Source organism: Hyperolius riggenbachi, chromosome 6 (assembly GCF_040937935.1).
Source record: "Hyperolius riggenbachi isolate aHypRig1 chromosome 6, aHypRig1.pri, whole genome shotgun sequence".
NCBI classification, from domain to species: Eukaryota; Metazoa; Chordata; class Amphibia; order Anura; family Hyperoliidae; genus Hyperolius; species Hyperolius riggenbachi.
Genome location: NC_090651.1, coordinates 79,299,535 through 79,371,623, shown reverse-complemented (window position 1 = coordinate 79,371,623; position 72,089 = coordinate 79,299,535). Strand labels below are relative to the sequence as shown.

Genomic DNA, 72,089 nt, shown 5'->3' with positions numbered 1-72,089 from the left:
GCATCGCGATTCTCATTCACTGGAATGAGAATGGCTAATCACAATTGCTGAAAAATCATGCTGAAAAATCATGGAAAGCGCAGTGTAAAATCACAACCGCTAGGCGATCGCGATTTTGCATTTCCGAATGTGAACGGGGCCTTTACACTTTAAGCGTCATACACATACATGTACAAGGACTGTCACCCAGGAAGGGATTGTGACTTAATCCCATGGGTGACATTTTGGGGCTGAGGCTGTGCAGACAGGGGCATAAGTAGAAATCTGCTAAACTTTGGATGGGGCCCCCTCTCTCCCCCCCTCCCCTGCTTTCTGCACAAGTAAACTGAGAACCAATGTTATGCAGTTGGCTAGTGCACACTTAAATGTGTTTTCCCAATGCAGATAAAAACAGTCGTGAAGCATTGCTTGCATTTTCTCTATCAATTACATTACCCTCTGTGATAAAATGTGCATATTTTCACACATACAGACACACATGGTGTACAGAAAAAGCATACAGAAAACTGACAGAGGGCCAGTGCACACTAAAAACCTCTAGCAGATCTGCAAAACGCTAGAGGTTTTTGAAGCAGAGTAGAGATGGCCCGAACAGTTCAAACGCGAACTTGTTCGCGCAAGTAATGCGAGTTCGTTTTCACGTCGAAACGCGAACTTTTTTTTTTGTGTGGCCCACTGACACTGCATATACAGCCCTGTCTGTCACTGCAACCCTTGCAAATTGCTATACTGTGCCAGGCCCAGCACAGTCAGTGCATACCTTTTCACTGCACCTGTGTGACTGCACATTGCATTATACCACCAGCAGCCACTGCATACTTTTCACTGCATCTGTGTGACAGCACACTGTCTGATATACCAGTCAGTGCATACCTTTTCACTACACCTGTGTGACTGCACATTGCATTTTACCACCAGCAGTCACTGCATACCTTTCACTGCATCTGTGTAACTGCACATTGTATTATACCAGCAGTCAGTACCTTTAACTGCATCTCCGTGACTGCACATTGTATTATAGCAGTCAGTGCATACCTTTCACTTGAATGGATGGCAGACTTGCCCTCCATAACAGTTTCTCATTATAGGATTTCAAGTGTATTCGTCTCATCATTATACAGCAGTCAGTACCTTTCCCTGCATCTGTGTGACTGCACATTGTATTAGTCAAGTCAGTGCATACCTTTCACTTCATCCCCCCCCAATATGGACAAAACAACAGGCAGAGGCAGAGCCAGAGGCAGGCCACCCCGGTAGGTCTGTTCGAGGTCGTGATGATTTTGTGTGGCCCTGGACCAAAGTACAGTGTTCAGAAGGCATGTGCCATCAACTCCCAAGATTGTCAGGACATAGTTGACTATTTAACACAGAACACCTCATCTTTCTCAGCTTCCGCACGGAACACGAAAGCGCTCACGAACCACTCTGGTGTGCACCAGCCCAGACATGTGTTCTCCCAGCCTCAGTTTATTACACTCACTCTGTCCATCTCCGAGCAGAACTGGCTCTACAGACTTCTCCAGCATCACTACAGTACACAGCACTTGGGGAGGGGTAGAGAGGTTGGGGGCTGGGTATTGTACATAAGAGCCTGCTGCACACTGAATAGGGACTGTCTACAAATCTTTGTCTACAAAACTTGGATTCATTGATTCATTCGTTATCAGTGGATGAGCAGGTGCAGTCATTAGAACAATGGTGCAGAGAGCAGAAGATTTTTCACTCCATTTTCCACAAAAAGAAGGAATAACTAGCACTTCAGCCTTGTAAATGACCGGCAGCAAATATGTTAAAAGGCTTCCATAGGCTCACATACACTGTGCATCCGCCATAGCACAACTTTCCATCAACAAAGAAAAAATAGAGAAGGCGGGCACCAGTGCTCGTGTTGCCATAAAACAATTTATTAGCAGCAGATGTTAAAAACCAGAGGAGGCCCCCGATGGAGAGCGCTTCCCCCTACCTGACAGCTGTTTCACTGGCCGCTCCTCCCACCGTACGTGACAGTTCTCCCTCCCTCCAATCGGGCGCTTTGTGTACATTGTACGTGGTGCCAAGATGCGCCTATCCCTGCGGGGGGCGGGACATGGATAGCCAATCATTAGCCGCAAAGCACGAGTGATACGAGCGGCATATCCGGACTCCAGCGCTTCCCAATTCACTCCACCCACTACTAGGTGGCCATGGCAACGAACCAGCACACATCGCCCATAGGAGAGAGGGATCTCCCACGTATTCCAATCAGGTACAAGGAGGCCAGAGTGCAAGCGGACATAACATCTAACAGACCAACCACCGCTAGCGTTTAAAATAGAGCACAGAAACTAGTGCAGAAGGTCCGGGGAGCATGCATTATATCATACAGTAACCTTCCCCATATTACACTATAAAATCCCATATAGGAGAGTGAGAGAGATGAAAAAGAAAAGAAGACCCAGAGAGGCGAGGCATATAATCTAATTCTACTGCCACTATATATACAAACCCTATACAATAAGCCAGTCCAGTAAAAAATCAATCAAACATGGATGACAACCAGAGAGAGTCAATAGGGCTCCAGAAAACAACTTAACTCCATTTTATCTTTTAATCCTAAATTCCCTACTGCATTTGTCACAGCAATAATTCTCGCCTCCCTCTGCAGAAGCATCTTAACTCTATTCCCACCCCTAGCTAGGGGTTTCACAGTACATAGACCCACAATTTTCATTGCTGAGACATCTCCACCATGACTCTCATTGAAATGTTCAATCACCCTCGGACAACCATGTCCTGAACCAATTGACCTTTTATGTTCCTGGAGCCTTTCTCTCATCTCTCTGGTGGTCATCCCTATATAGAATCTACCACATGTGCAATAGAGTGCATATACCACATATTTCGTACTACAGGTAATAAAGTCCTTGATCTCAAAACTTTGGCCACCCAGTACAATACTTTTACGTTTCTCAGTAAAGGGGCAGGTCGAGCAATGCCCACATGGATAATTTCCACTCGGCACATAACCTGACAACCAAGTTGTCCTGTTTTTTCCTTTAAATCCGCTACACATTACTTTGTCACCGATTGTCCAGCACCTTCTGAACGAAATCACTGGGGGATCCCGTTCCCGTACCTTATCTTTCAAGAATGGATCATCTCTTAACATTGTCCAATTTCGATTAATAGTCTCTTTAATCTTCCCTGCCATTGGAGAAAAGTCAAACGTGAAAAATGATCTCTTGGAGGGTCTATTCCCCCTTTCCCCTTGTTGGTTTCTCACCCTCTTCCAGTTCCTTGGTTTCCTATATGCTCTTTGTAGGGCATCCTCTACTGCTTTCTCTGGATATCCTCTTTGTAAAAAATGATTTTTCAGTTCATATGCTTGAATCAAGAAATCTTCATCCATCTTATTATTTCTGCGTAATCTCATAGACTGACTAAAGGGAATGGACTTCTTTGTATGATCTGGATGGTAACGATTCCAGTGAAGGACCACATTGGTTGCGGTTTCCTTACGATAACCTCTTGTATAGTAACCTTGGGGTGACAGTCCCACCACAACATACAGAAATGGCACCTCCTTCCCTCCCCATTCATTAGTAAATTTCATATTCATATCGTTAACCTGAAGGTAATTCAGAAACTCATCAAATCGGTCCCTGGTGGATGACCAAACGACCAAGACGTCGTCTATATACCTGGACCACACCCTAATTGAGGAACGGAATGGATTGGCATCGCAAAGAACATAACGCCTCTCCCATTCGGCCAGATAGAGATTAGCAAATGTGGGGACTACACAAGTCCCCATTGCTGTGCCAGATATCTGTCGGTACCATACATTCTCAAATTTAAAGGCGTTATGCTCCAAAACGAATTGCAGGCCACCACCTACAAAGTCCACCAACTGCTCATTCCATCCCGCCCCCTGCATAAGGCCCCGCACCATCCAAACCCACGTCACCTAAGGGATACGGCTGTATAAACTCACCACATCGATGCTGGCCACCAACCAATCATCCTCATATGGCCACTCATTCATTCTATCCAACAAATCCATAGTATCCCTCAATAGCGACGGGACGCCAGACAGCAGGGGCCTAAGGGTGTGGTCCAGGTATCGGGACAGGGGCTCAGTAAGAGACCTCCATCCCGACACGATCGGCCTGTCCGGTGGCTCCACCAGGGACTTATGAATCTTAGGGAGGAAGTACCACACTGGAGATATAGGGAAAACTGGAAGCAAACCTTCACCGACAGATTTAGTAATCACTTGTTGCTCTACCCCTAATCTTAAGAAGGATCTAAGCTGTCTCTGGTAGGTCAGGGTTGGACTAGATTTTAATCAAACATTACAATCAGTATCGTTTAATTGCCGATACGCTTCCTTTTTATAGTAATCAACACTCATGATCACAATATTTCCGCCTTTATCGGCTTTTTTTACAATTAAGTCCTCCCGTGATCTAAGCCAGGACAGTGCCTTGACTTCCATAGATGTTAGATTCGGTTTATCTTCTGGATATATCAGAGCCTTCATTTCCCTCAGCACAGTTTGTTAAAAAATATCAAGAGAGGATCCTGCCATCACTAAAAAAGGGTTTGATAGATTTACATGGTTTAAATGCTTGCTGGACTTCCTCAATCTGTTTATTCTCTCTTAATAGATCCTCCAGGATTTGCAAGCATTGCAAGTCCTGGGTATTTGATAACTCTGGAGGTATAAAGCCTAGATTTCCTATCAGGGGATCTCCCTCACATTCAAACCCTTCACCCTTTGACTGCTTAATGGCAAAAAACTTGTCAATGTTCAGTCGTCTAATGGCCATATATAAATCCACTTCAAATCTGAAATACTCAACTTGTTGGACAATTGCAAAGTTTAAACCCTTCTTCAGAGTCTGTAGACATTCATCAGGTATATGCTCTCCACTTATATTCACTATTTGTAATTCTTCTGTAACAGGAACAGAACCCACTACTTCCTCGTTTCTTCCTGTGGCCGCCCCTTCCAGGTCACCTGTCTCTTCTCTCCTCCTCCCCCTTCGCCTTCTCCTTCTCCTCCTAAAGGGGCATCTTTTCTTTTGGGATTACCCTTCTTATTGGGTTTCTTTTTATTTGATTCTCCATCATTGCCTGAGTCGGACCCTGAATCTGTTGTCCAACCTTCCCTCGGATGGCGTCTAGGGAATCGCCTTGGTGGATGCTGGGGGGCTGGAAACCATTCAAAAACCTTGCCATTAAGGAAGTCCTCTTGATCTCTCAAATACTTAGATAATTTTCTTTCCTTAGTTTCTTTCTCAACACTTTCAACTTTTTTATTGATTTTTGTAGATATGCCTTTAAATTTCTCCTCCCCCACCACCTCTTTAAGTTGTTGCTGCAACTTCTCCCCTTCTTCCATCACTTTTACATGTTCATGTGCTGTTCTTTCTTTTACCAGACTGGTAAGATTTTTCCAATGAAGTAGGTGAAATTCTTTCCATTTTTCAATAAATGCAGGGTCATCTTTATATTCCAGGGGTTCATGGTATCTTCTGAATCCCCTAGAAACATATCCCTTATCTTCATATTGCTGAAATGTCTTGCTCGACCAGAACAATTTCACCTCTTTTTCTGCTGTCTTAGCCCACTTAAACTCCAGCCTCCCTGCATGCACTGATCTTATGGGGCCCTCTGAATTAGCACCACCATCTGCAAACAATGCCTTCCAATTCACTCGGTCATTCACCACAACCTCCTCTTCTTTCTCAGATTCCACATCTGGCTCACTTCCTGGTGTAGACATCATGTAGTTTCTATAACAGAGGAGACGGCTGGTGCACACCGTCACTAGTCGACAAACAACACTTTCCACAAAAAGAAGGAATGACTAGCACTTTAGCCTTGTAAATGACCGGCAGCAAATATGTTAATAGGCTTCCATAGGCTCACATACACTGTGCATCCACCATAGCACAACTTTCCATCAACAAAGAAAAAATAGAGAAGGAGGGCACCAGTGCTCGTGTTGCCATAAAACAATTTATTAGCAGCAGATGATAAAAACCAGAGGAGGCCCCCGTGGAGAGCGCTCCCGCCTACCAGACAGCTGTTTCACAACAAGCGTTGTTTCATCAGAGGTGTTTACGGGGGTGCAGAGAGGCTGGTGACTGCGTTCACCAAGGCGATTCCCTAGACGCCATCCGAGGGAAGGTTGGACAACAGAATCAGGGTCCGACTCAGGCAATGATGGAGGATCGAATAAAAAGAAACCCAATAAGAAGGGTAATCCCAAAAGAAAAGATGCCCCTTTAGGAGGAGAAGGAGAGGGGGCAGGCGAAGGGGGAGGAGGAGAGAAGAGACAGGTGACCTGGAAGGGGCTGCCACAGGAAGAAACGAGAAAGTAATGGGTTATGTTCCTGTTACAGAAGAATTACAAATAGTGAATATAAGTGGAGAGCATATACCTGATGAATGTCTACAGACTCTGAAGAAGGGTTTAAACTTTGCAATTGTCCAACATTTTGAGTATTTCAGATTTGAAGTGGATTTATATATGGCCATTAGACGACTGAACATTGACAAGTTTTTTGCCATTAAGCAGTCAAAGGGTGAAGGGTTTGAATGTGAGGGAGATCCCCTGATAGGAAATCTAGGCTTTATACCTCCAGAGTTATCAAATACCCAGGACTTGCAATGCTTGCAAATCCTGGAGGATCTATTAAGAGAGAATAAACAGATTACGGAAGTCCAGCAAGCATTTAAACCATGTAAATCTATTAAACCCTTTCCAGTGATGGCGGGATCCTCTCTTGATATTTTTCAACTAACTGTGCTGAGGAAAATGAAGGCTCTGATATATCCAGAAGATAAACCGAATCTAACATTTATGGAAGTCAAGGCACTGCCCTGGCTTAGATCACAGGAGGACTTATTTGTAAAAAAAGCCGATAAAGGCGGAAATACTGTATTGTGATCATGAGTGTTGATTACTATAAAAAGGAAGCGTATCGGCAATTAAATGATACTGATTGTAATGTTCGATTAAAATTGAGTCCAACCCTGACCTATCAGAGACAGCTTAGATCCTTCTTAAGATTAGGGGTAGAGCAACAAGTGATTACTAAATCTGTCGGTGAAGGTTTGCTTCCAGTTTTCCCTATATCTCCAGTGTGGTACTTCCTCCCTAAGATTCATAAGTCCCTGGTGGAGCCACCGGGCAGGCCTGAGCCCCTGTCCCGATACCTGGACCACACCCTTAGGCCCCTGCTGTCTGGCGTCCCGTCGCTATTGAGGGATACTATGGATTTGTTGGATAGAATTAATGAGTGGCCATATGAGGATGATTGGTCGCTGGCCAGCATCGATGTGGTGAGTTTATACAGCCGTATCCCTCAAGTGACGGGGATTCAGACGGTGCGGGGCCTTATGCAGGGGGCGGGATGGAATGAGCAGTTGGTGGACTTTGTAGGCGGTGGCCTGCAATTCGTTTTGGAGCATAACTCCTTTAAATTTGAGAATGTATGGTACCGGCAGATATCTGGCACAGCAATGGGGACTTGTGTAGCCCCCACATTTGCTAATCTCTATCTGGCCGAATGGGAGAGGCGTTATGTTCTTTGCAATGCCAATCCATTCCGTTCCTCAATTATGGTGTGGTCCAGGTATATAGACGACGTCTTGGTCGTTTGGTCATCCACCAGGGACCGATTTGATGAGTTTCTGAATTATCTTCAGGTTAACGATATGAATATGAAATTTACTAATGAATGGGGAGGAAAGGAGGTGCCATTTTTGGATGTGGTGGTGGGACTGTCACCCCAAGGTTACTATACAAGAGGTTATCGTAAGGAAACCGCAACCAATGCGGTCCTTCACTGGAATAGTTACCATCCAGATCATACAAAGAAGTCCATTCCCTTTAGTCAGTTTATGAGATTACGCAGAAATAATAAGATGGATGAAGATTTCTTGATTCAAGCATATGAACTGAAAAATCATTTTTTACAAAGAGGATATCCAGAGAAAGCAGTAGAGGATGCCCTACATAGAGCATATAGGAAACCAAGGAACTGGAAGAGGGTGAGAAACCAACAAGGGGAAAGGGGGAATAGACCCTCCAAGAGATCATTTTTCACGTTTGACTTTTCTCCAATGGCAGGGAAGATTAAAGAGACTATTAATCGAAATTGGACAATGTTAAGAGATGATCCATTCTTGAAAGATAAGGTACGGGAACGGGATCCCCCAGTGATTTCGTTCAGAAGGTGCTGGACAATCGGTGACAAAGTAATGTGTAGCGGATTTAAAGGCAAAAACAGGACAACTTGGTTGTCAGGTTATGTGCCGAGTGGAAATTATCCATGTGGGCATTGCTCGACCTGCCCCTTTACTGAGAATTGTAAAAGTATTGTATTGGGTGGCCAAAGTTTTGAGATCAAGGACTTTATTACCTGTAGTACGAAATATGTGGTATATGCACTCTATTGCACATGTGGTAGATTCTATATAGGGATGACCACCAGAGAGATGAGAGAAAGGCTCCAGGAACATAAAAGGTCAATTGGTTCAGGACATGGTTGTCCGAGGGTGATTGAACATTTCAATGAGAGTCATGGTGGAGATGTCTCAGCAATGAAAATTGTGGGTCTATGTACTGTGAAACCCCTAGCTAGGGGTGGGAATAGAGTTAAGATGCTTCTGCAGAGGGAGGCGAGAATTATTGCTGTGACAAACGCAGTAGGGAATTTAGGATTAAAAGATAAAATGGAGTTAAGTTGTTTTCTGGAGCCCTATTGACTCTCTCTGGTTGTCATCCATGTTTGATTGATTTTTTACTGGACTGGCTTATTGTATATATAGTGTAGTATAGTATAGTATAGTATAGTATATTTGTATATATAGTGGCAGTAGAATTAGATTATATGCCTCGCCTCTCTGGGTTATCCTGTTTTTTTTTTCTTTTTCATCTCTCTCACTCTCCTATATGGGATTTTATAGTGTAATATGGGGAAGGTTACTGTATGATATAATGCATGCTCCCCGGACCTTCTGCACTAGTTTCTGTGCTCTATTTTAAACGCTAGCGGTGGTTGGTCTGTTAGATGTTATGTCCGCTTGCACTCTGGCCTCCTTGTACCTGATTGGAATACGTGGGAGATCCCTCTCTCCTATGAGCGATGTGTGCTGGTTCGTTGCCATGGCCACCTAGTGGGTGGAGTGAATTGGGACGCGCTGGAGTCCGGATATGCCGCTCGTATCACTCGTGCTTTGCGGCTAATGATTGGCTATCCATGTCCCGCCCCCCGCAGGGATAGGCGTATCTTGGCACCACGTACAATGTACACAAAGCACCCGATTGGAGGGAGGGAGAACTGTCACGTACAGTGGGAGGAGCGGCCGGTGACGTCAGACGCGCGGCTTGGATACATATTGCGGCCATTATTCAACGCAGTCACCGGCCTCTCTGCACCCCCGTAAACACCTCTGATGAAACAACGCTTGTTGTGAAACAGCTGTCAGGTAGGGGGGAGCGCTCTCCATCGGGGGCCTCCTCTGGTTTTTATCATCTGTTGCTAATAAATTGTTTTATGGCAACACGAGCACTGGTGCCCGCCTTCTCTATTTTTTCTTTGATTTTTCACTCCGTGCTCAGACTCCTCAAGCATCACTACAGTACACAGCACTTGGGGAGGGGGTGGAAAGGCTGGAGGTAGAGCAGCACTGTACACAAGACCATGCTGAACACTTAATAGGAACTGTCTACAAATCTTTGTCTGCAAAACTTTGTATGATTCCATATCGGGGCTGAGCATATGCAGTCGTTAGGACAACTGTGCAGAGAGCAGAAAGTTTTTTCTCTCAGTGACAATGGGTGATTGGATTAGGACTGCAGACTCTAATGCACTGTACTGTATTTGATGTCCCATAGAAAGCTCACCTTTCCCCACACTCTGGAGACATCATGCTAGGTACACACCATACAGGGGCGTAACTAGACATCACTGGGCCCCCCTGCGAAACTTTGGATGGGGCCCCACCCCCTGCAAAACTTTGGATGGGGCCCCCCCACCCCCTCGCTTTCTGCACAGGAAAACTGAGGACCAATGCGTTTTCCCCATGCAGATAAAACACTTAGGGCCTGATTCACAAAGCGGTGCAAACTGTTTGCACGCCAGTGAAAAGCCCTTTATCACGCCTAAACTCGCGCAAAATTCCCGCGTGCAAAGTTTTGCGCGCGCACAGCGCGATGCGCCCATTAAACCCTATGGGTGCTGCGCGCGGAATTGCACCGCTTTGTGAATCAGGCCCTTAGACTTAAAGGAAACATCAGGCAATCTATGCTCCCCCCAGATCTACTTACCCGGGGCTTCCTCCAGCCCCTTGCAGCTGACAAGTTCCTCGTTGCAGCTCTGCTCCCAGTACATACATACACACACAGCCTTATCATTTTACTACATGAGAGCACATGCTATATGGAGGAACAATGGCATGCTGAACATAAGATATAGTATTCACTGTAACTTTGGCAAAACATTCAGAATGTCACTGATTGATACTGTTATTACAAGAACTTGAACTCAGTATGAGACACAAAGCTCTCAATGAAGCAGCAACAGTAAGACATCAATCTCCACTCCACTGTGTTGTAAAAGTAATCAGAGCCATAAGGTCATTAGCCTGTGTGTGATAAGAATCTAGGAATCCTTTCGGAGTGATTGCTGAAAAGGGAAAGTCTACAACTTTTTTCAAAATGTGACTCCTTTGTTTGTAAGGTTGTACATGAAGTCATCAGAGTATGAGTCCTTATCTGTGTTGTGGACACATGCAGTCAATATAACAATGGTGCGAGAGCAGAATACGTTTTTTCTCTCAATGCCGTTAGCTGTCAGTCTCTCAAACTTTTCCCCACATGGGCCCCCTGTGGCTTCCGGGCCCCCCTGCGGAGGTATCCCTTGCAGGGTCTATTGTTACGCCCCTGACACCATACAATTTTGTGTTAGATACCACTCCTTTCAGATAGTTCAATAGATAATTTCCAACATGTCCGATCTTATTTTTGATCGTTTTTCTGATCGATTTCTCATAGAAGTGAATGGAAATAGATAACAGAATCGAATCAGAGATCGATCAGATGGAAATCAACCGAAAAAACACATAAAGCCATTCGCTATCTAGGCTGCTCAGTGGCTGGCTCTCAGCAGGAGGCAGTCAACTAGGCATCGCAGAGGAGTGCTGGTATCATGCTTGTACCTCATGGAAGGATTGTGTCTGTGGAAGGGAGAGCAGCTCACGGGTCCTGTGGTTAGCCCAGGATAATCTCCCATGCAGCCAGAAACCAGGGAGGACTTGCTGTAACTCGGAGGGTCCCGTGGCCCTGGACTGTGGACTGTTGTATTCCTCGTTCAGCTGGTGTTGTGGACTTGTCCAATGGATACTGGATGTGGTGACTGGTGAGAACTGTACCTTTTGGACTTCTGCTTTTTGTGGAGCTACTGTCTGGGACTTCGAGACTTGTGTTGTTTTGCCTGTGAAGCTGGGAATTGGAACTCTTCTGTGACACTTCCTTGTGGATTGTCTAGTAATAGTTTGAACTATTGTGTGAACTGTTTGCCCAATAAACGCCCCGCCAGCCGGGATCTGTTTACTGCTATACACAGTGTCTCTGGGCTCTGGGGTCTTGGAACCGTCACACTCTCCATGCCCTTAGTTGTCAATCTCTCAGGACAGGGAAAAGAAGCTTTTCCCCCCATGGGTCCCCTGTAGCTTCTGGGGCCCCCTGCGGCTGCATCCCTTGCAGGAACTATTGTTATGCCCCTGTGTGCAGACACGCTGCTAGCCTTCAGGCTGTTCTGTTGTTGCTTGTGGAGGAGGGCCAATGGAGCAGCACACAAGGGGCTTGATTCACTAAACCGTGAGAACGCATATCACGGCACAATTTCGCGTTTTGTGTGTGTTTTCACTACCCACGATTGCGCATGAAAGTTCACAACTGCATGCGGAAACACGAAATTGAGCGCGAAAACGCTAGCGCGGCCGTGATATGAGTTATCACGGTTTGGTGAATCAAGCCCAAGGAGCATCACAGAGTGGGCGGGAAGAGTGGGGAGAGCCCTCAGGCAATGTTCAGTTGAGTTGATCTGCCAGGCGGATTGAGTTTAATCCAGCGAGTGTACATAGCTATAAACTAGCAGAGAAGGATGTATAGATTAGGAAGTTATATTATTCAGATATAAAATAAATATTAATAAGTTAAGCAGCATTAGGGGCCCTTTACTGCAGCCAAATTTCCCTCCTTGGCCCCTGAGCCAGCTGCTGTCCCTCCCCCAATCTTCCCACCTACGTAATTGTGCTCTCTGGGGCTACTGCAGAGTCTGTGGCAGTGTAGTGCCTTACCTGCCCACCAACGCGGTTGAGACTCTACTCTGCCAAAGACTCTGCAGAGGCCCCGGGGAGCAACAGTTAAGTTGCAGGGGGACACCTTGTGGGCCCCTACAGGCTCTGAGGCCCTGGGGTAATTGCCTCCTTTGCCTCTATGGTAGCGCTGGTGTCATGAAAAATATTGCAACCTGTAATATTTTACTACTTGAATGGACTGTGCTTAACTGCGCATGCGCGCCTTCTTTCACAATTTCCGGCTGTCATTAATTGCAACTGCCAGTGTTTAGTTCCCACCGGGGGAGGGGGGGTGTTCATAGTCACCCACCGGTGGTGGTGGGGGGGTTATTACTTCCCTCCGGGAAGGGGGGTTATTTCTTGCCCACTAGGGGGGGTTCTTTATTCCCTGCCAGGGGGTTTTTTAGTTGCCCGGTAGAGGAGGGTTCTGTGTGAGAATAGGGTTAGGTTGGGTTGCATTTTCTGATGCAAATACATTGAAATCAATAGTTAGGTTGCACTTTCTGATAGCTATAAGTATAAATTATTGCAACCGGTTGCAAAATATTACGAAGTTGCAAAAAATGTCACCACACCCGGCCCTGTACATTTGACTCAGTGTTTTGACTATGGGCAAGCAGCAAGGGGGCCGGGTGGGGAGAACATGAGGAGAACATTCAAACACTGTGCAGATTGTGCCTTGGCTGGGTTTCAAACCGGGGTCTGTACATTGCAAGGCGAGAGTGCTGTGGTTTCCACCACGCCACCCTGCTACCTGTTCTTCTCATACAAAGCAGCATCTCTCTCTATATCACTGTAGCTGTTATTCTTTGGGATCCACGCAGCCAGTCACCAGAGCTTGCATGATCATTCCACTTGTTGTCAACAGCAAACTGGGGCAAATTTTTACTTATTAGATGATAATCTAGCAACATGGGGAAAGCTTTATCCACGACTATGTAATATGTGTCAGTATGTCAGGATATCCTCCTTTAAGTCACCTCTTATTATTTCCCAGCATAATTGGTCACTAGATCGCTAATCTAAGTATCTCTTAACCGGCTTACCCAAAACACTCTCTCATGCTGGGCATACACGGTGAGTTTTTTCCTTATCAATCGAGCCGCTGACGGCTCGATTGATAATATCCGACAGGTCCGATGACCCGCTCAATCCCCGCGGGCGGACAATAGCATAGATAAGGCATGCCCGCGGGGACAAGCGTGAATCGATCCACTCGCACGCGCGGTGACGCGCTGGCTCGATTGCGGCGCATAAACTCACCGTGTATGCCCAGCGTCACATTCCGGACATATCTATTATTTCAGAAACTACTGCACAAAGCTAACAGAGAGTAACTGTGCGCACAGGCATGGTGTTCTTGCCACTGATCTGCCTGATCTTAGTACAAAAACATACTGGTAGTTTGCAAATCAATAGGGGTGAATAAAATTCAAAATGCATTACTGCCAAAAAGAACAGTGACACCCCCCCCCCCTCCAAAAGGGCACAAGCCATGGTCTTGATACCCCCTTTGGTGCTTTTTGCTTTTTGAATGGCACCTTCTACCTGGGACCTGAAATCTGGCTCTTGTCCACCTTCCTGTTACTATAAATGCATCTGATAGCTTTATGATCAAATTAAGTAATGAGAACAAGATTTTTATACTGTTCATCATTTGGCTCCCAAAAAAAGATCAGTGGCACGTGCCCTGGATCTATTCTGAGGTGCCTCGGTGGTACCCCAGGCAGCAGGCGGCAGTACTACTCACTTCAGGTCGCTTGGTCTCCAGATTCTGCAGACATCTTCTCTTCTGAGCTGCTCCCTCTAGTCTCTGAGAATGAATTAGGTGCTAAAGTTCCTAGTGTTTCATTCTCAGATGCTAGGGGGAGAATCGTCAGCTACAGAGGATGTCTCCAGACTACTAAGGTGGTCAGGGGGAGGAACAGTGAGGAGGACACACAACTATGCATGCTTCCTATGTAGGCTCCAGGCACCACGCAAAGCTTTAAGCTCTTTTATTACAAAAAGTTTACATAACTATAGTTCGTGCTTCAACAAGGACCAGCAACTCACAGTAGATAGGCACCAAAGACACCTATCTACTGCGAGTTGCTGGTCCTTGTTGAAGCACGAAGTGTATTTATGGAAATTTTTTGTAATAAAAGAGCTTGAAGTTTTGCATTATACCGTTAAGTGTGCTGATCTTTTTGCCATACAAATTGTTGATTGCCACTTGGTGCTCTGGTGGCTGGATCGTTGCACCTTAAGTACGATTAGGGGAGTGCGGCCGGGAACTACTTCTTTGTAGCTCCAGGCACCACAGCTTCCAGCATGTCACCACAACACCCAGCATGCCCCGAAGAGGTACCACAGCACCCAGCATGGCACTACAGCTTGATCCACCACTCTACGCACGGCACACTCCAGGAAGTAAGCGTACGGGATCAAGTCGCTGATGGTGCCTTCACTGCGACTCACCAGATTGGTCACCTCCTCAAACGGCCGCATAAGCCTGCATGCATTTCGCATCAGTGTCCAGTTGCTGGGCCAGACCATCCCCATCTCCCCAGATTGTGTCCTTTTACTGTAGTTGTACATGTACTGGGTGACGGCTTTCTCCTGTTCTAGCAGGCGAGAGAACATGACCAGGGTTGAATTCCAGCGAGTCGGGCTATCGCATATCAAGCGTCTCACCGGCAAGTTGTTTCTCTGCTGAATGTCTGCAAAGCGTGCCGCATGGCCGGGTAAGACCGCCTGAAATGCCCATACAACTTTCTGGCCTGCTTCAGGACGTCCTCTAAGCCTGGGTACTTTGACACAAATCTTTGAATGACTAGATTGAGCACATGTGCCATGCAGGGTACATGTGTCAGCTTTCCAAAATTCAAAGCGGAAGGAGATTTCTGCCGTTGTCACACACCACGTTGCCGATCTCCAGCTGGTGCGGGGTCAGCCACTGATCCACCTGTTAAGAGCAGCCAGAAGAGATGGTCCAGTGTAACTCTCCGCTTTGAGGCAATACATGTCTAAGATGGCGTGACACCGTCATACCTGGCATGCAGCATAGGCCCTGGGGAGATGGGGCTGTGTAGCTGGAGAGATTGGAGCACCAGTAGAGTTGAACTGCCACTCAGCCAAGGAGGAGGATGACAGCGAAGAGGATGTAGCAGGAGGAGAGGAGGTGGCAGGAGGCCTGCCTGCAAGCTATGGAGGTGTCACAAGTTGGTCTGCTGCACAGCCACATACTCCCTGCTTGCCATCGGTCACCAGGTTGACCCAATGGGCTGTGTAAATAATGTAGCGACCCTGACCGTGCTTGGCAGACCAGGCATCCGTGGTCAAGTGGACCCTTGACCCAACGCTGTGTGCCAGAGATGACACCACTTGCCTCTCCACTACACAGTACAGTTTGGGTATCGCCTTTTTAGAGAAATAATTGTGGCCTGGTATCTTTCACTGTGGTGTTCCAATGGCCACGGAAGGCCACCAGCTGGTATGGTAACAGCCAGAGCCGGGATAAGGTCCTCCAGCACCCAAGGCTGAGACACCAAAGTGCGCTCATCCATCTCTCCCACCCCAGCCGTCACACACTGATTGCTATTAGACTAAGAGGGCCACAGGGCCCACAACCTCCCCAACACCTTAATATCTAGTTATACGGCTTGCAGTCACTGCCATGTATCCCCTTTTCTTATTTCTTTCTGCTTCAAACACAATTAAGAATGACAGCTGAATGAATTCTGCGCCCCCTCCTACACTGCGCCCTGAGGCTGGAGCCTCTCCAGCCTATGCCTCGGCCCGGCCCTGGTAACAGCTGGCGAGCTAACAGTTCCGCCAAGCCAGCTGTCAGACGCCGGGCAAGGGGGTGACTGGCAGAAATTGGCTTCTTCCGCTCAAAGATTTCCTTCACAGACACCTGGCTGCTGTGGGCAGAGGAGCAGGAACCGCTCAAGGGCAGGGGCGGAGTGCAGGAGGGTGGCTTTTCTTTTGTGTGCTGCTTATGCTCAGGTGCTCTTCCCATTGCAGTTTGTGCCTTTTCTCCATGTGCCTTCATAGTTACCTAGTTACATAGTTATTTTGGTTGAAAAAAGACATACGTCCATCGAGTTCAATTAGAGAACAAAGTACAACACCAGCCTACTCCCTCACATAATCTCTGTTGATCCAGAGTAAAGCACTTGTCCCTACGTGGGTGTTGGCCTTTCCACGGCTCAGTTTTTGGAGGCAGAAAGAACAGATGGCATTGCTCCGATCTGAGGCACACACATTAAAAAATTTACAAACCGCTGAGCCCCCCTGGGGTGATGGCACTAAGGTGGCATCAGCAGCTGACGTTGAAGGGCATGTTGGCTGGCTGTACATAGGTGGTGATACAGGGCGCCGGACACTACCACCAGCTGTTTCTGATGACGAGCTCCTCTGCTACTTTCAGGAACTCGTCTCCTCCTACTCCTCTCTGACTCCCCTTCTGAACTGTCCTCCTGTTCATCTTCTCTATTGGGAACATACGTGGCATCTGTATCATCGTCATCATCATAATCCTCCTGCCCAGCTTCGCTTGCCTCAGACACCTCCAAAACGGCACCAACAGCAGGTACTTCATCCTCCTCCTCCTCACACGTTACATCCATATTGTCGCCTAACTCAGACATATGAGGTGGTGTAACTTGCTTAGCGCCTTCATCTTGTTGTAACAACAATGGCTGTGCATCAGTGATTTCCCCACCAAATAACTCCTGCGAACTGTCAAATGTAGTGTAAGATGAGGTGTTCTGTGTTAAATAGTCAACCACGTCCTGACAATCTTGGGAGTTTATGGGACGTGCCTTCTTCTGAGCACTGTACTTTGGTCCAGGGCCGCACAAAACCACATCACCACGACCTCGCACAGACCTGCCGGGTGGCCCTCCTCTCGGTCTGCCTCTACCTCTGCCTCTACCTGTTTTGTACGTTTTGTCCATATCGGGGGGATGAAGTGAAAGGTATGCACTGACTTGACTAATACAATGTGCAGTCACACAGGTGCAGTTAACAGGTATGCACGGAGTGGTATATGACACTGTGTGCACTCATGTAGGTATGTGGGTGCACTGAACACAACAGGTATATGCAGTAATAGGTATTACAATGTGCACCTGTGACACACAGACAGGTAGCAGACAGGCACAGTGACACTGCATGCACTCAACTCACATAGGTAGGTGGGTGCACCGTGAACAACGGGTAGGTAGGTATATGCAGTAATGGGTATTACAATGTACACCAGTCACACACAGACAGGTAGCAGACAGGCACAGTGACACTGCGTGCGCTCAACTCACGTAGGTAGGTGGGTGCACTGTGAACAACAGGTAGGTAGGTATATGCAGTAATGGGTATTACAATGTGCACCTACACACAGGTAGTCACTGAATGTGCTGGGCCTGGCAGTGGCACACACAGTATGAATTATCAAGGCTGTCTATGCAACACAAGTGTCAGTGGGTCACATAAAAAATAGATCACAAGAACAAGATTAACTCTCAAAAGCTGTTGAGGGGTGCTATTTTAGCAATAAGAATCAGCAAGGAGCAAGCTAAGAAGCCTACAAGAGCCTAACTAATCTTTCCCTATGAGAGTCTGCAGCAGCTGTCCCTTCTCTAATTACTGCAGGCACACGAATGACTAAAATGGCCGGCGTTGCCTGCCTTTTATAAGAGGGGGAGTGGCTCCAGGAGGGAGTGTAGCCTGATTGGCTACAATGTGCCTGCTGACTGGGATGTAGAGGATCAAAGTTGACCCTAATGGTGCACTATGGGGGTGAATCGAACTTCCTGTAAAGTTCGCGGTTCTCCGCGATCTGTTCGGGCCATCTCTATTCCTGCTTACTCCAGCAAGAGACGCATTACTTATTTTGTTTAGTGAGAAACAAAACCATGTGCGATGTTTGATTATTTAATGACATTTGTACACATTTGTTTAGTTTTTTTTAGTCAGGTAACTGGGGTCATTCTAAAGACCTAGAAACTATATGTGCAATTTGTCTTTTCCACATGAAAAAAGCTTCTGCGTAAAATACATTTTTTTTTTGCGGAACATTTCATCTATGATCCCCTTCTGCCATGCCAATGTCCAGGTTTTTGTACTCTTTGTAAACTTTCTTAAAAAAAATTGTGGCTGCAGAGTTCCCCTGAGGCCGGTTTCACACTGTGAACCGGCGGTAGAGGTGCGATCAGATGATCGCATGGCAGCGCAATGCTAAAAATAACCGTTGGGGATTACTGCGTTAATACGCGGTAAACCCCCTTCTGGCTGAAAGCCAAATAGGAAGTGAGGCGCTCTAGTGCTCACTTCCTGTGACTGAAAATCGAATTGTGAGGAAGTGTATTGAAAAAAATATTCTTCTGTGCATGCGTACAGCAACGCCAACGCGGAAATCATTTTAAAAAGCTGCATCGCCATAAACTAACATGACTTCCAGTCCACCACACGTCACCGACAACGCACGGATGCTCTAGCTCCAGATGTGATGCTTCTGGTGCATTGCATCCAGTGTGAAAAGCCCCATAGAAATCCATTGCCCTAGCGTCATCCTGCAATGAAAACGTCCCAGTCTGAAAAGGGCCTGAATGTTTCAGAAGTATGCCTGCCAGTAAAGTCAATGGGGCCAGGAGCTTGCTGCGAACAATCAGTTTGCGAATGCGAAAACCTGATATCAGACATCCCTATTTTTAAATAACTGTTTGGATTCCCTTTGAACATATTCCCCTTAAGGTAAATAAAATGGTAGATATATTTTTAAAATAGACCTCAATAAAAATAATAATAAATTGTTTTCATTTTACGATAAGTGTTAACATTCAGATTACATTACAATTCGCACCACACTTTATCCGTGATAGAAGGATATTCATGTAGCCTATTGTAGATAAAAGAAGTACAGTAATGCAGAAAAAGGCAGAAGATATCACACACAGCAGTGAGAACAGCTCATATATGGTATTTATGATTATATTGCAGCATAAGCCTTGTTTTGCATGAGCTGTACATTATGTAGTCTATATGGGCCCTACATAAAACAGGGTGCGGCGAGGCAAGGTGCGGCAATCCATTAGCAGGTCATATAACCTGAGATAAGAGAGCAGGGAGGGGAAGGAGAGAACTTTACAGAGGGAAGTGGCCAGCCTCATCATTGTGCACATGGTCCACCAGGGAAATGTGTGGCTCTGATCAAAGCTATCACGCCGGCTGACAGTCACAGTGTCTGTGCATGAGGGAAGCAGAGATACTGTAGAATAAAGCCTAATGCTAGGTACACACAATAACATTTTCTGACAGATTTACTGTCAGATCGATTATTTCCAACATGTCCGATCTGATTTCTATTTCCATTTTCCATTTTCTTCTTCCTGTTTCCCATGATGCGAAACAGGAAGTAGGAAGCCGGCCACCGGGTAAACTAAACGCCCACTGCGCACGATCTCTGCATTTCCAAGGGGACTCACGAGGGGGGGCCATAATGGAGAGGGAGGGAGGGAGGAGTGATGTCAGCTCCCTGTCCCCGCATTAGTACACTTCAGCAGTGCCTTGATCTTTTTTTCTTTCCTCTTCTGCCTGTCGGGACAACGGGGGGGGGGGGGGGGGGGTCCGGTATAGCGGGACCCCTCCCCCAGCCCGGGACCGTCCCGCCAAATCCGGGACAGTTGGGGGGCTTGCCCCACAATAAAACACGTTGTATCTGATAGCTCTTGTAAATGAATGGGATTCTTTATATCTAATGAATTTCATAGTTACATAGCTATTTGGGTTACAAAAAGATATGCATTCATCAAGTTCAACCAGAAAATAAAGTACAACACTAGCCTGTATCCTCCGATACCCCTGTTGATCCAGAGAACGGTGAAAAGCTTTACAAGGCATTGGTACAACTCCGATGTATTCCACCTCCAGAGATCCCTCTAGGTTACTGCCAGACTTGTGAATGCACACTCAGAGAACCAGAAATAAAAGAGGGATACTCTCAGTGGATATAATAAGAAGTCCAATTTATTTCAAATAAAGACAGCCAATGCTCAGCAAGGTGTACTTACATCTCGAGGCCGGGTCCTGTGCCATTTATACAATACAATACCATAACATTTCTATAGCGCTTTTCTCCCATAGGACTCAAAGCGCTTAGCCTCTCTCAGATTCAGTAGTTGGTAGTAGGCTGAAGTATTCACACAACAAAAGTTATATTTCTGCAAATGCCAAACTGAACAGGTGGGTTTTCGGTCTGGATTTAAACACGTCCAGGGATGGAGCTGTCCTGATCTGTTAAGGTAAGGAGTTCCAAAACGTAGGGGCAGAATGACAAAAGGCTCTGGGACCAAAAGTTTCCAAGTGGACTCTGGGTATGACTAGATTGTTAGAACCTGTAGATATGAGAATGTGGGGATTGCTACGCAGCTGCAACATATCTTTCATGTATCCAGGGCCCAGATTATTCAGGGATTTAAATGTCAGTAGGCCGATCTTGAATAGGACCCTCCATTCTATAGGTAGCCAGTGAAGGGAGTGCAGGACTGGCGTTATGTGGCAGTGACGGGGTTGGTTGGTTAGCAGTCTGGCAGCAGTATTCTGTATCAGCTGCAGTGGCGGCTCCAGGAAATTTTTTTAGGGGGTGCTATGCAGGTGCTGGACCAATTTCCGGGGGATCTGACGATTTAGCGCGCCGCGGCAAAAAATGGGTGTGGCTACAACCTGCGGCGCGCGAAGCGCGCCGCGGCGAATAAATGGGCGTGGTCATGACCGGATGAGGGCGGGGCTAACTGTAATTTAAAGTGAACCCAGGGTGAGAGTGATATGGTGGCTGCTATATTTATTTCCTTTTAAACAATACTAGTTGCCTGGCAGCCCTGCTGATCTAGTTGGCTGTAGTAGTGAACTGAATTACACCAGAAACAAGCCATGCAGCTAATCTTGTCAGTTCTGACAATATTGTCAGAAACCCCTGACCTGCTGCATGCTTGTTCAGGGTCTATGGTTGAAAGAATAAGAGGCAGAGGACCAGCACGGCAGCCAGGCAACTGGTATTGTTTAAAGGGAGATAAATATGGCAGCCTCAATATTATTCTCACCTCGGGTTCCCTTTAAAAGTGCAACGCAAAGACAGAGGGCCCAAGTTTTGGTGACCCTTTTCCCAGAAAATTCACATAATTGTGCAGGTTTTCTCAAGAAAATACACGTAATGTGAGCAGATTTTAACAAAAAACACGTCCAATGACCCCAATATGCACAATCGTTATCAGATATGGCTCCAATATGCACAATCGGTAGCAGATATGACCCCAATATGCACAATCGGTAGCAGATATGACCCCAATATGCACAATCGGTAGCAGATATGGCCCCAATATGCACAATCGGTAGCAGATATGGCCCCAATATGCACAATCGGTAGCAGATATGGTCCCAATATGCACAATCGGTAGCAGAAATGACCCCAATATGCACAATCGGTAGCAGAAATGACCCCAATATGCACAATCGGTATCAGAAATGACCCCAATATGCACAATCGGTAGCAGAAATGACCCTAATATGCACAATCGGTAGCAGAAATGACCCCAATATGCACAATCGGTGGCAGATATGGTCCCAATATGCACAATCGTTATCAGATATGGCCCCAATATGCACAATCGTTATCAGATATGGCCCCAATATGCACAATCGTTATCAGATATGGCCCCAATATGCACAATCGTTATCAGATATGGCCCCAATATGCACAATCGGTAGCAGATATGGCCCCAATATGCACAATCGGTAGCAGATATGACCCCAATATGCACAATCGGTAGCAGATATGACCCCAATATGCACAATCGGTAGCAGATATGACCCCAATATGCACAATCGGTAGCAGATATGACCCCAATATGCACAATCGGTAGCAGAAATGACCCCAATATGCACAATCGGTAGCAGAAATGACCCCAATATGCACAATCGGTAGCAGAAATGACCCCAATATGCACAATCCGTAGCAGATATGACCCCAATATGCACAATCCGTAGCAGATATGACCCCAATATGCACAATCCGTAGCAGATATGACCCCAATATGCACAATCCGTAGCAGATATGACCCCAATATGCACAATCAGCATCACCTGAAAAAGAAAAGAAAAACCCATTTACTCACCTACAGCCAGAAGACCTTCTTTCCCGACCCCCGACCTCATTGTGGCGCGCAGCGCCCGCGCGCCCACGATCCTCTTCCTTCCCGACGTCACGACGAGACTTCCTGCCTGCATGCAGAGAGCAGGGCTACGGGAAAATGGCCGCCCGAAGCCATGCACTGCAGACTCGAAGTCTGCAGAACAGGGCTCCGGGCGGCCATCTTACCGTAGCCCTGCCTGCTGCTCCGTGCTGCCGCTGTGTGAACTGACTTGGCGTCTTTTAGACGCCTGAAGTCAGTTCACTCCAGGGGGTGCTTTGGGGGTGCTTGGACAATTCTAGGGGGTGCTCGAGCACCCCCTTGCACCCCCCTGGCGCCGCCACTGATCAGCTGTATGCGGTACAAGACCTTTTTTGGAAGGCCAGTGTAGAGAGCATTACAGTAGTCCAGTCAGGATGTGATGAAGGCATGGACTAAGGTTGGCAGATCTTCTGGGGGGATGAGGTGCTTGATTTTTGCAATTTAGGACCCTCTCCAGTATAAACAGCTTCCCACCCTTGTGGTACTATCAGCACCTCTTGCAAACTCTGCACAGCTCTGCCCGCTCTCGTCCCGACTAGTTTCGGCCTTACGCCGTCATCAGAAGATACGAGAGTGAGCGGGCAAACAGCTCATCTATATAAAAAAGGAGGAATCGTCAACCTCAGCGATGTAGACTTAGATCCAAAAGATATTGCCCTTTTAGATAAAGGTATGAAATACGCCCCTAAAAAAACTCTCAACAGGGCACAGACTTACATAGATGCACAAAAGTTTTTGAGAAAATTATATCTAAGAAAATACTTTTTAAACTGTGCTCCAACCGCAACCTGAAAATTAAGACAGTATAAAATCAATAGCAAAATCAGGAAGCTATCAAAAAGATTGGACAGAAAAAATAAATAGTAGTTAAGCCTGCTGACAAGGGGGCAGAATAGTGATTCTGTCCAAGATGCAATATGATGAGATGATGAATGACATTTTAAAAGATGGAGTAACTTATCAAAAAATAAAGAATGATCCGGGGTCGACCTTTATGGAAGAACTAACTAAAAACTCATTAAAGTGGGCAAACAGAAAGGTATTTTGCTGGATAAGAAGGCTACATATCTCACTCCCTCATTCTATAGAACACCTGTAATTTATGCTTTACCTAAGACTCATTAAAATAGTGTCAAACCACCAGGAAGGCCGATAGTTAGTGGTGTCGGATCTATTACATCCAGGCTGGGTGAGTTTTCAGATTTTTTTCTTACAGCCATTGGTCACTGGAGCTCCATCCTACCTTAAAGAGGAACTCCAGTGAACATTTTAGTGTTGGCAGGTGATTTAGCTGCTGCATGGTTTTTGGCAGTTGGAAACAGCTGTAACAGCTATTTTCCACAATGCAACAAGGTTCACAGACAGGAAACTGCCCCAAAAAAGTACATACTTTTCTTGTGGGAGGGGTTTCTTGTGGGAGGGGTTTCACCACAATATCAGTCATACAGCGCCCCCTGATGGTCTGTTTGTGAAAAGGAATAGATTTCTCATGTAAAAGGGGGTATCAGCTACTGATTGGGATAAAGTTCAATTATTTAAAGACTCTAGGGAGCTGATAAGGATACTGGAGAATGTGCAACTAACCATAGGTTGTTATTTCGTTACTGCTGATGTAACATCCCGCTTGGTAATTGACCAAGAAAAGGGAATAGCTGAGGTTGAACATTTTTAGTCTGGCTCAGGACTTTTAAATGATAATCAAATTTCCTTTTTGATAGAGTGCTTACGATTTGCCATGAGCCAAAATTATTTTTGGTATGATCAGACCTTTTACCTGCAGAAAGTGGGCACATCTATAGTATTGTGTTTCTGAGGATTTGAGGATCCATTCTGATCACGGCAGCGGTGGTCCCTGAGGCATCAGGAGCTGTTCCTGGGGCGCAATCAGATAAAATCCCTGGATCAACACCACTGGGCATTACCTAGTAATTATAGCCATGGATGTCTTTCAACGCAAGGAAAGCATCTAAGCTCCTCTTAAACGCAGATATAGAATTTGCCATAACTACTTCCTGTGGCAATGCATTCCACAAATGTAAACACTTACTGTAAAAAAAAAAACCTTTAATAAATAAATGTCTAAAACTATTTCCTCCATGAGCAAATCATGTTCCCTAGTCCTTTGCAGAAGCCTAGGGACAAAAAGCTCATTTGCCAAGACTTTATATTGCCCTCTGATGTATTTATACATGTTAAAGAGACTCTGAAGTGAGAATAAATCTCGCTTCAGAGCTCATAGTTAGCTAAACGGCCCACTGCGACACTTGCCCCCAAACCCCCCACTGCGACACTTGGTCGCAGACTTGGTCGCTCCTGGAGGCAGGGCTAACGGCTGCAGCCCTGCCTCCAGTCGCGTCTGTCAGCGGCGCATCGCCGCCTCTCCCCCGCCCCTCTCAGTGAAGAAAGACTGAGAGGGGCGGGGGAGAGGCGGAGATATGCGCTGACAGACGCGCGTGTGGCAGGGCTGCGGCGGTTAGCCCTGCCCCAACCAGGAAGCGCTCCCCCGCATTACAGAGGGGATTTGGGGGATCAGGGACCCCCGTTAAGCCACGGGATAGCGGCGTTTTAGCAGGGGCACACATGCCCCTGCTAACTCTGAAGGTCTGAAGCGAGATTTATTCTCGCTTCAGACTCTCTTTAATTAGATCTCCTTTAAGGTGTCTTTTCTCCAGACTAAATAAGCCCAGTCTATCTAACATTTCCTGGTAAGTAATGCTGGGAATATACGGTTCGTTTTTTAGCTGATTAGATGGTTCGATAGATGTGTTATTAAACATTATTTAACGTTTAGCTATAAAACGTTGTAAGTTCTCTGTGTTGCCTGCTGTAAAGAGAACCTCAAAGCTGCCATGTCAAATATCAGCCAGATGAGAGAGGCTACAAATATAAATGCCAGGGCTCTGCCACTGCCGCGAAAGTACTTTCTTACCCTGTGTATGATGCTCCTGGCTGGTGGCTGGCAGGCAGTGCCCACTGTCTAGGTGTGCTGGAAGTGGTCAAGCAGCCGATCCCATGTGGGTGACCCAACTCACTGCTCACTGCGTGGTATTCTGGCTCCTGCTGCTGCACTCTCCTCCTGTCAGCAACATCCCCGCGCTGTGCCAACCATCCTTACCCCGGGACCTACTTTTTCTATACGGCAGAAGTGGCTTGGCTAACGTGTCTGCTCTCCACTAGAGATGGCCCGAACCTCCAATTTTTGGTTCGCGAACTTCCGCAAAAAGTTTGGTTCGCGCGAACTTCCGCGAACTGCAATAGACTTCAATGAGGAGGCGAACTTTGAAAACTACAAACACTTATGCTGGCCAGAAAAGTGATGGAAAAGATGTTTCAAGGGGTCTAACACCTGGAGGGGGGCATGGCGGAGTGGGATACATGCCCAAAGTCCTGGGGAAAAATCTGGATTTGACGCAAAGCAGCGTTTTAAGGGCAGAAATCACATTGAATGCTAAATTGCAGGCCTAAAGTGCTTTAAACATCTTGCACGTGTATACATCAATCGGAGTGAAATTAGTGTATTGCTTCACACTGACAGACCAAACTCACTGTGTAACGCACCGCAAGTTACCAGCTGTTTGTGTAGTGACGGCCGTGCTGGACTACTGCGCACCATGGCGAGATTGCTCTTCCTCACTCAGTGATATCAGGTAATGTCTGACTGCCTTATCAACTTTCAATGGTTCTTTCTCTAACATAGTTAAAGCTTACATCTATTTATTTAAATTACTTTTTCTGCTGGCTGTTCACTGCCTGTAACGAGAATCTGTTATGGAGGGCAAGTCTGCCATTGTGACCACAGGTAATGGCCGGGGAATCAGGGTTCGATTCCGGTCCGGAGTGGGAGCCTGAGACCCATGCTGTATAAGTAATGTACCTGCCCTGACCGTGCTTTGCAGACCAGGCATCTGTGGTCAGATGGACCCTTGTCCCAGCGCAAGTCGAACCAAATCGAAAGCATTTGCCAAGAATGTGTTAAGGAGGGCAAGTCTGCCATTCATTCAACTGTGCGATAAACTTTCTTTGGCACTTTCTGAGTAGCATGGTGACCACGGGTAATGGCCGGGGAATCCTGGTTCGATTCCGGTCCGGAGTGGGAGCCTAAGAAACGGCTACCGCCACCACACATCCAAGGTAGGCCGCAGGCATGGCAATGCACGTCCCGAGGTAGTGACCAAAAATAACAATACAGGAGGACTTGCGAGGCCCTGCTGTATATGAGATGAATCAACTTTAAATCCTTTAACGAGAATCTGTTATGGAGGACAATGATGATACCACTTGCCTTTCACGAGAATCTGTTCTGGAAGGCAAGTCTGCCATCCATTCAAGTGAAAGATATGCACTGACTGCCAGGTATAATACAATGTGCAGTCAGATGCAGTGAAAGGTATGCAGTGACTGCAAACAGCCTTTTGTGTAGTGACGGCCGTGCTGGACTGGTGCGCACCATGCACAGGGTGGAATATTACACTGCGTGCACTCACGTAGGTAGGTGTATATCACACTGCATGCACTAACGTAGGTAGGTGGGTGCACTGAACACAACAGGTAGGTATATGCAGTGATGAGGTGGGTGCACTCAACACTAGAGATGGCCCGAACGATTCGCCAGCGAACGGTTCCAGGCGAACCTTTGATGGTTCACGTTCGCCAGCGAAGGCGAACTTTTGCGGAAATTCGGTTCACCCCATAATGCACCATTAGGGTCAACTTTCACCCTCTACATCACAGTGAGCAGGCACATTGTAGCCAATTAGGCTACACTCTCTCCTGGAGCCACTCCCCCCCCCCCCCCCTTATAAAAGACAGGCAGCTCTTCTCTGTGCGGCTAGTCTGAGTAGACCGGACTAGCCGCGCACAGAGTAGAGCTCCATCCAGCGGCTGGAAAAACGTTGGTAAGTCTACGCCCACTTTAGCCGCTGAGATTTAAAAAATACCGGAGGGGAGAGCCAGGAAAGGGAGCCCCAAGGTGAGGGAAGGGGGGGGGGAGGGAGTCGTCCGCCCTTCCTCCTGCTGGGGGGACACCTGGCTACCTGGGGACATATACACCTGCCTACATATACTGGTCACATATCCCCCTGCCTACATATACTAGAGACATATACCTCTGGCTACATATACTGGGCACATATTCCCCTGCCTACATATACTGGGCACATATACCCCTGCCTACATATACTGGGCACATATACCCCTGACTACATATACTGGGGACATATACCCCTGATTACATATACTGGGGACTACTATACACCTGCCTACATATACTGGGCACATATCCCCTGCCTACATATACTGGGCACATATCCCCCTGCCTACATATACTGGGCACATATACCCCTGCCTACATATACTCGGCACATATACCCCTGCCTACATATACTGGGCACATATACCCCTGGCTACATATATTGGGGACTACTATACTCCTGACTACATATACTAGGCACTAATACCCCTTGCTACATATACTGGGCACATATACCCCTGGCTACATATACTGGGCACATATACACCTGCCTACATATACTGGGCACATATACCCCTGCCTACATATACTGGGCACATATACCTCTGGTTACATATACTGGGCACATATACCCCCTGGCTACATATACTGGGGACAGCTATACACCTGGCTACATATACTGGGGACTACTACACACCTGGCTACTTATGGAACATATACACCTGGCCACCTATTCTGTGGACATCTATACACCTGGCCACCTATTCTGTGGACATCTATACACCTGGCTACCTATTCTGGGGACATTATACACCTGGCTACCTATTCTGGGGACAACTATACTCATAGCTTCTTATACTGGGGACACCTGTAGACCTGGCTACCTATGCTGGGGGTACCTATTTTGGGGGAACTGCTGTCAGATTATCTGCATTTTTGGGAACTGCTGTTAACAGATTTAAGTGTATTTTGGGGAACCGCTGCCAGATTATGTGTATGTTAGGGGAATGGCTGCTGCCAGATTTTGCGTATTTTGGGGAACTGCTGCCAGATTGTGTATGTTTGGGGGACCACTGCTGCCAGATTACCTGTATTTTGGGTGTTACGTGTATTTTGGGTGATCCGCTGTCAGGTTTCGCGTATTTTGGGGAACTGCTTCCAGATTGTGTGTATGTTGGGGGAACTGCTACTGCCACATTGTCTATTTTGGGGGAACCACTGCCATATTATCTGTATTTTGGAGGAACTTCTACCAGATTACGTGTCTTTTTGGTGAAATTCTGTCAGATTACATCTATATTTGGGGGCTACACTACGGCAGAGCTCAAACTTCCCCGGCAGACCTTTTACATCACTGCTAAGGTCATGTATAGTTGGCCCCACCCATTACCACGCCCATTTTTTGAGTCCACTCACCTCTTTTCCTAGGAATAGACCCCTGCACCTACCTATGCCTATCTACCTATACTGGGACACCTACCTATGTCTACCTACCTATACTGGTACTCCTACCTATGCCTAGCTAACTACTGGGGCACCTACCTATGCCTACCTAACTACTGGGGCACCTACTTACCTATACGGGGACACCTACCTATGCCTACCTACCTATACTGGGGCACCTACATATGCCTACCTACATACAAGAAGATAATAAGGTCGTTGCTTCATTGTGGACAGACCAAATTCAATCAGCTGGACACTCAGTCACTGTTGTTCTGTCATTCAGCTACCTCAGCCCAACCATATGGGCTTGAAAACCGCCATGGCCTGCACTCTCGCCATGGTGCGCACCAGTCCAGCACAGCCGTCACTACACAAACAGCTGTTTGCGGTGCATTACACGGTAAGTTTGGTGTGTCAATTTGAAGCAGAACTCTAATTACACTCCCTGATTAATGTATACACATGCAAGATGTTTTAAAGCACTTTAGGCCTGCAATTTAGCATTCATTGTGATTTCTGCCCTTAAAACGCTGCTTTGCGTCAAATCCAGATTTTTCCCCGGGACTTTTGCCATGTATCCCACTCCCCCATGCCCCCCTCCAGGTGTTAGACCCCTTGAAACATCTTTTCCATCACTTTTGTGGCCAGCATAATTTTTTTCTATTTTTCAAAGTTCGCCTCCCCCATTGAAGTCTATTGCGTTTTGCGGAAGTTTGCGCAAACCAAACTTTTTGCGGAAGTTCGCGAACCCGGTTCGGGAACCGAAAATTGGAGGTTCGGGCCATCTCTACTAAACACAACAGGTAGGTATATGCAGTGATGAGGTGGGTTCACTGAACACAACAGGTAGGTATCATAGGCAAACGCAGGGGGGGATTACAGCTGCCCAGAATCCCCCCTCAGACCAGGGCCGGTGCAGTCTGGGGACAGGCACAAGTTGAGACACCAGAACATCTGCAGGTATCCTGCAGCTCACAGCACTGCCCCCTTTCTTTCCCTGCTAGAGTTGACTTTGGATGTAGCAGCACTGTGTGTACAGAGCGTGGAGCAGCTCTGCTGTGTGAATGCTTCACTTTCCCCTTCATTACTAATGTTGGCTGTCCTCATTATTATCTGTATCCATCTGCTTCTGATCGATCCCGTTGTTGGTCGGTCGGGAAATTGCATTATCTGTACCCAGCATTATGTCCTAACATATTATTATACTATATTGTGCGTGGCTGAGGGAGACCTTTCAGGAATCCCTCCCTTGAAAATCCTGGGTTTGCCCCTGGGTATATGCAGTGATGAGGTGGATGCACTCAACACAACAGGTAGGTATATGCAGTGATGAGGTGGATGCACTGAACACAACAGGTAGGTATATGCAATAATGGGTATTACAATGTGCACTTGTCACACACAGACAGGTAGCGGTTAGCGGACAGGCCCAATGACTCGTGTGTGCTCACGTAGCGTAGGTAGGTGGATGAACTGTGAACAACAGGTGGGTAGGTATATGCAGTGATGAGTATTACAATGTGCACCTGTCACACACACAGGTAGTCACTGAATGTGCTGGGCCTGGCAGCGGCACACACAGTATGAACTATCAAGGCTGGGACACACACACACACACACACACACACACACACACACACACACACACACACACACAAAATAGATCACAAGAACAAGATTAGCTCTCAAAAGAGCTGTTGTGGGGTGCTATTTTTGCAATAAGAATCAGCAAGGAGCAAGCTAACAAGCCTACAAGAGCCTAACTAATCTTTCCCTATGAGAGAGTCTGATGCAGCTTTCCCTTCTCTAATTAATGCAGGCACACAAGTGAGTATAATGGCCGGCGGGGCCTGCCTTTTATAAGGGTGGGAGTGGCTCCAGGAGGGAGTGTAGCCTGATTGGCTACAATGTGCCTGCTGACTGTGATGTAGAGGGTCAAAGTTGACTCTAATGGTATACTATGGGGGCGAACCGAACTTCCGGGAAAGTTCTCGAACCCCCGGAAGTTTGCCAGGAACCGTTCGCCGGCGAACCGTTCAGGCCATCTCTACTCTCCACCCGTCTCTCTTCCCTCCTTGCTGGTGTTGAAACTTGAGTAGCCGCCACACATGAGGAAATTGTATCCGTAAGTGAGCCAGCAGCTGGAGTAACCCTCCTCACAGTGGGTTAATTAACGTTAAAAAGTAAGGCAATAAAATGATAATTAGCGATATGCCGCTTAACAATTTAACCTTTCAATTCGTTTTCCGTCTGTGCGCCATAATTAAACATTGATATTGCTAAATAACGTTAAGGCTATGTTTTCAATGCAGCGGCATTTTTTAAACATGAGCGATGTGCGCCATTTTTCTCTGACCCCTTCCTACTAGTCCTTGTATATTCAACTTTTGATCCAGACTGTTGGGGATTGAGTGCTGCAAAAAAAATAATAATAATTAACTACAGCTTACTGGCGTTTTTTTTTGTTTTTTTTTAAGCTGTTTGTTTTTACACTGAAAACCGTTGTGTTGTTGCCTAGAAGAAGTGAATTTTAAGGCATGTGCATGTGTATATTATGCGTCAGAAACACATTCATGTGATAAAACAGTGTTCACATAGTCTAACACAAATGTAAAAGTTATTCTGTCACAACAAAAATTGAAGAAAAAAAGAAAACATTCATAAGTGATGTGGATGGAATTCTGCTTGCGCTAACAGAGACTCTCACATTGTATACAGGAGAAGTGGAGCTTGAATAAAGACTTAATTTTGCATAAGATAAGATTAGCATTATCACAGCCTCACCCAGCATTTGCAGTTATGGAAATATTGTAATATGAAAAGTTGGTTCAGAGGCTGCCCAGATCACCCTCTGTTCCTGCTCAGGACCCTCTACTTCATAAGTTTATGTCTCATTAAAACATCATTTCAAAAATGAGTCCCCAATAATAAAAGAAGAATCTTTTTTTTTTTTTTTTTTTTTTTTTATAGAACTCAGCAATTACATCCAAGTGGTGAGTGGTGTATTATAATGTAGAAAATCCCTCTGCCAGATCCTTATAATTAAAAATGATCAAACAATGAAATTTTTTCCAACTCGATGAAACATTTTATTTCAACTTGCATGACGGATGGAAATTGGGCCAATTGAAATCAGCAGCAACGACATTTGATTGGTCCGGTTCAAATCTATACAAATTGCAGGAAAATCTCCATCATGTCAGGAACATTTGCAATTCAATGATGGTCTCTACTTGTTACCTTTTAATCTACAAAATAAGAAGACATTAGCTTTAACTTACATTTTTTTTTTAAATGAATGAAAATCTAATTAAAGGATTTTCGAGGCAAAAAATAAATGTAGCTTTACTTACCTGGGGCTTCTTCCAGCAACTACAAATCATTTGTGCACTTTGCCGCAGCTCCGGTCTTCTCCTGGGTCACGCTGGCAGTCACTGAAGGATGGCCGACCCATTAGGTGCGTGGAAGCGCCCACATCATAGAGAGCGTACTACTGAGCAGGTGCAGTACGCTCCCGATGAGGTGGCTGCATGCTTGTGCGGGGCGGGAGCCATGGGGGGTTGATGATCCTGCAGAGGCTGCCAGCGGGACCCAAGAGAAGACCGCAGCGCAGGACACACATGACTTCTAGGGGCTGGAAGAAGCCACACAGGTAAGTAAAGCTACATTTATTTTTTTATTTCAGAAATCCTTTAAAGGGAACCAGAGACGAAGCACCCTTGTGTATTTTACCATATATATCAGTAAGAAAATTAGAGAAATCACCTACCCTGCTCTCATCCTCACTGCTAAAAGTGTCTGTTATCAGCTGTGATAAGAATCCCGGAATGAGCATTCAGTCTGGCTTTGCAGGGACTAATTATAGCTGAGTCATTATAGCAGAGCCACAAGTGGACAGGCTTGGGCTTGAAAAGACACCAGAGAAGACAGACTCAGCTATAATCTTTCCGTAGCAAAGCCAGACTGAATGCTCAGTCGGGGATTCTTATCAGAGGTGATAACAGTCAGATTAAACAGAAATCAATGAAACAGAGCAGATTAGGTGTTTACTGTCACTGTTAAGCTTGGATGTGTAATCTCCACAGTCAGCATACAACACATAAGCTGACGTGAAGGAGGTACACACACCAGCACAAGGGATCAGGATATCCCCAGTTTAGTGGAGGAGAGGACTGACTCCAATAGGAGATTGTGGTGCACAGAGCCGGTGCAGATCCGAACAGCCACAAACAACACTTTCGTAATAACGTCTCAGCGCAAAGTAGCGCTGAGCGCATAAACCAGGACTGAGGAGATCAGGACAGGTAGACAGAATGAACGCTTGCTTAACTAGCCACTACTTAGTGACAGCAAGCGTCCACAATAAAACAGACTGGAATGAGGTAGCCAATGCGTTTGCAGCAATGGCGTGCCTCACAAAGACAGGACAGGATAGTCAGGAAATAGCAGGATCAAGATAGATGAACGTAACACAGATAAATATACAATAAGTATGATTTCCTAGCGTATTACAATTACAGCTATCAATGAAACTATTTGTAACGTCTGACTAACATATGTATATATCGGCAATGAACCGATATATGACATAAGCAGGAACTCTGACTAAGACTGGAGTAATACAGGGAACAGGACTCAGAAGGATTCGCTATCTCTTCGCAGAGATGAACGCAATCCACAAACAGGACCAGGAACAGGATAACTAGCTCAGCGTGCTGGAACGCTGACTAACGGAACACAGGATATAAACAGTTCGTGTACGTATATATCAGCGACACTGATGTATCAACGTAACACGAATACAAGGAAAATAATAAACGTGCAAGTATGCGTATATATTGGCGATGAACCAATATATGACACAAGACAAGCAAAGTAACAACTTCTAGAACAAGAGCAGAACTAGGAGGACTCGCTGACCCCTTCGCAGGAGTCAGCGCAGTCCACACGGACCAGGAACGAGGTGGGGCACGAGCAGAGTAACAGACTAAATCTGAGACTATGGTAGCCCATCAAGCATTGCAGGAAGCAGTTCTTTATACTGAGGTCATCCAATGGGAGCAGACCTGCAGATTCCCACACAAGTGAATGGTAATTAATCACAGGCTGACAGCAGGAAAAGGCAGACAATGATATGCAGCCTGCAGGAAAGGGATTGCCCCTCCATTGCAGCAGACAATGTTTGTGTACACAAAAGCATATTAAACTGTCATTAACTTCAGAGCGACTGCAGATGGAATCAGCAACTAGTTTAAGTGCAAACCAAACTATGCAAGAAAATGCATGTAATGACATCAGAACTGCTTGGGTTACAATACCACTGCAGCCAGCAGTAAACGCTGCAGACATGATCATAACAGTCACGTTCCCACTGATTTATAAGGTGAAATACAAGAGGATGCTTCATCTCTGGTTCTCTTTAAACCAAATGTGAAGCGATCTTGAAAAATAAAATTAGATAGTCACCCATGGAGAGGTAAGGCTCTGGATCCCATAGAGCTTTCCTAGTCCCCTCTCTATGCCCTCAGCCCACCGCTGTCCCCCATAGTAATTCTGCACCTTTGGTTCTCCTTGGAAGGCTCCAGAAGCACTTGCATTTTTGAGTGCTTCCAACTACAGGCCCATCCGTGCTGCGCACATGCAAGCCTGGACTCGCTCATGCACAGTATGGACCCACTCCTATTTGGAAGTACTGGGGGGCACGAGTACTTCTAAAGCCTTCACCAGGACTCCCGAAGAACTTTAACAGGGCCCCGGGATGGAACGAAGGGACGGACGGAGAGAGGACCGCTCTAGAGGTAAGTACGGTATTTAACTATTTTTTTTAGGTGCTTCCAGTTTTACTTTTAAAAAAGGAGCACCTCCTCCCTTGGTTGATGATAAAACGATGTACAAAAAAGGAGTCAAAAAAGTGTGGGCAAAGCAGTATGGGCTCGATTCATTAATTTGAGCAGCACAAATTAAAAAAAATCTGCGCAGGCTACACGCTGTAGTGCTGCGCTGCTAACTTACGCGTCCCTCCCGCCCTGAGCCCTGTCGAATTCTGCAGCTTTTTAGGACTTAATCCCCACACTTTGATTGGCCCAATAGGCTGCCTGTCAAGTGCTATGTCCTATGAGAGCAATGCTCCATAGCTTTGCAGTGCAGTGGTCAGTACAAAGCTTGCGGTGAGGAGAGGGATATTAGATCAGATCTCTGATGAAATCTGATTTATTATTAATTATCGTATGGTTGTAAGGTGATTTACCACACATGCTATGCCCAGCCTTTAGGGTAACACCCAATGTCAAATGCCAGGTACCACTGTTTACCTAGTCCTGGGTAAGCACAAGCACAGAACTTGTTTATTTTCTGTGAATAGGTTCCTTGATTAGCTCTGATAAAATACCTGGTCAGGTTTCTGTGGCACAGATTTCCAAACTTGCAGCCGGCAATCTTCTCAAATAACATTGCCTGTGCCCTTGTAGTCTGAACCACATGATGATGTCATAAACAAAAGCCCCAAACACACACCAACAGAGCTGATTGGTAATTCCCTCATCTGAATTGGCACAGTGCACTATATAAAAAAAGAAAAAGAAACACTTTTTAGAAGCCTTGTCTGACACAAAAAGAGGTGCTGCTAAGGTTTTTGTGCCTTAATATATGACAACCCCCCAGTCAAGGGCCCCTTCCCATGTAATAATAGGTAGCCCCCCCCCCCCCCACACACACACACACACACACAAAAAAAATATATATATATATATATCCAGTAGAAAGAGGTAGCCAAAGGTGCGCTACCTCCCCCCAATATTGGTAGCAACCCATTAAAGATAGCCAAGGGGTCCGGCAGAATAGGCAGTCGCCACAGTATAAGTAGCCAAGCAGTCCCCCTAGCATAAGTAGCCACCCCCACTATAGGCCGTCAAGGTGTCCACCCAGTATAGATAGCCACCACATAGGTAGCCAAAGGTGTAACCTACCCTTCCCAGATTGCCCCCAAACAGAGAAGCAGGAAGTGCAGAGCAGCTATACTACAGCGGAGACAGAGGTGAGTGTGTGCAGCCTATAATCTTCCCCACACTGTCAGGGCTGGATTTGTACTTTTTACCCCCCAAGGCCCACTATCACCAGCTGCCCCCCAACCAACAGCATCCTAAACTCCCCCCCCCCCCTCCAACACGGTAGAGATTAATTGTAGACTCCTCTGAGGACAGTTAGTGAAGTGTCGGGAGGGATTAGATTATTAGCTCCTCTGAGGACAGTAAGTGACATGATGGCAGGGATTATATTGTAAGCTCCTTGGCAAGCGGCACACTCGGTGAGGGACAGGCAGCTATGAGATCACTGTAAGTGTCCATTCGCTGCCCCTTCATCTACCAAGTACAAGATCCAGCTGTTAGTGGCTACCCACCGCTATGTGCAAACTCTGTGTAGCAGGATGTACATTATGTTTGGCACCGTGCATGACAAAAGGGCGCCATGAAAAAAGGGCCCGGCTTATTAATGAATTTGGCGCCAGGTATTAACTAAATTTGATAACGAGAACCATCCTTGTCAAGCTTTATTAACAATATTTACTGTTGCAAAAACAAACGAGATATAATAACAAATAAATATTAACGTTAAATGTCGTTGCGTTTTTCGTCAATACTGCTTAACCCAACCCTACCCTCACACAGAACCATCCCCTGGTGGTGCCTAAAACTAACCACTCCCTTAGTGGCGCCTAACACAAACCCCCCCTCCCGGTGGTGCCTAACCCTAACCACCCCAAGGTGGTGCTTAACCCTAATGTCTCCGGTGGTGCCCAACCCTAACCACCCCCCTGGTGGTTCCTAACCCTAACCACCACCCCTGGTGTTGCCGTTGCCTAAAACTAACCGCTGCCTAGGTGGTGCCTAAGCCTAAACACTCCCCTTGGTGGTGGCTAACCTTAACCATTCCCTCTGCAGAAACACCCTTTTACATATATTAATGATAATACCTTTGAAAACGTAAAATCTGTACTTATTAACGAAATAATATGACAAAAACTATAACACTGTAAACTTCTAAAACGATAAGTACCGTAAAAACTATAATGTTCGAATGTTATTAATGACATTTTTTGCAGCGCTCTTTTTTCTGCTTTTTCTCGCCATATTAACAATAATTGCATTAAACTTAAAATCTATGGCGGCACCCTTTTCGTCCACCCTCAGCCGGTGCCCTTTTTTCCTGCTACCGTTTGGCAGGCTAACTGCTATTACCACCCTGCTGCCCACAGTCCGCCCCTTGCTTTCCTGGTGCCCTAGGCCATGGCCTATGTGGCCTTGCCTGAAATCCGGCCATGCACACTGTACTCCGTAATGCTCATCAGAGAGCCGCCCCCAGTATCAGCTCTCTGCACATACACACACAACTGCAGATGAGACCCGTGCGTATGGCAATGACTCGCTTGGGTCCGCCTTCCTGCATAGCTCCCAACTGTCCTTGTTTTGGAGGTACAATTCCTCTTTTTTGAAAGAATCAGGACAATTCCTCTTTGGGGGGCTAATCCCTCTGTCCCTCTTTCTTCCTTGTTTGTCCCTCTTTCAGGACTGATGTAAAGATCTGTGTTCATTTATGTATTTTTCTACTAAAAAGACTCTAAACTTTATCCCCATCAATTAAATTGGTATATTTCTTATTTTGAAATGTTAAAATGAAGAAAACCTGATGATAGACAGGACCAGTGTGGTTTGAGTGATGAAACTACAATTTGTGATTCTGAATAATTTGTGATATGCATGGTGAGGGGTGTGGCAGGGGCGTGTTTTGAGGGGTCCATCTAAAAATGGCGCAGGGAGAAAAATGGCGCACCGTTCTGCCGATAAATGTATCATAAAACGCTATTTACCGAAAATACATTAAAACGGTAAATAGCGTTTTATGCTACATTTATTTCAGCACGGTACGCCAGGGGGCTGCGGGTCGCTAGTATAGGCAGCGGGGGTTGGGGGAGAGAGGCAGCGGACACTGAAGGGCATAGGCAGCGGACACTGAAGGGCATAGGCAGCGGACGAAGATGTGTGCAATATGCATACATTACCGTGTCCCGGGCCGCCGATCGCTCCTTCCCTCCGCTCCTTCACTTCCTAGTTTGTTTGCTGTAGTCCTGCAGCCGGCCAATCACCATGCGGAGAATGAAACCGCATGGTGATTGGCCGGCTGCAGGACTACAGTAAACGAATGGAGGAAGTGAAGGAGCGGAGGGAAGGAGCGATCGGCGGCCCGGGACAAGGTAATGTATGCATATTGCACACATCTTCGTCCGCTGCCTATGCCCTCAAGTGTCCGCTGCCTCTCTCTTCCCCCCGACCCCTCTGTCCTCAGAAATTTTGAAGCTTTATAACGCTATTTAGCGTTATAAGTGTAAGGCACACTGCCTGCGCCATTTTTTAACACTTATAACGCTAAATAGCGTTATATAATGCAAGTCTATGGGGCGCCCTTCTTATTCATCTGGCGCTGTGCGCCATTTTTAACTGTCCCGGTTTTGAGATGTAGCAAGGTCATGACTTAGGCCTCTTGCACACTGCAAGTGATTCCGATTCAGATTCCGCTTTTTAATCTGTTTTTACATCCGATTCAGATTCCGATTTGCAGTGTGCAGGGAGCAAACTGCGAATCGGAATCGGAATCGGATGTAAAAACTGATTAAAAAGCGGAATCTGAATCGGAATCGCCTAAAAGGCCTAAAAGTGGTTATCTTATGGTGGGCGCTCCGGCTACCTAACAAGGAGGGGCACTCTGGCTACCATACGCAGGGCCACCACTATGGCATCACAGGGGCATATCTCACAACTTTTTGGTATAAGACCCTGTGATGCCATAGCGGTAGCCCTGCGTATGGTAGCCAGAGTCCCCCTCCCTGTTAGGTAGCCAGAGTGCCCCCCATAAGATAACCAGAGTGCCCCCCCTTAAGGGAATCTAAGAAGCTCCTGGCTTCATATAGCTGAAAGGGCTGCCATGTTTGAGACGCTCACCCCCCCTGCTACCTTTCCACTGCCATTATCCAGGCTAGGTGTGCAATTCTACTAGTGTGACTAATGTTTTCTGTTTGTGGTCAATTAAGTCTCATAAGGTATTTCCTTCCATCATCTGTTGCTCCTCTGTCCACAAGTTCTTGCACAGATGGAAGAGTTAGAAGGATACTGCCTACTTAACTCTTATGCTAGGTACACACCATACAATTTTCTGGCAGATTTATCTGCCAGATTGATTATTTCCAACATGTCCGATCTGAATTTTGATAGATTGTTAATTCTTTTAATCATTTTTTAGATCTTTTTTGATCAATTTTGATAGAAGTGAGTGGAAAACGATCGAAAAAATTATTGAAAAAAATCGGAAAATCGAAAAATGTATCAAAATTAAGATCAGGCATGTTGGAAATAATCGATCTGATAGGTAAATCTGTTCGAAAATTGTCTGGTGTGTACCTAGCATTAAATGTAAAAAGATTTGGTAAAATGAAAGTTTTGTTTTTTTAATAATAAACCACATTTTTAGAATGCGTTTTTAATTTGCTATAGAGCTTCCCTAGGAGTTAAAAATGATGCTCGGTTCACTTTAAGGCAGCCAGAGTGCCCCAGTTACTGAATTTTTATATCTTTGGCAGTAAAAGTTACTTTGAAAGGTTGGCGACGCCCCAAGTGGCTGCTTGGTTGAGCTCAGCAGAGCTGGATCATTCACGTGTACAAGGCAATTCTAGGTTGCCTAGGGCCTGGAGAGAGTCTATGGCCCATATGCAATTCACTTTTTCACCTGAGTTTTCTTCTAAGAGATAATTTTTCATCCTCTATCTAAATTAACTTTTTAGCATTTTGTAATTGAAAAAAACAGTATCAAAAAGTAGTTGAAAAATTGCTTACAAAATAATTTTCAGTATTTTCTTACTTGTGAGTATTTAAAATGCATTTGATTTACAAGTTGTGAAAATATCACCTAGGTGAAAAAGGGAATTGCATATGGGCTGGGGGCCTGGTGAATGGGTAGCCCCCAACAATTCTTATAAAAAATGCCAGGTGGGCAAAAACTGCTATCTTGTCTAGAGCCCCATTTCATCTTAATCCATTCCTGCGCCCCGGCCTAGCCTTCCGGACACAAAAAATACATCAGCATGTTCAAGTATTATTTTAGAACTAGTTCTGGAACTTGGATTTAAAATGGCTGACTCTATCCAGCCAGGTTCAAATGCCACAATTCACTTGCATTCACCAGCATTTATACATCAGTTCATGTCAACTAATGTGTCAAGAAAATGTGCTGAGAATCCCCAATGAATCTCAACTACGTTTTGTGATTTTTGTTCTAATAGATTAGAAGTTAGACTTGCTATAAACTTTACATCTAATTAAACTCAATGGGCTAAATGTAATAAAGCATTACAGACAGTTTGTTTCTTCTTAAACAGTTCTAACCAGCAGGGAGACTGTTCTGCATCATAATAAGAAACTTCTCAAATCCCATGTAATAGCGGCAGTTTTAGCGTGAATTTCTAGAGCTGCACTACAGTTAAGAAAAGTGCAAATCCATCCCTAAACTGGCGCAGATTAACCACTTCAGCCTACAGCACGGAAAATCTCATGCATCCGAGCAACGTTCACCTCCCATTCATTCGCCAATAACTTTATCACTACTAATCACAATTAATTGATCTATATCTTGTTTTTTCCGCCACTAATTAGGCTTTCTTTAGGTAGTACATTTTGCTAAGAATTATTTTTTTCTAAATCCATTTTAACAGGAAGATTGAGAAAGAAATGGAAAAAAATCATTATTTCTCAGTTTTTGGCCATTGTAGTTTAAAATTAATACATGCTACCGTAATTAAAACCCATGTATTTTATTTGCGTATTTGTCCCGCTTATTACGCCTTTTAAATTATGTCCCTATCACAATTTATGCTGCCAATATTTTATTTAGAAATAAAGGTGCATTTTTTCAATTTGCGTTCAGCACTATTTACAAGTTTATATGTAAAGGATTGCGGAGATGCCGTTTGCAGAATTTGCGCACAACAACCTGAAGAGTTCCTCTTCAGGGTTTTCCCCATTTCAGATAGTGTCGGGAAGATCACCCAAGTTTGCCCCATTGCCAGTGGCATCTACACCATTCCCGGCCCTGGAGGACTGGCAGAGGGCTTTGAAGGAGATTTGGGGAATGGTTAAGAGAAACTTGGGGAAAGCCTTCCAGACCCAGAAAAAGCAGGCAGACAAAAGGCGGTCCGTAGAGTGGAAATTCTCTCCAGGGGACTTGGTGTGGGTGTCCAGTCGGCATTTGGCCTTGAAGCAACTGTCACCCAAACTGGGCCCTAGATTCATAGGACCTTTTCCAGTGACCAGGAAAATTAATAACGTCACTTATGCTATTGATCTCCCAGCCAGCATGCGAGGCGTGAGATCATTCCATGTGTCTCTGTTAAAGCCGGCAGTGCACGTGGATTCCTCTCCCCCCCCCCCCGTGTTGGTTGGTGACCAACCTGAATATGAGATTGAAAGGATTCTGGACTCTCGGTTAGTGCAGAATTCCGTGCAGTATCTGGTTCACTGCAAGGGATATGGTGTGGAGGAAAGAACTTGGGTGCCAGGTTGTCGCATGCATGTGGAAGAATTAAAGAAAGAGTTTCAAAACTCACATCCTGGGAAGCCTGGTGGGAAGTGTCCGGAGTCCACTCCTCAGGGGGGAGTACTGTAAACGATTGCGGAGATGCCGCCGCGTGGTCTGGCGGCGGGGCGGCTGTCTCCGCGTTCAGACCGGCGGATACTGCACAGCAGCATGCGTCTGGTTTGTCTGAGCCTTCTAGTGCACACAGTTGGAGAGCTACGCACGTGCGCGCTGTTAGGCAGGACCTTTATGCCAGGAGGAGAGGGATCAGCTGATCAGGTTGGTCAGCTGATCCCAGCGCAGACTGTCATTGGCTGAGTGGCACTGGGTAGCGCTGAGGAGCGCTGCACTATATATAGATCTCGCTGGTCAGTCTCAGGTTGTCTGCCGTTGCGAATACATACGTGTGAGCACTCAGACCATAGTCAGATCCCACAGTGTGTTAGAACCAGGTGGACCTGGGAATTCACACTTAACCAGATTACGCTTGTGTTATTACTGTGTTATACTTTAGACCAGTTCCAGGGTGTTGAGACCACGGACCTCACTCCCAAGTTTAGGGATACTGTGTCATTACTGTGTTATACTTTAGACCAGTTCCAGGGTGTTGAGACCACGGACCTCACACCCAAGCTTAAGGATACTGTGTCATTGCTGTGTTATACTTTAGACCAGTTCCAGGGTGTTGAGACCATGGACCTCACACCCAAGTTTAGGGATACTGTGTCATTGCTGTGTTATACTTTAGACCAGTTCCAGGGTGTTGTGACCAAGGACCTCACACCCAAGCTTAGGGATACTGTGTCATTGCTGTGTTATACTTTAGACCAGTTCCAGGGTGTTGTGACCAAGGACCTCACACCCAAGCTTAGGGACTCTGTGTCATTACTGTGTTATACTCTAGACTAGTTCCCGGGTGTCGAGATCAAGGAGCTCACACTCCAGTCTAGGACTCTGTTATATTTATATGTTATGACTATTTGCTCTGTCGACCTTTCTCTTGCTTTCTGATTCGGTACCTCTGCATATCTGCCTACCTGTTGCCGAACCCTGCCTGTACCTGGTTACCGAATCAGCCTTCTGTCTCTGTACCTTATCTGCTCGTGTGTTTCCGACCTGGCCTGGCCGACCCTTCTGGCTGTCACTCATACCTCGAGTGTTCAGTCTGTCTGTGCTACCTGTTACACTACCCCGCCAAGTGTAAGGTAGCTGCAGAGATCTCCTGTTCCTCAGAGAGGCCTCTCGGCAGTCCAGTCAGGGGCTCTATCCCTCTATCCCTGAGTCCTTTGGCTGCAGTATAGTCTGATTCCCAGTATTGCAGGGAATCACTGGCTCGTAGGTTATCTCTATCCCCTTTCCTAGGAGATAGTTCACACACAGTCAAGGGCCTTCTGCTCCTTAGGTGGTCCATGCTCATTGTTATCTGCGTCTCCCGCCCCACGGGAGACCGCCTACTGTTGCACCTAAACACTTACACTTTATCAGGTGTCCAGAGGTTAGTCATACTTGTATTATCGGTGATTCTGCAGATCATCAATAATCGGGTATATATCTGTATTGTTGGTGATACTGCAGATGCAGTCTTTACCTCTAAACGATAATCGCTTGCTCCTTCCCTGTTCTGTCACATGGGAAGGTTAGACTGTTTCCACTGAAGCTTTCTTAGACTCTGGCTCAGCGGCCAACTTTATGGATTACGAGTTTGCAAAAAAGTTGGGGATTCCCATACTTCCATTGGACCAGCAGGTTTTGGTCACTGCAGTAGATTACTCTCCTCGGCAAAATAGACCTCCCCTGTCTCGCACCCCGAAGTTGGTGTTCAGTGTTGGGGTACTACATAAAGAGAGTCTGCAGTTTCTGGTCTTGCATATGGCAACCTCCACCGTTATCCTTGGCATGCCATGGTTACAGCTTCACTCACCCCAGATAGACTGGGTTTCAGGTCAGCTAACGAGCTGGTCTACCCATTGTTATCATCACTGTTTAGCGAAAGTAACCGTGGGTAACACCAAGATTCAGGTTAAAGGTGTGCCAAGCCAATACGCAGAATTTGCAGACGTGTTTTGTCCCAAATCAGCTGATAAACTTCTTCCCCACCGTACCTTCGATTGTCCCATCAATTTAAGATCTGGTTGTATGCCTCCCAGAGGTCACCTCTATAATCTATCTGGGCCTGAGAAACTGGCAATGCAGGAGTATATCAAAGAAAATTTGGCTAAAGGGTTCATCCGCTCCTCTCGTTCACCAGCAGGGGCAGGATTCTTTTTGTAAAGAAAAAAGATGGAAGCCTTCGTCCTTGCATTGATTACCGAGGTTTAAACAAGATTACAGTGAAAAATCATTATCCTCAGCCCTTGATTGACGATTTGTTCACTCAGGTTACTAACGCCAAGATTTTCTCAAAATTAGATTTAAGAGGTGCATACAACCTAGTTCGTATCAGGGATGGTGACGAATGGAAGACGGCCTTCAACACACCCGACGGGCACTACGAGTACCTGGTGATGCCCTTCGGGTTGTGTAACGCCCCGGCCGTCTTCCAGGAGTTGATTAATGAGGTGTTCAGGGAAGTGTTGGGGAAGTTTGTCCTAGTATATCTGGACGATATTCTGATCTTTTCGTCTAATCTCTCGGAACACCGAAAGCATGTCAAGTTTGTCCTAGGGAAGTTAAGGCAGAATCTGCTTTACGCTAAACTTGAGAAATGTCTTTTTGAAGTGACCTCTGTTGCCTTCCTGGGGTACATTATCTCTACGTCTGGCCTCTCTATAGATCCTGGTAAGGTTTCTGCTGTCTTAGAGTGGCCTCAACCTGTGGGACTGAAGGCGCTCCAAAGGTTTTAGGGTTTTGCCAACTACTACAGAAGGTTTATAAAAGGGTACTCTACAGTGGTCTCGCCCCTCACCAGTCTCACCAAAAAGGGGGCTGATACTTACCACTGGTCAGCAGAGGCACATACTGCTTTTTCCACACTGAAAAAACTGTTCTGTTCTGCACCCATATTAAGACATGTGGATGTCACCTTCCCCTTCATCGTGGAGGTGGATGCTTCAGAGGTGGGGGTGGGGGCTGTATTGTCTCAGCGTTCGGGTTTACAGGGTAAACTCCACCCATGCGCCTACTTCTCTCGTAGGTTCTCACCCGCAGAGAAAAACTACGATATAGGCAACCGGGTGCTTTTAGCCATCAAGTTAGCCTTTGAGGAATGGCGACATTGGCTAGAAGGTGCAGAACACACTATCACAGTTTATACTGATCATAAAAATTTGGAGTACATAGAGGGTGCCAAGAGACTTAGCCCCCGTCAGGCCCGATGGTCTTTGTTCTTCTTGAGATTCAGATTTGTAATTACGTATACCCCTGGTAGTAAAAATGTCAAGGCCGACGCCTTGTCCAGGTGTTTCGAGGCCGAGACGGTACAGCCCTCAGCCCCTGAGACCATTCTACCTCAGAAGGTGGTTTTGGCAGCCACTGAGACCTGGAAAGATTGGACAGTCACTCTGAGCCCTTACCAACAGGATGTTCCAGAGGGGAAGCCTGACGGGGTTATGTTTGTGCCACTGCCTTTCCATCTACAACTGTTACAGCTGTTCCATTCTCACAAAAATGCTGGTCACCCTGGGGCCACCAGAACTCAGGATTTGCTGGCCAGATGTGCTTGGTGGCCTACATTAGCAACAGACTGTAAGGAGTTTGTAAGAGAGTGTGCAGTGTGTGCTAGGAGTAAACCTTCTCGTCAGGCTCCTGTTGGTACTTTACAACATTTACCAGTCCCGAGTGAACCTTGGACTCATTTGTCCATGGATTTTGTGGGAGAACTCCCCAGGTCTAAGGGCAAGACGGTCATTTGGGTGGTAGTAGACAGATTCAGTAAGATGGCTCACTTTGTCCCCTTGAAAGGACTCCCCTCGGCCCAGGAATTGGCCGATCTCTTCATCCAGCACATTTTCCGGCTGCATGGCATTCCGGAAAATGTAGTGTCAGATCGGGGAGTCCAATTTGTATCTAAGTTTTGGAGAGCTTTTTGCCATCAGCTGGACATGGATCTTGCATTCTCATCAGGCTACCACCCACAGACCAATGGCCAGACCGAGAGAGTTAACCAGTCCCTGGAACAATTTCTTAGATGTTATGTTGCAGATGCGCAATCCGATTAGGTAAAATTTTTGCCGTTTGCAGAATTTGTGCACAACAACCTGAAGAGTTCCTCTTCAGGGTTTTCCCCATTTCAGATAGTGTCGGGAAGATCACCCAAGTTTGCCCCATTGCCAGTGGCATCTACACCATTCCCGGCCCTGGAGGACTGGCAGAGGGCTTAGAAGGAGATTTGGGGAATGGTTAAGAGAAACTTGGGGAAAGCCTTCCAGACCCAGAAAAAGCAGGCAGACAAAAGGCGGTCCGTAGAGTGGACATTCTCTCCAGGGGACTTGGTGTGGGTGTCCAGTCGGCATTTGGCCTTGAAGCAACTGTCACCCAAACTGGGCCCTAGATTCATAGGACCTTTTCCAGTGACCAGGAAAATTAATAACGTCACTTATGCTATTGATCTCCCAGCCAGCATGCGAGGCGTGAGATCATTCCATGTGTCTCTGTTAAAGAGACTCCGTAACAAAAATTGCATCCTGTTTTTTATCATCCTACATGTTCCAAAAGCTATTCTAATGTGTTCTGGCTAACTGCAGCACTTTCTACTATGACAGTCTCTGTAATAAATCAATGCATCTGTAACGATCGGTGGGCGCAGAGAGTATCTGATTACCGGTGATCTGCAGTATCGCCGGAAATACAGATATATACCAGATTATAAGTGATCTGCAGTCTCACCGATAATCCGATATACAAACTAACCTCTGTTCGCCTGAGTAGAGTGTAGTGTTTTGGTGTAACAGTAACACTAGGAGGCCTAGGCCTCAGTGCAGCAAGGAGAACTGCACGGATTCCTTCCGCAGACCTGAGCTCTCCAAGACGGGAGGAGTCAGACTGACAGTAGGAAGGAAAGTCCGAGAGTGACACTCAGGAAGAAGTGTCACTAACAGGACTGGGAACCGCCTCCAATCGTGAGGTCGGTTCTCGAGGTCAGACAAGCCAGGTCGTACACACACGGACAGATAAAGTACAAATACAGTAGGCAAAGGCGGAGTCAAAGTACAGGCAGGGTTCGGCAACGGGGTATCAGATATATCGGGGTACAAAATCAGGAGGCAGAAACAGAGTCTAGGAACGAGCCGAGGTTCGGCAACAGAGTATCAGAAATATCGAGGTACAAGGTCAGAGTTCAGGAGGATAGTCGAGGCAGGCAAAAGTCATAACATATAATCACAATCAAACTAGTACTTTAGCTATCAAATATCTAGCTAAGTGTAGGATTACAGCTCCAGCTGGTCCCGGCACACTTCAGGATCTGACTACGGATCTGGGTGCTCCCACGTATGTGATCGCACGCCAGACAAAGAGCAAGTGAACAACCAGCAGTATATATACTCCAGGACCTTTCCAGGACCTCCCTAATTGCTGGTCCAATGAGAGCAGTGGAATTTGTCAGCTGACCCAGCTGGTCAGCCGACACCCTTCTAACTGCTATTTAAACTCTGCCTTTCTGCTTGCGCGCGTGTAAGTCTGAATCTTGGTGGACTATCAGTCCCAGCCACACCAGTACTGTCATGCAATGTATCTAGTGCGGGGGCCGCCTCTGATGCGGATTCCGCCGCACTGCCTATGCGGCATGCAGCGTTTTTTCCGCGTTGTGACGCCATGCTGGACGCGGAAACAGCCGCCTCACCTTGAGAGACGGCGGCATTTCCGCGTTTCCTTACAGTACCCCCCCCCCCCCGAGGAGTGGACTCCGGACAACTCCTACCAGGTTTCTCGGGATGTAAGGCATGAAACTCCCTCCTTAACTCGTCTGCATGCATGCGTGAACCCGGTACCCACTGTCTCTCCTCAATGCCGTACCCTTTCCAATGTACGAGGTACTGTACCGAATTCTGTACCATGCGTGAATCCAATATCTTTTCTACCTCGTACTCAGGTTGGTCGTCCACCACCACAGGAGGAGGAGGAGTGGGACCCACATGGACTGCTGGTTTAAGCAGGGATACGTGGAAGGACTTTACCCCACGCATGCTGGCGGGAAGATCAACGGAATACGTAACGTTGTTGATCTTCTTGGCCACTGAAAATGGACCCACAAACCTGGGGCCCAGTTTATCTGAGGGCTGTCTCAGGGTTAAGTGACGTGTGGACACCCAGACCAAGTCTCCTGGCTGGAACTTCCACTCCAATGAGCGTCTTTTGTCAGCCTGACCCTTTTGACTCTGGAATGCCCTTTCCAGATTACTCTTCACCTTCCCCCAGATGACTTTAAATGCCCTGTGCCAGGCTTCCAGGGTTGGAAACGGAGAGGAGGCAACTGGCAAGGGGGAAAACTTGGGCGATCTCCCCGTTACCACCTGAAAAGGCGAAAATCCGGAGGAGGAATTTCTCAAGTTATTTTGAGCAAATTCTGCGAAGGGCAAAAATCTGACCCAGTCGTCTTGTGCCTCCGCAACATAACATCTCAAAAATTGTTCTAGAGACTGATTTATCCTTTCAGTCTGGCCATTAGTCTGTGGGTGGTAGCCGGACGAGAAAGACAGCTTCATGCCCATTTGGTGGCAAAATGCCCTCCAGAATCTAGAAATGAATTGGACTCCCCTATCCGACACTATGTTTTCCGGAATGCCATGCAGCCGGAAAATGTGGATGATGAACAGGTCGGCCAATTCCTGGGCCGAGGGGAGTCCTTTTAAGGGCACGAAATGGGCCATCTTGCTGAAGCGGTCGACTACCACCCAAATGACCGACATGCCTTCAGACCTGGGGAGCTCACCCACGAAATCCATGGACAAGTGGGTCCATGGCTCACTCGGGGCGGGCAAAGGCTGTAAGGTACCGACAGGTGCCAGCCGGGAGGGTTTACTCTTAGCACATACTGCGCATTCCCTAACAAATTCCCTGCAATCAACAGACAGGGAAGGCCACCAGGCACACCTGGCTACAAGATCCTGTGTTCTGGCAACTCCAGGATGTCCAGCATTTTTATGTGCGTGGAACATTTCAAGGATCTGAAGACGAAAGGGCAAGGGAATAAACATGACCCCTTCAGGCTTCCCTTCCGGGATGTCCTGCTGGAAGGGGCTCAACGTCTCCTTCCAGTCTTCCCAAGTATCAATTGCAGCCAGCACCAATTTTCGCGGAACAATCGTCTCAGGGACGGAGGCCTGTGCTGTTTCTGGCTCAAAGCACCTGGATAGCGCATCTGCCTTAGTATTCTTACTGCCCGGGGTGTACGTAATCACGAATGTGAACCTTGAAAAAAACAGGGACCATCGAGCCTGACGAGGGCTTAACCTCTTAGCCCCCTCGATGTATTCTAGATTCTTGTGGTCGGTAAAAACCGTGATAGTATGCTCCGCTCCTTCTAACCAATGACGCCATTCTTCAAAGGCTAGTTTAATGGCTAAGAGTTCCCTGTTGCCTATATCGTAGTTTCTCTCTGCTGGAGAGAATCTCCGAGAAAAATAGGCACATGGGTGCAATCTACCCTGTAAACCTGAACGTTGAGACAGCACAGCCCCCACCCCGACTTCTGAGGCGTCTACCTCAACAATAAAAGGGAAGGAAGTGTCTACATGTCTTAGTATGGGTGCTGTGCAGAACAGCTCCTTCAAGGTCGAAAATGCCTGTAGGGCCTCAGGCGACCAGTGAGTAGTATCCGCCCCTTTCCTAGTGAGACTGGTGAGAGGTGCAATAACGGTGGAGTACCCCTTTATGAACCTCCTATAATAGTTTGCAAAACCCAGAAAACGTTGCAACGACTTTAACCCCACCGGCTGAGGCCACTCCAGAACAGCGGATACCTTGGCAGGGTCCATAGACAGGCCCGAGGTGGAGATTATGTACCCCAGAAAGGCGACAGATGTAACTTCAAAAATACATTTTTCCAACTTGGCGTACAGCAGATTTTGTCTCAACTTGTTTAGCACAAATCTGACATGGACCCTGTGCTCGGAGAGGTTGTTGGAGTAAATTAGTATATCGTCAAGGTATACAAGCACAAACCTACCCAACACCTCCCTGAATACCTCGTTAATCAATTCCTGGAAGACGGCTGGCGCATTGCACAACCCGAAGGGCATCACTAAGTACTCGTAATGCCCATCGGGTGTGTTGAAGGCCGTCTTCCATTCATCGCCCTCTCTAATGCGGATCAGGTTGTATGCACCCCTCAGATCCAATTTCGAAAAGATCTAAGCGTCTGTGACCTGCGTGAATAAATCGTCTATTAATGGCAACGGATAACGATTCTTCACCGTGATTTTATTTAGGCCCCGATAATCGATGCAAGGTCGAAGACCTCCGTCTTTTTTCTTAACAAAAAAGAAACCGGCCCCTGCAGGCGAGTGGGAGGGGCGAATGAACCCCTTGGCCAGATTGTCACGGATGTACTCCTGCATAGCCACCTTCTCTGGTCCAGACAAATTATACAGGTGACCCCTAGGGGGCATACAACCGGCACGGAGATCGATGGGGCAATCGAAAGGGCGATGAGGAGGTAACCTATCAGCAGCCCTGGGACAGAATACATCCGAGAACTCGGAGTATTGCTCGGGAACACCCTCCACATGTACCTTGGTCTGACCTAATACCACTTTTCCTAGGCACTGTTGGGAACAGAAGTCTGACCAACTGGTTAATTGTCCTGTCGCCCAATTGATCTGTGGCGAATGAAGCTGCAGCCAAGGCATACCTAGGACAATGGTGGAGGTGGTCATATGTAACACAAAAAAACGTAAACTCTCCCTGTGCAGTACCCCAGTAATGACTTCCACCTCTGGTGTCTGGGACAGCGGACGGTCCCTTTGTAACGGGGAGTCGTCCACGGCAGTAACCTGGATAGGTGGTTTTACTGGGGTGAGAGGAATGTCCAACTTCTCTGCAAATTCGGAACTCATGAAGTTAGCCGCGGAGCCTGAATCAATAAAGGCCTCTGTGGCTTCAGATTTGTCCCCCCATGTAATCGTACAGGGGAGGAGCAATCGTCTTTCTTTCAGGGGTGCGATCTGGGCGCCTAGGGTGTCACCCCTTATCACTCCTAGGCGGTAGCGTTTCCCGGCTTATCCTTATTAGGCTTAATGAGACAGTCTCGTACCCTATGCCCCCCTTCACCACAGTATAAACATAGTTGTTCCGACAATCTCCGTCTTCTCTCCACTTGGGTCAATTTAGACCGACCGATCTGCATCGGCTCAGGTGGAGGCAAGACCGGAGATGATGAGACAGAAGGAGACGGAGTTACTAGGGGTGCAGCGGGAGGCACTGTGTAAGAGGTCGGCCTAAGCCGATGACTGCCCCTAGTCTGTCTCTGATGGCGTAGCCTACGGTCGATTCGAATGGCCGATGAGATGGCCTCGTCGACTGTTTTGGGTTCGGGTTGGCTTAACATTAGGTCGGAGACCTCATCTGACAACCCAGACAGGAAGTAATCTAACAGGGCATAAGTGCCAAACCTGGCCGTAACTGACCACCTACGAAATTCGGCCGCGTAATCCTCGACTGGACCCCTGCCTTGCCGTAAAAGTTTGAGCTTCCGCTCAGAGGATGCAGCAAGGTCAGGGTCGTCGTAGATTATGGCCATGGCCTTAAAAAATTCCTCTACCGAGGTCAGAGCAGTATCGGTAGAAGGCAGGTTGTATGCCCATGACTGGGAGTCACCAGACAGCAAAGTTTTAATAAAGGTGACCCGTTGGGTCTCAGTCCCCGAGGATCGGGGTCTCAACTCGAAATACGATAACACTCTACTCCTGAAATTCCGGAAGTCAGACTTGTGGCCGGAAAATTTATCAGGTACAGGCATACGTATGTCAGTACTAGGAGAGGATCGCACTGAATCAACTGACGTCTGGAGGGTTTGCACAGAGCCTGACAGGACATCAATCATAGTCTTGTGGCTACCCAGCACTTGGTTGATGTTTTCCACCGAAGTGGCAAGTGCGCCCAGACGGTCAGTATGTGCGTCCATTTGCATTTTTTAGGTCTGGCGTTCTGTAACGATCGGTGGGCGCAGAGAGTATCTGATTACCGGTGATCTGCAGTATCGCCGGAAATACAGATATATACCAGATTATAAGTGATCTGCAGTCTCACCGATAATCCGATATACAAACTAACCTCTGTTCGCCTGAGTAGAGTGTAGTGTTTTGGTGTAACAGTAACACTAGGAGGCCTAGGCCTCAGTGCAGCAAGGAGAACTGCACGGATTCCTTCCGCAGACCTGAGCTCTCCAAGACGGGAGGAGTCAGACTGACAGTAGGAAGGAAAGTCCGAGAGTGACACTCAGGAAGAAGTGTCACTAACAGGACTGGGAACCGCCTCCAATCGTGAGGTCGGTTCTCGAGGTCAGACAAGCCAGGTCGTACACACACGGACAGATAAAGTACAAATACAGTAGGCAAAGGCGGAGTCAAAGTACAGGCAGGGTTCGGCAACGGGGTATCAGATATATCGGGGTACAAAATCAGGAGGCAGAAACAGAGTCTAGGAACGAGCCGAGGTTCGGCAACAGAGTATCAGAAATATCGAGGTACAAGGTCAGAGTTCAGGAGGATAGTCGAGGCAGGCAAAAGTCATAACATATAATCACAATCAAACTAGTACTTTAGCTATCAAATATCTAGCTAAGTGTAGGATTACAGCTCCAGCTGGTCCCGGCACACTTCAGGATCTGACTACGGATCTGGGTGCTCCCACGTATGTGATCGCACGCCAGACAAAGAGCAAGTGAACAACCAGCAGTATATATACTCCAGGACCTTTCCAGGACCTCCCTAATTGCTGGTCCAATGAGAGCAGTGGAATTTGTCAGCTGACCCAGCTGGTCAGCCGACACCCTTCTAACTGCTATTTAAACTCTGCCTTTCTGCTCGCGCGCGTGTAAGTCTGAATCTTGGTGGACTATCAGTCCCAGCCACACCAGTACTGTCATGCAATGTATCTAGTGCGGGGGCCGCCTCTGATGCGGATTCCGCCGCACTGCCTATGCGGCATGCAGCGTTTTTTCCGCGTTGTGACGCCATGCTGGACGCGGAAACAGCCGCCTCACCTTGAGAGACGGCGGCATTTCCGCGTTTCCTTACAGTATCTTTCCCCTGTCAGACTTGTCAGCCTGTGTCTGGAAGGCTGCCAAGTTCTTCAGTGTTGTGGTTCTGCTATGAACTCACCCTTTCTGGCCCCTCTATGCACACTGCCTGTGTGTTATTTAGATAAGAGAGAAGAGAGAAGCTGCTCTAATCAGCTGGATTAATCGTCCTCTGAGCTGGCTGGGCTTTCACATACTGAGGAATTACAAACAAGGGCAAAGCTGTTTGCAGGAAGAAAAGAGCAGCCTGAAACTTCAGTGCATGGGGGAAAGAAACACACAAATGATCTCTTGAGATTCAAAAGGAATGCAGTATACAGCCTGCTTATGTATGGATGTATTTTCTATGTGTGGACATACTGTACATCAACCTACTTCCTGTTTTGGTGGCCATTTTGTTTGTTTACAAACAAACTTTTTAAAACTGTTTTTAACCACTTTTAATGCGGCGAGGAGCGGCGAAATTGTGACAGAGGGTAATAGGAGATGTCCCCTAACCAGAGCCGGATTAAGGCTAAATGGGGCCCTAAGCAAAGTAACTGATTTGGGCCCCCCCATCATGTCGTAATAGAATCAGAAGATGCAGCTGCACAGCAATATGCCGCACACACCGGGCAGCCGAGCTACTGGTTGCTATGGGCAACAGCACGCTTTCCTCTGTGGGTGCACAATGCAGGGAATAGCAGCGGCAAAATGCAGCGTGAGAGATGAATGGCTGGGACATTTGCACTCAGGGGCTGGGGCACCCCTGTGAAGAGGGCGCCAGATATCACAGCAGCTGCACTTTCCCCCTGCATCTCCAGCCTGGCAATAGCAGAAAGCTCTGGACACCGCCAAACCGGAAACCCTTCCCCAGACAGAATTACATAACCACCCCCACAAACGAACAACCGATTTCCTCCCAAACTAGACAGCCACCATGCAGCCTCCATCCCAGTGAATACGATAGTCCAGCAGAGAAGGCAGCCGCAGTGGGGGAGAATGACAGCACCAGATGACTCGCATTCACCTATTGCGATCCAAGCAATAGAGGTCCCGTCATCCGGAGCCCATCTGTCTCCTCTAGAGTGCTGCCGCTCTGTTACTACTACTATTACTACTTTCTACTTCCTGTCTGATCTGAGAATCAGGAAGTTCAGAGCGAGCGGCTGCACTGTAGAAGAGACAGATGGGTTTCAGATGACGGGATCTCTATCGCTTGAATTATGGATAGGTGAGTGAGCGTTTGCCATCTGCTGCTATCATTCTTGCTGCAGCTGTGGTTCTCTGTGGGAAGGGAGGGTGGAGTGGGCAGCGGCAGAGCGCACAGTAGCAGGAGGGGGACCTAGGAGGAGAGCCTGGCTCTGAAGACAATCAGCAGCGCACGGCATCATTTGACAAGACAAGACAAATAACATTTATATCGCGCTTTTCTCCTGGTGGACTCAAAGCACCAGAGCTGCAGCCACTAGGACGCGCCCTATAGGCAGTAGCAGTGTTAGAGAGACTTGCCTACGGTCTCCTACTGAATAGGTGCTGGCTTACTGAACAGGCAGAGCTGAGATTCGAACCCTGGTCTCCTGTGTCAGCGGCAGAGCCCTTAAAGGGACTCCAAGCAGTGCCTGTGGATATGCCTTTAAGCATACCTACAACTAATTCATTACATCCTCACACCTACCAGCATGATGTTTGTAATTATATCCCCCTGGGTTCCTTATATTTCATTGCATTGTGCTGAATCGAGCTGCCAACTTTGGAGAAAAGTCGTCCTGTGGCCGTGATTTCGATCGCACAAATATCGAAAACTGAAAGGCATAGAGCAGCCGTTTATATATCATTGGAAAGAGGAGAAAGAGAGCTTTAAAATGATATAAATCTTTCCATAGTTACTGCACTGCTCAGAGTCCCTTTAACCATTATACCATCCAGTCACCGCTGACTTTGGAGAAAAGTCGTCCTGTGGCCACAATTTCGATCGCGAAAATATCAAAAACTAAAAGGCATAGAGCAGCTGTTTATATATCATTGGAAAGAGGAGAAAGAGAGCTTTAAAATGATATAAATCTTTCCATAGTTACTGCACTGCTCAGAGTCCCTTTAACCATTATACCATCCAGTCACCGCTGACTTTGGAGAAAAGTCGTCCTGTGGCCGCGATTTCGATCGCAAAAATATCGAAAACTAAAAGGCATAGAGCAGCTGTTTATATATCATTGGAAAGAGGAGAAAGAGAGCTTTAAAATGATATGAATCTTTCCATAGTTACTGCACTGCTCAGAGTCCCTTTAACCATTATACCATCCAGTCACCGCTGACTTTGGAGAAAAGTCGTTCTGTGGCCGCGATTTCGATCGCGAAAATATCGAAAACTAAAAGGCATAGAGCAGCTGTTTATATATCATTGGAAAGAGGAGAAAGAGAGCTTTAAAATGATATGAATCTTTCCATAGTTACTGCACTGCTCAAAGTCCCTTTAACCATTATACCATCCAGTCACTGCTGACTTTGGAGAAAAGTCGTCCTGTGGCTGCGATTTCGATCGCGAAAATATCGAAAACTAAAAGGCATAGAGCAGCTGTTTATATATCATTGGAAAGAGGAGAAAGAGAGCTTTAAAATGATATGAATCTTTCCATAGTTACTGCACTGCTCAAAGTCCCTTTAACCATTATACCATCCAGTCACTGCTGACTTTGGAGAAAAGTCGTCCTGTGGCTGCGATTTCGATCGCGAAAATATCGAAAACTAAAAGGCATAGAGCAGCTGTTTATATATCATTGGAAAGAGGAGAAAGAGAGCTTTAAAATGATATGCATCTTTCCATAGTTACTGCACTACTTAGAGTCCCTTTAACCATTATACCATCCAGCCACCGCTGACAGGATGGCAAGGGCTGGTTTATGTGCTGATGGGGCCCCTTTGACTCTGAATGGGGCCCCAAGCGACTGCTTTTGTTGCCTGGTCGGTAATCCGGCCCTGCCCCTAACGCACTGGTATGTTTACTTTTGAGCGATTTTAACAATACAGATTCTCTTTAAAGCCGGCAGTGCACGTGGATTCCTCTCTCCCCCCCCCCCCCCCCCGTGTTGGTTGATGACCAACCTGAATATGAGATTGAATATGAGATTGAAAGGATTCTGGACTCTTGGTTAGTGCAGAATTCCGTGCAGTATCTGGTTCACCGGAAGGGATATGGTGTGGAGGAAAGAACTTGGGTGCCAGATTGTCGCATGCATGCGGAAGAATTAAAGAAAGAGTTTCAAAACTCACATCCTGGGAAGCCTGGTGGGAAGTGTCCGGAGTCCACTCCTCGGAGGGGGGGGGGGGGGGGGGGGGGGTAACGTAAACGATTGTGGAGATGCCGCCGCGCGGTCCGGCGGCGGGGCGGCTGTCTACGCGTTCAGGTTTCCGCACAGCAGCATGCGTCTGGTTTGTCTGAGCCTTCTAGTGCACACAGATGGAGAGCTACGCACACACGCAGTGGCGTATCTGGGTAAAATAGCGCCTATGGCAAACACCAAAATTGCGCCCCCCGGCCCCGCCCCCAAGAAGAGTCTCATTCCCCCATAATAAAAGCAGCCAGGTGCCTCAAGATAAGAAGTTAAATAGCCAGGTGCCTCAAGATAATTAAGTAGCAGTGTCCCCTATATACATAGAGTAGATATGTTCCACAGACAATAGCATTAAGAAGGCACATGTGCTCCTAGATATCAATATAAGGTATAGTTATATGTGCATGCCACATTTGAAAAGTGCTCATCTAAGGACAGTTACTGGCATGACTATGTACTCTGTAAAGTGTTGCAGAAGATGTCAGGGCTATATAAATACATAATAATAATAATAATAATATGGTAGGACATTAGACTATGACTATGGTAGGATTAGATTGTGAGCTCCTCTGAGGACAGTTATTGAAATGACCATGTACTCTGTAAAGTGCTGCAGAAGATGTCAGGGCTAAATAAATACATAATAATAATATGGAAGGACATTAGACTATGACTATGGAAGGATTAGATTGTGAGCTCCTCTGAGGACAGTCAGTGGCATGACTATGTACTCTGTAATGTGCTGCAGAAAATTTCCGTGCTATATAAATACATAATAATAATATGACTGGACATTAGACTATGACTATGGCAGGATTAGAGTGTGAGCTCCTCTGAGGACAGTCAGTGACATGACTATGTACTCTGTAATGTGCTGCAGAAGACTTCAGTGCTATATAAATACATAATAATAATATGGTAGGACATTAGACTATGACTATGGTAGGATTAGCTTGTGAGCTCCTCTGAGGACAGTTATTGACATGACCATGTACTCTGTAAAGTGCTGCAGAAGATGTCAGTGCTATATAAATACATACTAATAATAATATGATTGGACATTAGACTATGGTAGGATTCGATTGTGAGCTCCTTTGAGGACAGTCAGTGGCATGACTATGTACTCTGTAATGTGCTGCAGAAGATTTCAGTGCTATATAAATACATAATAATAATATGACTGGACATTAGACTATGACTATGGCAGGATTAGAGTGTGAGCTCCTCTGAGGACAGTCAGTGACATGACTATGTACTCTGTAATGTGCTGCAGAATATGTCAGTGCTATATAAATACATAATAATAATATGGCAGGACATTAGACTATGACTATGGTATGATTAGATTGTGAGCTCCTCTGAGGACAGTCAGTGGCATGACTATGTACTCTGTAAAGTGCTGCAGAAAATTTCCGTGCTATATAAATACATAATAATAATATGACTGGACATTAGACTATGACTATGGCAGGATTAGAGTGTGAGCTCCTCTGAGGACAGTCAGTGACATGACTATGTACTCTGTAATGTGCTGCAGAAGACTTCAGTGCTATATAAATACATAATAATAATATGGTAGGACATTAGACTATGACTATGGTAGGATTAGCTTGTGAGCTCCTCTGAGGACAGTTATTGACATGACCATGTACTCTGTAAAGTGCTGCAGAAGATGTCAGTGCTATATAAATACATACTAATAATAATATGATTGGACATTAGACTATGACTATGGTAGGATTCGATTGTGAGCTCCTTTGAGGACAGTCAGAGACATGACTATGTACTCTGTAAAGTGCTGCAGAAGATTTCAGTGCTATATAAATACATAATAATAATATGGAAGGACATTAGACTAGGACTATGGAAGGATTAGATTGTGAGCTCCTCTGAGGACAGTCAGTGGCATGACTATGTACTCTGTAATGTGCTGCAGAAGATTTCAGTGCTATATAAATACATAATAATAATATGACTGGACATTAGACTATGACTATGGCAGGATTAGAGTGTAAGCTCCTCTGAGGACAGTCAGTGACATGACTATGTACTCTGTAATGTGCTGCAGAATATGTCAGTGCTATATAAATACATAATAATAATATGGCAGGACATTAGACTATGACTATGGTATGATTAGATTGTGAGCTCCTCTGAGGACAGTCAGTGGCATGACTATGTACTCTGTAAAGTGCTGCAGAAAATTTCCGTGCTATATAAATACATAATAATAATATGACTGGACATTAGACTATGACTATGGCAGGATTAGAGTGTGAGCTCCTCTGAGGACAGTCAGTGACATGACTATGTACTCTGTAATGTGCTGCAGAAAATTTCCGTGCTATATAAATACATAATAATAATATGACTGGACATTAGACTATGACTATGGCAGGATTAGAGTGTGAGCTCCTCTGAGGACAGTCAGTGACATGACTATGTACTCTGTAATGTGCTGCAGAAGACTTCAGTGCTATATAAATACATAATAATAATATGGTAGGACATTAGACTATGACTATGGTAGGATTAGCTTGTGAGCTCCTCTGAGGACAGTTATTGACATGACCATGTACTCTGTAAAGTGCTGCAGAAGATGTCAGTGCTATATAAATACATACTAATAATAATATGATTGGACATTAGACTATGGTAGGATTCGATTGTGAGCTCCTTTGAGGACAGTCAGTGGCATGACTATGTACTCTGTAATGTGCTGCAGAAGATTTCAGTGCTATATAAATACATAATAATAATATGACTGGACATTAGACTATGACTATGGCAGGATTAGAGTGTGAGCTCCTCTGAGGACAGTCAGTGACATGACTATGTACTCTGTAATGTGCTGCAGAATATGTCAGTGCTATATAAATACATAATAATAATATGGCAGGACATTAGACTATGACTATGGTATGATTAGATTGTGAGCTCCTCTGAGGACAGTCAGTGGCATGACTATGTACTCTGTAAAGTGCTGCAGAAAATTTCCGTGCTATATAAATACATAATAATAATATGACTGGACATTAGACTATGACTATGGCAGGATTAGAGTGTGAGCTCCTCTGAGGACAGTCAGTGACATGACTATGTACTCTGTAATGTGCTGCAGAAGACTTCAGTGCTATATAAATACATAATAATAATATGGTAGGACATTAGACTATGACTATGGTAGGATTAGCTTGTGAGCTCCTCTGAGGACAGTTATTGACATGACCATGTACTCTGTAAAGTGCTGCAGAAGATGTCAGTGCTATATAAATACATACTAATAATAATATGATTGGACATTAGACTATGACTATGGTAGGATTCGATTGTGAGCTCCTTTGAGGACAGTCAGAGACATGACTATGTACTCTGTAAAGTGCTGCAGAAGATTTCAGTGCTATATAAATACATAATAATAATATGGAAGGACATTAGACTAGGACTATGGAAGGATTAGATTGTGAGCTCCTCTGAGGACAGTCAGTGGCATGACTATGTACTCTGTAATGTGCTGCAGAAGATTTCAGTGCTATATAAATACATAATAATAATATGACTGGACATTAGACTATGACTATGGCAGGATTAGAGTGTGAGCTCCTCTGAGGACAGTCAGTGACATGACTATGTACTCTGTAATGTGCTGCAGAATATGTCAGTGCTATATAAATACATAATAATAATATGGCAGGACATTAGACTATGACTATGGTATGATTAGATTGTGAGCTCCTCTGAGGACAGTCAGTGGCATGACTATGTACTCTGTAAAGTGCTGCAGAAAATTTCCGTGCTATATAAATACATAATAATAATATGACTGGACATTAGACTATGACTATGGCAGGATTAGAGTGTGAGCTCCTCTGAGGACAGTCAGTGACATGACTATGTACTCTGTAATGTGCTGCAGAAGACTTCCATGCTATATAAATACATAATAATAATATGGTAGGACATTACACTATGACTGTGGTAGGATTAGATTGTGAGCTTCTCTGAGGACAGTCAGTGACATGACTATGGACTCTGTAAAGTGCTGCAGGAGATGTCAGTGCTATATAAATACATAATAATAATATGGTAGGACATTAGACTATGGCTATGGTGGGATTAGTGTGAGCTCCTCTGAGGACAGTCAGTGACATGACTATGTACTCTGTAAAGTGCTGCAGAAGGTGTGTGTGGGGGGGGGGGGGGAGGGAGCAATGGAACTAAATTCAGCTACTGATGGAACAATTTCCTGAAAGAATCTCCAAAAATCGGCTGGCCGGGAGGCGGGAGCAATAGGAATGTGATGTGTACCTTTTTAAGGGTGGTGCAACAGATGGGGGGGGGGGTGTTAAGGGAATCAGGGAGAGCAAGTTAAGGAAATGGGCAATAAGAAGTGTTGGAAAGGCAGGGGGGGGGGGGGGGGGCGACACAAGTGAGGGCAAAAAAAAGAGAGAGAGAGAGAAGGAAGGGTGGGAGATAAGGATGTGGAGGAACAGACTGTGTGGAAAGGGAGAAATCACACCAAGGCAATCTTCACCAGCCCCGTTGGGCAGGAACATCACACCACAATTATGCTGCACAGTACAGGAGAGAGAGGGGGCAGAGCACATGCTGGAAGCAGAGAGAGGACAGGAAGTAATCAGCATAATAATCTTATCTATATTGTAGGGAGCTGCCTCTCTCTGCTCTGGTAACTTCACACACATGGTTATCAGGTATCAGCTTCCCCACAGCTCATCTCCTGCCTGTCTGTGTCACTCGGCTCGGCTGCAGCTACACAGACTCTTGTTCTCCTCTATGTTCCATCCCCCATCAGCCCCAGCGGCAGCAGCAGGGCTCCACACAGCCAATCAGGAGGGGGATATGAGCAGTGTCTACATTGCCTGGGCGACATAAGCTGTAGAGAGGTGAATGGGACGCAACAAGTGTCTCCTTCTGCTGTATGGCCCTGGCGGCCAGCTAAAACACCGCCATGGGAAGGGGCCAGGAGGTGATCAGACCTGGCTGGGAGGGAGAGAGGGGATTCTATTATTTATGCTCCCCCTGGGAGGTGAGTGACAAGGGCGCCTATAGCAGCTGCCCTATGTGCACGCCTCCAGATCCGCCTCTGCACGCACGCGCTGGGAGGCAGGACCTTTATGCCAGGAGGAGAGGGATCAGCTGATCAGGTTGGTCAGCTGATCCCAGCGCAGACTGTCATTGGCTGAGTGGAGCTTGGTGGCGCTGAGGAGCGCTGCACTATATATAGATCTCGCTGGTCAGTCTCAGGTTGTACTGCAGATTACCAATAATCAGATTCTCTGTGTGTGCTGACACCAATCATTACATTATATTTTTTTTTAAAAAATGAAGAAGATGCTCTCTTAACATGTATATTTAAAAAGTTTAGACCCTTAGGTAACTATTTATGTAGTTTTTTTTTTTTAATTGTAATTTTTTTATTTATTTTTTAATTAAAAAATGTATGTGGGTGATTTTAGCTTTGTGAGGTAAACAGCAATTTTTAGATGTATTATAATGTTATTCTTTATTTAAAAAAATGTATGTGGGTGCAGTTTACTATTTGGCCACAAGATGGCCACAGTCAAAAAAGTTCCTGGAGCGTACGATCACGCTGCCAGGAACTATTAGGAGGCTGCAAACAATTTTTCCGAGCAGAAATACTGCGTTCTCTGCTTAGAAAGCGTCGGCATTTCTCCGGGGGGCTTAGATCGGTGAATGGGAATTATATTCCCATTCACTGATCGGGGGGCTAGCGGCAGGCAGCAGGAGCGCGCCCGATCGCGGCACCACGCTGCAGGAGCAGCACAGTCTATCTGGACGGATATATCCGTCCAGATAGGGTGAAGTGGTTAAAGGATACCCAGGGTGACAAGTGACATGATGAGATAGACATGTGCATGTACAGTGCCAAGCACACAAATAACTATGCTGTGTTCCTTTTTTTTCTTTCTTTGCCTGAAAGAGTTAAATATCAGGTACTGTATGTAAGTGACAGGATGTGACAACAGTGTGACCCTCACTGATAAGAAATTCCAACTATAAAACACTTTCTTAGCAGACAATGGCTTCTGAGACCAAGAAAGAGATAAAAAGGGTCAACAGTTCATTGATTTTAGCTCTGGCATACTTCAATGAATGTGTCATTGAGCAAAAACAATAAAGCAGTTAAAACCTAAGAAGTAAATTTAAACATAAAATAAAACTGTGGAATATTTTAAAAGTCATTTTTAGGAGAAGGAAGATAGATACAATCGTTTATTTCATTAGTTTATTTTCGACTCGGGTGTCCTTTAAGAAGTGCTTAAAGTGAATCCGAGATATTGCATAATTGTGTTCCTTTCATTTAGTTTATAGGGCATTCCTCAAGCCAAATACTTTTTTTGTTTTGTTTTAATACTCTAATTCCCTATAAACTAAACAAGCCTCGCCCACAGCTTTTTCACAGTGCTTTTTCACAGTGCCTTGGCACTGTAGCAAGGGCTTATGGGAGCTCAGTCTGGGCAGGAGGAGGAGGTTACTAGCCAGAGATTTCAGAGGCAAAGGGGAGGAGGGAGGAGGAGAGGGGACTGAATTTACACACAGGCAAGCTTATAGCATCTCCAGCCCTCACTGTGACAATGTGACAAACAGAACATGGCTGCTCTCATTGTATCACAGGAATAAATAATCATAAACTTTTGAAGCTGTTTGCAGCTAGATATGCTGTGTAAACTATCTAAACTTTAGATAAGATATATAGACAAGTTACTTGTTATAGTTAGTTTTTCATCTCGGCTCCGCTTTAATAACAGCTCCACAGATAGTGCAGCACTGCAGGCTAGGCATGATGTGTGAAGTGTTCCTCCCCCTGCTGAATTTCTCACTCAGTGACTCTTCATTTGTTTAACAAGACACAGCATTGTGTAGTAGACGTACATTTTTCTTTCAAACATATCAAGTTTATTGAGACTAATAAAAGTGACACAGTACATATAAAAATGTTCCATATAAAAAAAAACATAGTAAAAGAACACTGTATAAACATCCGAGTGCATATAATATAAACATGCAGTGTTTGCCACTGGCGTATTCTTAAGGTGTCCATACATTTACCGGCCGATCGACCATACGATGTATAATAATTATTATAGAATTGGTGCTGCCAAAATCATGCCCAATCAATGATACAACCACTTTCTGGCCAAAACTAGTTGCTTGTATCGATCAGACATGCTGCAAGATGTCGGGCCAACATGCTCGGTCGGGTGCGCAGCGGTAATAGCATGCGATAATCACGAACAATCAGTGTGCCGTAAACCCATGGCCGCTGTCCCCCCACCCCCCACCCCCCGGTGTAAAATGTGCCCCCACCCAGGCCCCGTGTAGTTATACTGCTACTGTTTGCCACTGTCTCCGCATTCATCCCGGATTTGCGCCCCACGTGGCAGCTGACGCATTGCGATATAGCAGGTAGGGAATGTGTGTGTGTGACGCAATGCACTGGCAACCATGTGAGCCACAAATCCAGAAGGAGTGAGGAGACATTGGCAAATATAGTGGAAGGTAAAGTATAACAGCAGGGGGCACCAGGGGGGCACATTTTACACTGGGGGACAGTGGCCAGGGGCAGCGAGGCAATAAGGCGGCGCAACAAGGCCGATTCACAAGAGATTTCATGGTGATATTGATTGGGAATCGGCCTGCGGTGTATGGGCAGCTGACAGATCTCTCAGATTCAATCAGAGAGAGATCTGTTTCTTGGTCAATCTACCCATACATCGTCTGATCTATGGGCACTTTTGGTCTGAAAATTGATGCAAATCTGCTAGCGCTGGGTTAGTGGGATTAAGGTGGTCACACACCATACAAATAAAATATCCAATTTTTCACCAATTCAATCATTTCGATTGGTTGTCCTGAAAAATTGAGAGCTTTTCTTTGTTTTCGATCAACAAATCCGATCAAATTTCCCATTTTTTAAAATTTTCGGAGATTGGACATGTTGGAAATTTCAGACCAACTTTATCAAGAATTGTATGTTGATTGTTAATTACTTGATGTACAGTTCCAATCAATTTTTTCTGAGCTTTCAATTATTCTATTCATGATTGGGGAAAAATTGAACATAGGTGTGTGGTGCATTGGTCAGATTTTTGAATTGTTACAATCAGTCAGAAAAATTGATTGCTATTCTTGAATTGAACAGATATTTTAAAAAACTGTATGGTGTGTGGCCACCTTCAGGGTTAATGCACTTTCACACATTGGGCTTGATTCACAAAAGAGTGCTAACTGTTAGCACGGCCGTTTTCGCGCAGATTTTCGCATTGCGCACGATCGCGAATTTTCACGCGAAACGATAACGTTTTCGCGCGCAAATGCGAATTTTACCGCGAAATCGATATCGTTTGCGCGCGAAAATTCGCGTTTGCGCGCGAAAACGTTATCGTTTCGCGCGAAAATTCGCGATCGCGTGCAATGCAAAAATTCGCGCGAAAACGGCCGTGCTAACAGTTAGCACTCTTTTGTGAATCAAGCCCTTTGTGTTGTAACAGATACTGTTTTTGTAATATGGTGCAATTTAAAGTCAATGAACAGTTCATCAACTGTGCTGTGATGCAAGGCACTCTGTTGTTGTAATGCAGAACATGCAATGAGTTGTTACAATCGCACAAGTTGACAAGCCGAAGGTTTGTCAATCAAGGTGCACGTTGATCAGTTGGTTCTTTGCCTGCGTTACATCGCATGCCCCTGAAAATGTTGTTTTCGGTTTTGCGTTATGTGTACATTGTAACGTAATTCAATGCAACGCCCCAGTGTAAAATTAGCCTTAATGTTTACATGATTGCTGTCACATGCATATACCCACAGCAAATATCATTCAATAAATCCATTCTGTTCAGCATTTGCCATTACCATTATTTGCAGAGGTGTACGTGGTTCATAGTGAAATAAAATGATTAAAAAACAGTTCAAAACTAGAGGAGATTGTCCTCTGTCCCCCTTCCATTTTGCTGTAGTGTTGTAGCCCCTGGCAATTAATATTCAGGCGGAGGAGAACATTGTCATGTTTTACATGGGTAGTATAAAAGAAAAAAAAGCGCTATACACTCTCCTTCTCTTTCTTTTCTTGGGTGACGCAGTTGGCTCTTTGAGGATGGCTCTCTCCCTGGTGGATGGGTTTGCGGGGTTCTCTGGCCTTCGTGTCAACTTTGGGAAATCTTAACCCCACTAAAGTCTGGTGCAAAAGTTGAGGATGCAAGGACTGGGGAAGAGTCTGTGTGCATGGATGGGGAACTGGCTATTGGACAGAAAACAAAGAGTTGTGGTCAATGGATCTTATTCAGAATGGGTGACTGTTAGCACTGGGGTCCCACAGGGGTTAGTACTGGGTCCAGTGCTCTTTAATTTATTTATCAATGACCTAGTAGATGCAGTAGAAAGAAATGTTGCTATTTTTGCAAATCATACAAAATTGTGCAGAATCATTAAAGTGTACCAGAGCTCATTAAAAGTAAGAAAATTATACATACTTGGGGCTTCCCCCAGCCTCATCCGCTCGGATCGCTCCCATGCCGCCATCCTCCGATTTCTACAGCTCCAGTACCGGGTGCCCCCCTCCAGAAAACTGTTCAGCCAGTAACTGATTCCTTGGCACCACTGCCGGATTTCTGGAAAGGTCAAAAAGGCCTGGGCCTTGGGTGGCATCAGCCCAAGGGAGCACCTGAACATAAAAGAGGAGTTGCTACATAGGAAAAAGGGGGCTGAAAATGGGAAACAACACATACAAAAAGGGAAACTAATGACCAAGGGAGCTGTTTGTGAAAGAGAGGGCTATACTAAATGCATGATACACATGGAAGAGGGGGCTGCACATGGAATGGGAGGGGTGCTGCTGCACAAGATAGGGGGCCACAACATACTAGGCCTAGGGGCACACAAAGTATAAATCTGGTCTTAGTGTCTGACGCACAAAATCGCGGTAATACTACCATGGACAGACAGCAAACGGCAATATTACTATTACTTCCGGCAGCTAGTATCGCCAGTTACTCTGTCAGCGGGACACATGGTATTCGAGCTGCCTGATCATTTTTATGGTAAGAAGCGTAACTAGCTGTATCACTTATTAGTAACGTGGGTTACCATAGCACTGGTCATGCTACTTGAGTACCGCGGGTCACGTTAATAGCGCAACTCGCAATACTTGCTGTCAGAAGTAAGGGTAATATTGCTGTACACTGTCTGTGCACCGCAGTATTTCCGCAATTTTGTGCCTCAGGCCCTTAGTCCCTAGTCTCCCAGGCACTTCCTCTCTGACTTTGCTTATATAACATAAGGTAATGTTGGGTATAGTAGTCCATAGCCTTCAGGCCCTTGTTCTCTGACATTTCTCATATAAGGTGATGGTGAGGATGGGTATAGTAGTCCCTGGTCACCAGGTTCTCTAGATGCCTACATCTATCACAGAGGGAATTGTGTAATTTCACAAGCCGGTGCTATTTGCAGAGCTCACTCCCTTCCTGCACCCAGGGCCAGTAAAACAACTTTGAAAGTGACATTAGTCTCAACGTCACCAACACAAGTCATGTGCCCTGACTCATCGCATTCCATTTACACAGCAAAGTGACAGAATGATGTCATATGTTTCCGACGGCAACAGCAGCGTTTCTATAAATAAATCTGCGTGAATGATTAGCCAAAAATAATTTTATGTTACATATTGCTGGAAATTCTGCATGTGGCTCATTATTATCACAGTCATTTACATTCCAGAGGGGAAATGTTCTTTATTTCCATTAGAAGTCCCAGGTAAGTTAAACAGAACGTCTTGCCCTTGTCTCGGGTATCTTTTAGATGATCCAGTCCAGCCAGGTTTCCTCGGCCACTTATGATATTCCTGCTGGAGGTGCTTGGAGGTCGTTGGAGATGTCTATATACTGTGTAAAAACACTACTGAAAATGTCATTGCTATAAATACTGTATAGTAAATAATAATAATTCAGGCTTCATTGTGCAATGTTGAGAAATTCTCAGACGTCCTTTCTAAATTAAATCTAATATTCTGCAGGCCTTGAAGAAGAAAAAGTGACATTTAAATTTCCTAAGAACTTTAGTATGACATAACCACCTGCAAATTAACCCAGAGAGCTATGATTAACATTTAATTACAGTGTTACCCATGCAGCAATAGTATATTACATCAGCATTTTTATGAAAGAGTGTTAGCTGGAAATGAGCAATCCCTAAGTGAAATTGCTGAGAAAACTAAATTGACACGGGCCAATTTGCAAATAACTTTTTCTCCTGAGTTTTCTCCTGGATGATATTTTGAAGTATGTCAATAAAATGCCTTATAGACCTCCAGAAAACAAGAAAATACTCAAAATAATTTGAATAATATTTTTTCACCTACCGGTACTTTTTGATACTTTTTCAATTGCAAAGTGCTGAAAAGTTATTTGAAATAGGAGATGAAAAATGATCTCCTAGGAGAAAACTCAGGAGAAAGTTAACTGCATATGGACCAAGAAGTTGTAGTTTTAGTTCCTGCCTTCCATGTCATTAAATAGTTAATTTAGATCTTTCCTTTTTTTTCCCTTTTTTATTATTTAGAATTTATATAGGGCCGATATCTTCCGCAGCGCTGAACAGGGCATATTTGTCTTGTCACTTAACTGTCCCTCAGAGGGGCTCACAATCTAATCCCTACTATAGTCATATATCTATGTATGTATAGTGTAGTGCATGTTCCTTAATCTAATGCTGGGAATACACGATGCGTTTTTGCGGTCGATTTGCCATTCGATCATGTTTCAATTCATTTTTCTGCTCGATTTTCTGCTTGATTCTCTTATCTTTTCTTATCAATTTCCATTCACTTCTATCAGAAATCGAGCGGTAAAATAATCGAAAGTGAGATCGGACATGTCAGAAATTTTCGAAAATCTATCGAACCATCTATCGGACTCAAAAACGCATTGTGTATTCCCATCATAACTTGGTTGGAGGATCTTACAGCCCTTCTCAGCTGGAGAACTAATATAGCTACAAGCACCAAGGGTGTTAAACTAGCATCCCACATTAGACTTCCAATATTGAAAAATAACTTAGCCATAAATGTAGAGAATTAGCAGTACAGCCATGGAACTAATGAGGTCAAGATGGCGGGCTCCGTAACTTCCTAATGTGAGGTGTACTTAACGAGGCAGGAGAAGGAAGCTGAAAGCAATTTCATATCAGGATTGCTTATCTTTAGTTACACTTTAACCGGATGGAGGAGGACCAGATGCTCGAGCTGTGAAGGAGATTTGTGTGTGTATGCAGGTGGAGGTTTTAGGCAAAAATGGGACCTGGACAAAAATGGATTTGGGGCCTATTGTATTTTCATACCCTACTGACAGTAAACTTGTGACCTCTGCTACCATGGACCTGTGGGGCCCCAAAGGATCTTGGTGCCAAGGGCAATTGGGCAATTGCCCTATGGAAGTGTGCATGTATGGAGGGGACTATACCCTGTTAGGACTGAAGGAAAAAAATGATGAACCTTGTCATAGTAGATGAAACCAGCTATACCAATTGTATAGTTATAATTTCTATTCTAGATGGACAGTCACATGTTGGGTAAAACATACTGGAAGAGGACACAGCAGAATAATAAGGAGCTCAGTTTATCTATGATGGGAACAGTTCCAATCTTGGCCCCGCAGTACAGACTCCCACCCTTCCCTACCTGCCTCTTTGACTCCCTCTTTGCATAATAGCACCTCTCCTTTTGCCTGCAGAAAACTAGATATGTTAGTCTATATTTAGCTGCTCAGAGATTAACCCTACGTAATCTGGGCAATAATTAACTATGTATAAACACCTCCATTGTACGCAGCACTTCAGAGCTTATAGACACCAAGCAGTGTCGTAACAATGTAAACAGAAAGGAGACCTCAGTGGGCAACAAAGTGGTAAAATAATCTGATGTATTTCATGGACCTGCAGAACCGGCTTGGAATCACTCATCGCTCACAGCTCAATAGGTTTCTTTGTAAATCTTTTTCCGTTGTTGCAACATCACACCCAGGAGACAATACCGGTCCTGTGACTCTCTGTGTACTGCAGCCAAGGTGACCAAAACTGCCCAATTCAAGGTCACAGTGGTGTTGACAGTGCTGCTTCCGGGGCCTTACCTCAAAGCAGTGTTTTGGCAATTGCAAAAAGAATTGAAAGGTAGAAATGTTGTACTGAACGGTCACAGCGTCACATATTGTCACATCTGTCCCCAGTGCTACTCCGACTATCATGGCTGCCTCATGTCACAAGCATAGCTCCCAGCTGTCCCTTTTTAAGAGGGACAGGACAGTCCCTCTTTGGGAACCAAATCCTTCTGTCCCTCTTTCTTCCTCGTTTGTTCCTCTTTCAAGACTAATGATCTTTGTAAGTACATGTATTTTTCTACTAAAAAAATGTTTCTAAATGAGGCCCAGTTTACACTGTTCGCGAATCCTAATGGAACGGATCCCACCAGATGCGAACAGATCCAATGATAACCTATGGATCTGTTCACAATGGTCTGTTACAACGCATCCGTTGCACACAATCCACTGAACAGACCGCAAATTTGGTTCTGCAGCAATTTTTCGGTGAAAGCTAAAGCGCTGCATTGGGGGCAATGATAAAATGGAACGTTTCTTCACACTAGTGAAGAAACGGACCGTTCTAGCCAGCAAAATCTACTTTGTTGATGGGGTCGTGGGGAGGGGGATGTGGGGAAACGGAACGGAAGCAGTTGAACGGCAATGGACCGCTAATCAGATCCATTTTCACAGATCCGTTTGCCACTTAACGCAAGTGTGAACCGGGCCTGACTCCAAACTTCATTCTTTAAATTCATATATGGCGTGCATGAAAAAAGGGAGCAGTGAAAAAATGGCCCAGCTGAATAACGAAATGGCGCCAGTGGATAACGAAGTCTGATAACGATAAACATCGTCAAACTTGGTTAATGATAAATACCGTTGCAAAAACAGTTGAGAAATAATAACAAAAATATATTAACATTAAATATCGTTACCAGGGGCGTAACAAAGTCCCACCAAGCCCCCCTGCAGAAATATTAAGCGCCCCCCCCTCGGGGCCCGCTTGGGTCCGTTTTGGGGGGCTGGAGGGGTCGCAGCATGAAGGGAAAGCCATGTTGCACTTCAGCGGGGAGCGGCAGATACATACCTTCCGTGCGCTCCAGCGTGGATGTTCCTCTCTCTAGCCTCTGACGCGACTTCTTGTTTATACAGGAAGTCTCATCAGACACTAGAGGGAGAAACATCCACGCTGGAACGCACGGAAGGTATGTATCTGCCACTGCCCGCATACACAAACTATTCAAACCTGGAGGGGAGCGCAGAGGGGAGAGCCCGAGGTGAGAGAGGGGGAGGACCGTCCTCCTCCCCGCCGAAGTGCAGCATGAATTTCCCCTCATGCTGCGTCCCCTTCAGCCCCCCAAAACGCCCCAAGCGGGCCCCAGGGGGGGGGGGGGGCCTGGGCCCCCCGTGGGGGCAGGGGCTGCAGGCCCTATTGTTATGCCAGTGATCGTTACGTAATTCAACAATACAGCTTAACCCAACCCTACCCCCACACAGAACCCTCCCCTGCCTGAACTAACCACTCCCCTGGTGGCACCTAACCCTAACCACCCCCCGGGGGTGCCTAATCCTAACCACCACCCCTGGTGGTGCCTAACCCCCCGGTGGTGCCTAACCCTAACCAGCCCTCTGGTCGTGCCTAACCCTAACTACTCCCCCGGTGTTGCCTAAAAGTAACTGGTGCCTGGGTGGTGCCTAACCCTAACCACTCCCCCTGGTGGTGCCTAACCCTAATCTCCCTGGTGGTGCCTAACCCTAACCACCCTCCCCCGGTGGTGCCTAACCCTACCCCCCCAGTGGCAGGGGCGTAGCAATAGGGGGTGCAGAGGTAGCGACCGCATCGGGGCCCTTGGGCCAGAGGGGCCCCGAAGGGCCCTCCCTCAACTACAGTATTAGCTCTCTATTGGTCCTGTGCTCATAATAATCACTTCTATGGATACTTTGAATAGTGGTAATCATTAACAAACTGTTCCCATCCCCTTCTTGCACCTCCGACACTGTTGTTGCCATTGGCAGGTTTTGGTGCATCGTATCAATTGTTATGTATAGAGTGCTTGGGGGGCCCCATTGTAAGACTTGCATCGGGGCCCACAGCTCCTTAGCTACGCCACTGCCCAGTGGTGCTTAACCCTAACCACCCCCCTGGTGGTGCCTAACCCTAATCTCCCCGGTGTTGCCTAACCCTAACCACCCTCCCCCGGTGGTGCCTAACCCTACCCCCCCAGTGGTGCCTAACCCTAACCACCCCCCTGGTGGTGCCTAACTCTAACCCCCCCCCCACCCCACTGGTGTTGCCTACAATAACCGGTGCCCGGGTGGTGCCTAACAACTCCCCCGGGCTTTTTTCGCCATAACGATAATTGTATTAAAGTCTATGGTGGTGCCCTTTTCGTCCACCCTCAGCCGGCGCCCTTTTTTGGTCCCACCCCTATATGTATTACTTTCAAATGTTATTATGAAATATTACTAGTGATGATAAAAGGACCGTGATTTGAATGATAAAACTACATCTTTTGCTTATGAAATCTTTGTGGAAAGTATGACTAGGAGTGTGGCTGGGCGTGCTTAGGTGTGGCAGGTGCACCTCTTTCTTATCTCAGAAAGTTAGGAGGTAATATGCACAAGTTGTCCTGGGTGCCTTCTGCAATAAACGCCAACTTACAAGCTATAAACATACCTTTATATTACTATTGCACTCTGTGACCGAAATAAGGATGGTTATTGCAAATTGAAATTGTTATGTAAGAAGAAGTTTGCCTTAAAATCTACACATGTGACCAGCAAGTCACTTTTTGCACTGTTCAGGTCAATGTTAGAAATATCATAAAACTAGACTGATTCTGTATATATTAATGCAAAATAATTACTTGCAGTGTTCAGAAGTGGTAACTCCAT

General features: G+C 46.0%; 1 long non-coding RNA gene across 1 annotated transcript; it reads right to left on the bottom strand.

Moving 5' to 3' along the window:
* Positions 1-32,087: 32,087 nt before the first annotated feature.
* LOC137522473 (uncharacterized) lies at positions 32,088-60,882 on the bottom strand. The gene is made up of 3 exons (XR_011022305.1): positions 60,787-60,882; positions 35,372-35,542; positions 32,088-32,231 (listed from the first exon to the last, which is right to left on the bottom strand). It is a non-coding gene; the product is annotated as an uncharacterized lncRNA (long non-coding RNA).
* Between the last annotated feature and the right edge of the window lie 11,207 nt (positions 60,883-72,089).